This window comes from Camellia sinensis, chromosome 12 (genome assembly GCF_055761805.1).
Source record: "Camellia sinensis isolate YWXY chromosome 12, ASM5576180v1, whole genome shotgun sequence".
NCBI lineage: Eukaryota > Viridiplantae > Streptophyta > Magnoliopsida > Ericales > Theaceae > Camellia > Camellia sinensis.
This window is the reverse complement of record NC_138972.1, coordinates 100,737,682-100,809,770: the sequence shown is the minus strand read 5'-3', so window position 1 is coordinate 100,809,770 and position 72,089 is coordinate 100,737,682. Positions and strand designations below refer to the sequence as shown.

General features: G+C 41.9%; 1 protein-coding gene and 3 long non-coding RNA genes across 4 annotated transcripts in view; 3 read left to right on the top strand and 1 right to left on the bottom strand.

The window, feature by feature from the left end:
* Positions 1-39,738: 39,738 nt before the first annotated feature.
* LOC145804666 (uncharacterized) lies at positions 39,739-67,790 on the bottom strand. The gene is made up of 5 exons (XR_014346915.1): positions 67,151-67,790; positions 43,861-43,943; positions 43,695-43,754; positions 40,762-40,797; positions 39,739-40,624 (listed from the first exon to the last, which is right to left on the bottom strand). It is a non-coding gene; the product is annotated as an uncharacterized LOC145804666 (long non-coding RNA).
* On the top strand, positions 58,335-62,939 carry LOC114296901 (uncharacterized). The gene is made up of 3 exons (XR_014346914.1): positions 58,335-58,523; positions 58,627-61,634; positions 62,771-62,939. It is a non-coding gene; the product is annotated as an uncharacterized LOC114296901 (long non-coding RNA).
* LOC145804229 (uncharacterized) lies at positions 63,742-64,532 on the top strand. Its single transcript, XR_014345853.1, has 3 exons — positions 63,742-63,890; positions 63,976-64,327; positions 64,452-64,532. It is a non-coding gene; the product is annotated as an uncharacterized LOC145804229 (long non-coding RNA).
* Positions 67,791-69,651: 1,861 nt separating the features above from the next.
* Positions 69,652-72,089, top strand: part of LOC145803769 (uncharacterized) — a 12,045-nt gene continuing 9,607 nt past the window's right edge. Inside the window, exons 1-2 of the mRNA XM_082897109.1 lie at positions 69,652-71,677; positions 71,759-72,089. The exon at positions 71,759-72,089 is cut by the window's right edge and continues 497 nt beyond it. Coding sequence (XP_082753235.1) covers positions 71,198-71,677; positions 71,759-72,089 — 811 coding nt within the window. The 5' untranslated portion in view covers positions 69,652-71,197. The remainder of the gene's footprint in view (positions 71,678-71,758) is intronic.

Below are 72,089 nucleotides of genomic sequence, written 5' to 3'. Positions count from 1 at the left end.
GCAATAAACCGTCTTATGAATTGCACTTTACCCATAAAGCCTCACACCTCCTTTTCAATCCTTGGTGGTGGCATTTCTAGGATGGCCTTGATTTTAGAAGGATCAACCTCAATGGCCCTTTGTGTAGTCAAGAACTCCAGCATCTTCCTTGCTGTGAAACCAAAAGTGCATTTATGAGGGTTTAGCCTCAACCGATATTCTCTGATCCATTGGAAAATTTTCTTCAAGGCGATATAGTGGCCTTCTCTTTCCTTGGACTTGACAATCATGTCATCCACGTACACCTTAACCTCTTTGTGGATCATATCATGCAAGATCGTGGTTCCAGCCCGTTGATAAGTAGCCCCAGCATTTTTTAGACTGAACGGCATCACCCTATAGCAGTAGGTTTCCCATGGCGTGGTGAAGGCAGTTTTCTCTCTATCTTCGGGTGCCATGAAGATCTGGTTGTACCTAGAAAACCCATCCATAAAGGAGAGCAACGCATGGCCTGCGGTGAAGTCCACCAATTCATCGATGTGCAGTAGAGGAAAGTTATCTTTCGGACTGGCTTTGTTCAGATCTCTAAAATCCATACACACCCTAATTCTGCCATCTTTCTTCAGCAACGGAACAATGTTGGCCAACTAAATAGGATACTCAGATACTAGCAAGAACCTTGCATCTATCTACTTGGTGACCACTTCTTTAATCTTCAAAGCCCAATCCGGGTGTATTCTCTGAAGCTTTTGCTTGACGGGTCGGGCCTCAAGGTCAAGAGGGATCCGGTGCTGTACAATCTCAGGATCAATTCCAGGCATGTCTTCGTAGGACCACGCGAAAACATCTTTGAAATCTTTTAATAAAGCGACTAAGCGCTCGCGTTCCTCCGAAGACAACGTGGACCCGATCTAGACCAGACGCGGATCCTTCTCAATATCCACATTAATTGCAACAATTTCATCAACAAGGGGTTTTACAAACCTCTCCTCCTCTCGATCAATCAAATGTTTCAAAACCAGATGAATTCCTTCCTCATTGTTTTTATCAAAATTTTGAAAGTCATGATCAATGTAATATACAAGTGGCACAGAAAAGTACTCAGAAACAGCAGTGGTACCATTCTCATTCAAAGCTTCCGGCTTGTCCAATTCCTTGATTACAACTAATTCAAAAGAAAAGGAAAAAGACGACCTGGACAAAACACCGGCATCCGGGTTATTAACCTCAGGAATACCGAACTCCAACTCAGAAGAACTGAAATCTGATTTCGACTCCACAGACTCTATGGAATCAGATTCCGGCTCACTACCTGATTTAGAACTGCTGAACAAAAAGCCCTCCTCGAACTGCCAAACGAGGAAGGGTGCAATAGATGCATCCAGAATACCACCGGAAGGGTCCACAGCCAATTGATCTCCAATCATGGAAACAGTGAAGTCATCCCCCAAGCTCTCCAGTTTGATCTGAGGATTCGAAAGGAGACAGGCCAACGCTACTCCTATCTCAAGTTCACTGCCATTAGACTGATCCTCTATACTCTGTTCAGCCTCAGCTGGTAGGTCAGTCTGTTCCTCTACAACTTCATCCCCTTGCAGTTGTAGGTCAAAGAAAATCTCAAAGCCGAGCAAACGCCGTTTCTCAGAGTTCAACCATGGCTTAGGAAAGTCGCAAAATGGGAAATCTTTCCCCTCCCGGACAAAGCGGCCATTCCGGGTTCCTTGAATGGGTCTATGCACCAGCTCATAGTGCTTCCCGCTTTGCTTAGCTTTGGCTCTTCCTGCCATTTCCTTCCCTTTTCTCACCCAGTCCTCTTTGGTAGGCGTGCAACCTAGACCAAAGGTATGAGGGTTATATGGCACTTTAGCCAATACAGCAACGCCTTTCTGGCCGCTCCTTCCTAATCCCATTCCGGGTACATGCTGTAGCTTATTCATGAGGTAGACTGATTGAGCACTGGTGTATAACCCCTCATCAACAGCTAAGATATCTTGCACCACCCGAGCCTCAGCCAAGATAAAACCAGACAGGAAGACATCCTCATCACCGTATACAATTTCTAGTAAAGGTGTAGTGACCTTTGGTGGAGGATGTATAGAAGAATTCCCAAAAACAATGGCTACCCCATTCCCATGGGGGTACTTTAACATCTGATGCAGAATGGAAGAGATAGCTTTTACTTGGTGCAGCCACAGCCGTCCAAGGAGTAATTTAAAAGTGGCCAGAACATTCAGGATATGGAACTCAATATCCTGTTGTGCTGGGCCAACTTGCGTTCTGATCCGAACTGTCCCCATCACTTCCCGACTTGTATTGTCATAAGCCCGAATCACCTGGGCCATTGGTACAAAGTCTGCTGGCTTCAAGCCAATAGCATAGGCCGTGCGTGATGGACACACATTAATTGCAGACCTAGTATCAACCAAGGCAACCGATATCCACTTTTCTCTGCATTCAACTGAGATGTATAGCGGTTTGTTATGCTCAGAGCCCTTAAGCGGCAATTCCTTATCCATAAAGGTCAAAGTCGATGAAGTGCCTCCTGGGAAAACCAGTCCCACTAATTGCTCAGGGGTTGTGTCGATAGAGAGCTTAGCCTTATCCATTGTTGATAGGACGACTTGTCTATGTACCCGTGAAGCCATGAGCAACCCCCAGATGGATATGTCTGCTTGAATCTTCTTTAGCTGCTTCAGTACAGCTTCTTCTTCTACTTTTTTGCCTCTTTTCCAGATGCTTCTGGTTGGTCTCAGTGTAGGGGCTTGAAATACCGCCCGCTTCGAGTCATGTGACCCACTTCCTTGGAATACCAGGTATCATCTAGCAAATTTTGTCCCCAATCTTCATCAGTGTGGGCAAGATGCAAGTCATCATCTTCCCACTACATTCCTCCTGTAACCAATAAGCAACTGTCCGGTTCCATTGTAAGCACTCCCGCATCCACATCACAGTTAGTCCCCGTAGGGCCTTTGGCTTTTCTAGCCTTCTGATCATTCTCATTTCTTTCCTGTTCAAACCGCTTCAGCGTGACCTCCTGTTCTGTATCGGCTGTACTAACGCCACTCAATTTCTTAACAAAATTCCTAGAACAGGTGCTCTCCAGCAACTTTCCCTTGTCGTCGACCATTCCGGCCGTTGCAGCAGTTCCTGTTTCTAGATGTTCTTGCTTTGGTTGAGACCCCTCATCGACATCCGGTTTATCACTGAGACACCCCGTATTATTCGTTGATCTATTCATATCAAACCAGTCGATCTGTACACTCCCTAGATCTTGTTCATCAAAGAACAACAGGTTACTGATATCCTCATCGAGATCGGCTAAGTCATCCAGTCCCTAGCTTGGTCCGTTCTCCCAGACTACATTAACCTCCATTCTCGTCGTCAATTCCAGCTTTAGTTTGGCTTGATTGGTTGGCGCAATGTAGCGGCAAGGGTTGTATTCCTCTTCAGATGAGTCCATGGAGCCTTTAGGCATTGAACTGACATTTCCATTCTCCACCAAGGTTACCCCGCCTTCCTCTTCCACAGTCACCACCACAGGTTTTGGTTGGGATATGGATGCGCTCATCATGCACAAGTTTGTGCTTTCTGGGATGAACAGTGCCGACTTAGGTAGGTGGGAGGGAGTGATGTATATACTGGGGTCGTAAGGGACGGCCAGTGTTTGGATAAGATTTACTTGCTTGGGTGGTGGGGGTTGGTTATGTGGTAGGAGGGGATTTGTAGTGACGTTAGGCATTTGAAAAGGCACTATCCCTTTATTAACAATGAGATCTTGAATCTCATGACGCAATCTAAAGCATAGGTCGGTGTCATGACCATGCTATTGATGGAAGGCGCAGTATTTGGCTGAGTTGTGTGTAGGAGGGAGATGATTAGGCAATGGGCGCAGTTCTAGGTGCTTCAGATGCCATTTTTTAATCAGGACCCTCAAGGCTGCAGATAGAGACATGTAGAGTGGGGTGAAAACCCTCTGGCCTCGGGGTTGGTGCTTTGCAGGTTGTGAGGTGGTTTCGGATGTACCCAGCAAAGGGAGTGGTAGTTTTCGGTGTGGTGGTGACCATACCAACATCAGAAGACCTTGCAGCTGCATTATTACTCGTAGCCACATTGGAACTGCGTGTAAAAGCCCTCTTGGGCTGCTTTTTCTCATGGTCTATCAGACCCTGTTTCATTGCATCCTCTATTTGTACCCCTATTTCATGGAGGTCAGCAAATGTAGGCAGAGGTAAGACTATCATCTTCTGTAGCAGCGTTGGTTGCAGATTACGAACGACCATTCTGATTTGGTCCTTTTCGGCTGGCCAGATGGTCATTATGGAGGCCTTGGCCCTCCATCGAGTGACGAAATCGGAGAAGCTCTCCTTCGGCTCTTGGCAAGTTGCTTCGAGATCACGAGTTGTGACCTTGATTTGAGTGTTGTAGGAGTATTGAGCAATAAAGGCCTTAGCTATCTCTTCCCAGCTCCTCTTAACAGAATCGTCGAGTTTTGCATACCAAATGGCCATGATACCTAACAAGGTCTGGTCGAAGAGGGATAACTTTTGCAGTCTAGTTAGGCCCATCTTCTGTAGAATGTTTGAAAATAGTCGCAAGTGCACCATGGGATCACCCGAGCCATCAAAGCGATCTATATGCAGCATTTTAAACCTATCTGGCAAGGTCACCGCTGCATCGGTATAGCTGTCTTCAATATCTAGGATCGAATTTACACTCTGAGCTTGTTTAATGAGCTTTTCAAGCTTGCTCACTTTCAGCACAGTAGGTCGATCTCTGTCTAGAAGTGGTTTTAGAAATACTCTTCAGATCCTGGGAGACGCTAGTGATCCTCAGCTAGTCACCTGAAAAGACACAAACACTCCAGTCGGGGGTGTCGGAATTAGCACTCCGAAGGACAAGTCAGTTCTTGTACTCAAAATAGCTTGTCTTCTAAGTTAAGGAAAAAGTGATTCTTACATACCTTTCTAAATCTGTGGTTCTTGTATTTATACTTGCTTTTTAGGCCTCGGGGCCTGAGCCTACTTTTATCCCATTTCCTTTTTATTTATTCGGAGCTACTGATCTCTGGCTATTCGGCCTTCCTAACGTATTCGGCATCCTAGTCACGCAGTATGAGGCCGAATAATATTTGATTTCTGGGGTACGCACCTTCCGACTCTTCTATTTATTCGGCTCCCACAATTGCCCCCCAAGCCACTTTACCAACAACAGTTGGTTGGAGTGCTTGGTTCCGAATTTCGAAAAATCAGAGCCAAAATTCGGCAGTTGGCCTCATCCTCATGCGGATATCTAAGCGCACTCCTTTCGGTTGTCGTGTCGACTTCCCGCCCCCTCGTACGTGTCTATTTATTGCGATTTAAAATTTTGACATCCTTTTGAGTATGTATTTTATGACGCTCGTCGCTGGATTGCCTTTTGAATCGTCCATGCAACTCTCTTCTCTGATATCCTCTTCGTCCTTTATAAGTTCTCTTCTTCCTTGCTTTGAAGACTCTTTCTGGTTTATTCCTTCCTTGGCATATTCTTATAAACTGTAGGGTATGGCGAAACATTTATAAGACCTTCTCTCGTTAGATCGAATTGCTGGCTTTAAATGCCATTTCTCCATTCCTGAAGATGTTCGTCTGTCGTTTGTGGCAGACGGCATTCTTGATATGGAGAGGGAGGACAAAACCACGATTGTCTTTCCTCTTTTGTCAATCGCAGAGGGTGGAGTCCGTTTTCCCCTTCACCCGTTTCTTATGGCTGTGCTTCGCCATTGGGGTTTAATCCCTTCCCAATTCAATGTGAATTTCTTTAGAATTATAATGGGGGTTATAGCGCTCAACCGTCACCTTAGAATTAACCTTGGCATTCCAGCCATCCAGCATTGCTATGCCTTGGCTAAGTCTTCTGGTCAGCACGGGCGTTTCTTCCTTAGGGCCAAGGATATCGACCATCAGCTAATTACTATGCTTTCCAGTTCTGGCAAACGAGTTGATGATGTTATGGTCGTTGTCCAGGGTAACTGGAAATTTGGCGAAGGGGAGGATCACATCAACCCTATTCCTAGACGGAGAGGCAAGCCAGGTGGCCGATTGCCTTCTCATTTTTATTATTTGTTCATTTTTGTTGTAAAGCCTCTTCTTTGAAATGTTACGGCTTGGCTTGTGCAGGGAACGATTTGAAGAAAGTCCTGTCTTCAACTGACGACGCCGTTCTTTCGGATATCAAAGTCGCGCTCAAGTATTTCGGCCGTTGAAGTCTTCAGAAACTAGGGAGGGCAGCCCACGTTCTGCTTCATTACGAGCCAACATATACGACCTTCTCGGCGGCAGAAAATACCTCGGTTCCGGAGGGTGAAAATTCTCTTATCGCTCTTATTTTGTCCGACTTCAAAAACTTGAGGTAGGTTGGTTTTGAAGGGTCTGATTCGGAGCGGGATGTAACTAATGTTATCGAATCAGATTAGTACGAAACCGAGTTTGACGAGGTATTGAATTCGGCCGATCCTCCATCCACTTCGGGCCGAGGGGATCTTTCACTTGACGGCATTTTTCACGGCTTAGAGGATCTTCCCGCCGCAGGTCCCGAAGACATGGCCGGGTTAAGCCTGACAAAACTTGCTAGGAAGGCGAATGCAGAAAGGTTGGCCGTGCGGCGAAGAACGGAGGCCCTTCCGTCTGAAGTACCACCCACAACCGAATCTTAACTCTCCCTGCCTGTTAGCGAATCAGAGTCCTTGTGTATTATTGAGGTGGAGACGGCAAAAAATCGGAATGCCGAATCTACTTTGATCATGCAGGCCGGCTAAGAAGTTGAGGAAGAGGCAGAGAAACGCCCTGCTGAGTTTGAGGCCGGCTCAGAAGAACAAAGTGGCAAACGTCCTCGATTAGAGGGATCGAATGTTATCGTTCCTTTTGTCATTCAATTGATGATGAAAAACATGCCGGTTTCTTCTGATGCTTCGGTGCTTAAAGATCCAGAAGTTGCATTTAGCTTGGCTACGTCCATATCGTTGCCGTCTGACAGGGAGGCATTCCGGGTGGAACCAGATCTGAATGCGACAGCACTAGCCGCCCAATCGGCACTTTTGGTACATATTCGGACTTTGCTTCACTTAATCCAAATACTGTTGAAGTTATGGTTTTAAATTCTTATTTTGTAGACCGTCAGAAGGATAGCCGATATGGGCCGTTGCCATCGCGACGTCGTCAAACAGATTGGTCGTTTACGCAAGAAAGTTGAGGGCCAAAGAAGAAGGGCCGAGGTCGAAGCTTTGAGGGCGAACAAGGAAGCCTCAAGGGCCGAGGCTGAGGTGGAGAGGGCTCGTAGCGCGGATCAATTGAGATCAGATGCCGAGAATGAGGCAGACGCGAGCGAAAATGCGCTCAAATTGGCCCAAAAGGCGGTCTCCAAACTGGAGGCTGAGTTGGCTGAAATGAAGGCGGCGAAGGAAACAGCTGACTCGGAGGCTTCCAAAGTATTCGAGGCCGGGAAAAATGCTGGACTCGCCGAGTATTTGGACCAAGTCCCCAAGTTTGAAAATCTGGGATTCAAACATGGCTGGCACAAAGCCCTTGCTGCTGCTAAAGTTTCATTGATTATGCCAATACCATATGAGCAAGTGGATGTTGAGCCATTGGAGTCTGATTTCGATGACTGATCTGGGCGACCAACATAGTTTTTAGGATGTCGAATGTATTTTTACAGTTTTTAATTTGGTATTTTTCATGTGTTGCTACAGTCATTGTTTTTTGCTAGGCATTTTCATGTGGGTTTGTAGCTTTTTGTTTAGTAATTTACGTATATAAAATTTCATGAGTTGTGCTCAACTTGCTAAGGAAAATGTTGTTGATGAATGATATTGCTTTCGATTATGGTTAGATCGGCTGCTTAGCTTAGGTATTTGGCTGACCAGATTAGTAAATCTGCCCTTGCCTTAGCCAGGGCGCGAGCTTGCGAAGCCGAATGGGCCTAACTCGTGGGTTGGCTGAGGCACAGATTGATCGGCGCTTGCGCCTGAAAACATGGCCGACCAGATTAGTAAATCTGCCCTTGCTTTAGCCAGGGCGCGAGCTTGGGAAGCCGAATGGGCCTAACTCGTGGGCCGGCTGAGGCACAGATTAATCGGCGCTTGCGCTTGAAAACATGACGGACCAAATAAGTAAATCTGCCTTTGCCTTAGCCAGGGCGCGAGCTTGGGAAGCCGAATGGGCCTAACTCGTGGGCTGGCTGAGGCATAGATTGATCGGCGCTTGCGCTTGAAAACATGGCCGACCAGATTAGTAAATCTGCCCTTGCCTTAGCCAGGGCGCGAGTTTGGGAAGCCGAATCTTAGGAAGCTGAATGGGCCTAACTCATGGGCTGGCTGAGGCACAGATTGATCGGCGCTTGCGCTTGAAAACATGGCCGACCAGATTAGTGAATCTGCCCTTACCTTAGCCAGGGAGCGAGCTTGGGAAGCCGAATAGGCCTAACTCGTGGGCCGGCTAAGACACAGATTGATCGGCGTTTGCGCTTGAAAACATGGCGGACCAGATTAGTAAATCTGCCCTTGCCTTAGCCAGGGCACGAGCTTGGGAAGTCGAATGGGCCTAACTCGTGGGCTGGCTGAGGCACAGATTGATCGGCGCTTGCGCTTGAAAACATGGCCGACCAGATTAGTAAATCTACCCTTGCCTTAGCCAGGGCGTGAGCTTGGGAAGCCGAATGGGCCTAACTCATGGGCTGGCTGAGGCACAGATTAATCGGCTCTTGCGCTTGAAAACATGTCGGACCAGATTAGTAAATCTGCCCTTGCCTTAGCCAGGGGCTTAACTCGTGGGCTGGACAATTGTCATCCGTCTTTTGACGTTTGGGATTACTGACGTTGCCTCGGGAGAGCTGCATACATTGAAGGATAAATTGGGCGGGTGCACGCCAGAGTCCCTACTTATTTCCATTCAGGCAACTTGGGAGGGACGAAAATTGGTTGAATTACACGCTGCAATGAGTCTCAGTAGCGAGCCTATGTGTACGGGAAGAAGGACGTCCAACGATCGGGAAACACAGCAGCCCCGTAGTCGTCGAAGCAGAACGCCCTAAAAAGGACAGGCAACAACGGGGAAATTCTCCGCGCCTACGACCGAGAATCAAGCCCGATACGACGCCACGACCGTTAAGTTGTGCGGTTTTTCTGAGGAATAGACTAATGACGGAGGCAGATTCTATCATTAAAGACCCAGGTGTGGCAGTCAAGTTCGCTCGACAGATCTTCCGGCCGTAAGTCCAACAATCGATGGTCGAACGTCAAGATTTTGAAGTATTTTGAGACGGCATACATGGGGCCGTGAAAGGACTATATACTGTTTACGAAGTCGGCATGCGTCTGCGGGAAGCGCGACGTGAGAGTGAGAAAAAGGACGAAAGGAATCGCAGTCTGTAGATTCGCGCGAAAAAGGCTGAGGTGAGCTTCGGGAGCTGAAGAATGTTCAAACGAGCGCGTCGGTGGCGGCCGGTCAATCTAAATTGGTCGTTGAGGAGAGAATGACCCAACGAACCTCGGGTTATGAAAAGGGGTTTCAGGACGGCCTGAAGGTCGGGATAGAGAACATCAAATGAGACCTTGTCGAGGATGTCTGCCGATGTGAAAATCGTGGATTCAAGCACAGCTGGATCAAGGCCCTTCAAACCGAGAAAGCTCTCGAAGCCGTGGGCATTGATTCAACTTCGCCCCTGTATCATCGTCACTACTTACCCTATTCCCATTTCGAAATTGAGAAGAGCGACGATAAGGGTGCCGAATAAATAGACTTTGGAACGCGAGAACAGACTTCGCGCCGAACAAATAGAATTTCTTTTATTTTCAATGTTCGTATTTGGTCTTGAAATGTTATGTGCTTAATTAAACGTATTATTTCAACTTACTGGCAAGTTTTGTGTTGCATGGTGCAAATGTTTAAACATGCATTGACCGGCTCGAATTAAGAACAATTCTCAGTGAATATTGATTCGGCCAGTGAAGTGGTCCGAATGAATCCCTCACAAAGGCTCCGAATTCAGAGTCCTAATCGGCCCTAAGATGTCATTCGCCGAAAGGGAGGCTGAATCCGGAGACTTTAATTTGGCCAATCGTGATATCCATGAAGGGCGCTCTAAATCCGGAGTCTTAATCGGCCCTAAGGTGTCATGCACCAAAAGGGGGCATCGAATCCGAAGACTTTAATTTGGCCAATCGTGATATCTACGAAGGGCGCTCCGAATCCGGAGACTTAATCGGCCCTAAGGTGTCATGCACCAAAAGGGGCTCCAAATCTGGAGACTTTATTTTGGCCAATCGTGATATCGACGAAGGGCGCTCCGAATCCGGAGACTTAATCGGCCCTAAGGTGTCATGCACCAAAAGGGGGCTTCGAATCTGGAGACTTTATTTTGGCCAATCGTGATATCCATGAAGGGCGCTTCGAATCCGGAGTCTTAATCGGCCCTAAGGTGTCATGCACCAAAAGGGGGCTCCGAATCCGGAGACTTTATTTTGGCCAATCGTGATATCCATGAAGGGCGCTCCGAATCCGTAGACTTAATCAGCCCTTAGGTGTCATGCACCAAAAGGGGGCTCCGAATCTGGAGACTTTATTTTGGCCAATCGTGATATCGACGAAGGGCGCTCCGAATCCGGAGACTTAATCGGCCCTAAGGTGTCATGCACCAAAAGGGGCTCCGAATCCGGAGACTTTAATTTGGCCAATCATGATGTCCACGAGGGGCACTCCGAATTCGGAGTCTTAATCGGCCCTAAGGTGTCATGCACCAAAAGGGGGCTCCGAATCCGGAGACTTAATCGGCCCTAAGGTGTCATGCACCAAAAGGGGTCTCGAATCCGGAGACTTTATTTTGGCCTTAGAAGGTGTAGACATCCCATTTTTGACCGTCCTCAAGACTCGGATGTCACCGCTTGGAACACTCGGTGATTATCCATGTTTGTGTTCGTTTGGAGTTCCCGGAGGTCTCGGCTACGCGCCTTGCCTCAGGATCTCCGAACTCGACCGTTTAATGTCTGATTTTGCACCAAACACTTGCATTTTGCCTTGGAAGGGCAGGGAATGCCTTGTGAGGCATCCCTATACACCACCGGCAGTGGCTAGAGGCCACCGGCTGGTTTTTGCTGCCACCGACAATGTATGTTGCCGGTCAGCACTATTTAGTGCCGGTCGGCACTGTGCATCTTCTTTTGCAGATATTTTAAGACAGCTGTCTTGTTTTTTGCTCCCCTCCATACACGTGTATGGAGGGATCTCCCTCTTATGAAGCTTGTCTTGTAAGCTTTACAAGACAAGAAGTTCTATAAAGAGAGGGGCTCTCTCTTGTTGCAAAGGTTGGAGACTTTAGACATTTTAGAGACAAAAAACACAGAGAGAAGCTCTGGTTTTTAGGGTTAGGATCCATACATATCCTATCTCTCTTTTTCTCTCTTTGTGTTCTAGGTGTTTTGTGTCTTACTATTGCACACAAACACCTAGTGTTTCACCTTTTTTTGGTTCTTGAGGTTCTAAGGGGCTGATTTTGGTGTTTTGGTGTTGGATTGAAGCCAAGGAAGGCCATTGGAGCATCATTGTTGAAGAGGTCTTCAAGGGTAAGAATCTCACCCCTTTATTCCCCATTTTTGCACCTTATTTCTACCTATCTTAAAATCATTTTTGAGCTTAGTGTATAACATAAAAAGTTCTATTTTTTAGCCCTCTTGATTGTTTATTAAGAGTGTTTTGTGGTTTGAGGGTGTTTGGCCCCTCTTAGGCCTTGAAAGGACCCATTTTGAGCCATTTTGAGCAAGTTTCGAGACTTTGGTGTTTGGGCCTCTTCACCACTGAAATCTTGAGGGATTTCAGTGGTGGAGATGGTGCCTTGAAGTCTCCAAAAGGGGAGGGCCACCCCCTCCCTTTGTTGTCCTTGAAAAGGACCATTTTTTGGCCTCTTGAGGGAGCACTTAGCTAAGCTTCATGTTGACCATGCCTTGGCTGTTTTTTGTGCTTAATATGTCATATTATACCTCTGATTTTTGTTGGTTTTGGTACACCATACATGCTTAGCATACCTACCATGTAATGCCATGTTATTGCCTCAATGTGCCTTAGGTTGTTAGCCCTTGTTGGAGCATGTTTTAGGCTGTCTTGTGAGGATTTTGTGCATATTTTGCCATGTTCTAGGTCTGTCCTAGGTTGTTTGGGCTGGATTTGGCATGCTTAGTATAGCCCCTTTGCATTCCGGCTTGTTGGCCTTAAGCGTATGAATGTATAGCATGACATGTTTGCATTGATTTGGTGATTTGGAATCATCCACCATGTCATTTCAGTCCCATTTGCAAGCCTATATGTTTACCTTGGACGCATCTTTAATGCTTTGGACGCTTGTGCAGTATGCTCCATGTTTTGGCCATTGCATATGCTTTTGATTTTGAGCCACTTAGATGCCATCTAGGGGGTCCCCTTTGCATGGTCTAGGTCTGCCTTGAACCTATTCTAAGCCCCCTTAGCCTTGTGAGGCTTGGTTGGCTTGGTCATGGTTCAAGCCCCTTTGACTTGCTTCAAGAACTTGGACCATTTGCATGCTAATGTTTAGCCTATCTTGTTGCTTGGTTTGACACCATCTTAACATGATTTTCAATGCTTACTTTACATGCTAATTGTCCATGATTACCTTCTTTCAAATGTGTTTGAGAGTTGCCCCATTTGTGCTTAAGTGTTGGCTCTCAATTATGTGCATGTGTGTATGTATTTCGTCCCTCATATTATAGCACTTTGGCCCTTGTTTTAGGCCTAATTAGAGCTACCTAAATCATGTATAAGTCCATCTTTTCATCGGTTTCTATTGCCACATGTATGCTTGTATGCTTGCACAAGTGCCTTGCCATGCCATGTTGCATCCTTAGCTCGCATGCTTAGGTCACCTTGCATCTTGCATGCATGCCTTGTTCCTTGACTTGGTGATAGGAATTGGGCCTTGATTTGTGTGTTTGGTTTGCATTTCATTTGACATGAAAGTTGCACACTTGACTCCTTGGGCCATCATGCATGGAAATGCGTGATTGGTGGTCCGGGAATCGAGACACATGCCCTTTTGAGTCATTACCATGATAAGGGACATGATTGGTGCATATATGCCTTGAATTGTGCTGCCATGCTTTGCCTTGCCCTCTGTTGCTGTCAATTGCAGATTTTGCAGGAACACTCTGCCGACCGGCAATTTCTAGTGCCGACCGGCAATCCTTTCTCTGCCGATAGCTTCACCAATGGCCGGTGGCCACATTTCACTGCCGGTGGCAATCCCATTGAGCCGGTGGTGTTCCCCAATGTCCAAGGAAGAAGTCCTGAGGTTTTGGCAGCCTCCAGAGGAGTAAAGGAAGGAAAACAGAGGCAGCCTATGCATGGCGATACATTTCCAAGCAAGACCGAGCATGCATTGCATCGAGCTTTTCCCCCGGGGCGGTTTATCTGTTTTCCTAGCTTAATTAGTTTATTAATTAATTAGGCAATTTGTAATATTTAATTAGCTTGCGTAGTTAATTAATTTGTATTATTTATTTGGTCCCTCTGAGTGAGGGCAAATTTGTAATAAGTGTGGGTGAGTGTGTGAATGTCTTCCAACCCCCACTTCTTCCTTCCCTTTTATTTACCTGCTTATGATGGTAGATTAGGGCATGTTTAAATTAGCATACCTTATGCTATGCATGCGTGCATTCATTCATTTGTCTTGCATGCACCGGGCTCGGTACATCATGCTAACTACATTTGTACTTCAATTCTAAATTGAATACGTGCATCAATTGATCGCATTTCACATGCCATGTTTAGGTTAGCCGAGCCTATTCTAGCAACATTTTGTATGCGATGCATTAGGCACTTAACATGGACTTGGATGATGCATGTTTGCTAATGAGTTCTTTGTTTTGGCACGGAGTACTATGTAAGTATTTTAATGCTTTAGCATATCGCATGCGTGTGAATGCTACCATGACAGTATGTTTACCATGTGGCTAGATGCTTATGTGATAAACTGTTTGATTGCCTGTGGGTGAAGGTTGGATTGCTTGAGTTGGAATAACTCGTTGAAATCCGTGTTTTAGCCTACTTGCGAGTAGCAAATTCGAAAACATTTTTTTCCAAGATAAACGGATATGCAATGCTTATTTCCAAATTAGGCAATCTAGTCTATACTTGTTTGTTGTGCGCATAACATAGTAATTCTAGGCTAATAAATGGAATAAGAACACATAACGTTTTCAAAAACGGATATCACGCTTAGTAGAGGCCGGTCTTAGGATCGGGCGAGAGGGGGTGCTCATAGCTGACCTTCCCCAATCGTACCCTAGCTCCCGAGCCGAGACAACTCCGGTGATGACGGACATGTGGCCTTCGGCACCGAGTTAGGGTTTCCTAAATTTCCCCATTAAAAAATATTTAGGTGGCGACTCTGTATCTGGCAAAGCAGTCCATGTTTGGCACTTCTTTTCAAAAATCTGTTTCTCAAAACGATTTGCCGGATTTGGACTCTTTGGTTCAAGATTAAGAACCGTGACAACAAATCGAGTCCGAACTGTAGCGAGGCTCCCCACGCGGGCGCGTCTACGGTTTCTGGCGACTCTGCTGGGGATTTTAGAGAGCTTGACTCGAACTCGTGATATCCCATTTTGACTTCATTTATGTGTTTCTTTGCATTGCATGTGCATTGGTGCGCCTAGGAACACAGTGTTTGCCATCTGCCATTCTTGAACGGTTTGTCGGAGGCTTGCCTTGTCAAGGCATGACCATAAGGCTGACCGGTTATGGGCTCTGACAGTATGGGAACACAAACCCCGGTTTTACCGGGGCACCCTTCTTGACCATTCGACCTAGTGCATATTCGGATCCATAGTGACCATTCCAAGTTAGGACAGGCTGCTTACCCGATTATAGGTTGTTTGAAACTGCTGCGTGCATAGTGGAACCCTAGCTCCTGACAAAATAGGACAGGGAAACCCTACCCCAACATAGGGGTGTTTTGGCTCTCTTTACCTGCTATGTGCTTTTAGAGTGTTGCTCTACAGGAAAGTATATATCAGTTTGCAAGTTTGAGTATTAGATCTGAGGATACCAATATCAGTGTCAGTTATGAGAATCAGTTATCTGTGGGTATCAGGGTTCAGTTTTCGGGAACAGTGATTTCTGGGAACAGTGATCAGCAGTAGAGTACAGTTGTTCAGCTACACCCGTGTTTGATTTGTTTGGGCTGAAATGCTGTTTGTTTCTCCTTTCAAGGTTCAGAGTGTCCAAGAGCCGGTACAGAATAGCCAGTGTCCCCCTTGCCGCGGCAAGGCTTATGATGACGCAGAATTCAGAAGAGATCGTAGTTATGACAACAGCATTAGAGCAGGGGATCACCCTGCAAGGTGAGGCCAGCATTGATGTGTCACATCCACCTAGGTCGCCTGTTGTGCACCCGGGTTGGGCTCCCCAGTTATATCAGGCTCGCGAGCCTACTACATTCGAACTGATGGGGATGATAGGTGATCTCCAGAGGTCTGTGGCGGATCTCGCCTACGGAATGTCAGTTTCACCCTCAGCCGCACCATATGCCAGGAGTTTTGTACCCCAGGGGCCCCCGCTGTTGTGGCGAATTATGATCGAACTTAGCCAACCGGAGATGGCCTCCAGCTATGGTAATGACATATCAACATCAACTCAAACCCCCGATCAGGCTGAGGCCAGAGGAAAAGACAAAATGAAGGCAGATGTCGATCCTATTGAACAACTGCTGTGGGCAGTCGAGGCTTTGAAAGCCGGGGGGATGAACAAGCAACAGATATCCGCAGTTGTGGCAAAAACTGTGGAGGATGCTTTCCCCACTCCACCTGAGTGTAGTTTAAGCCAGTCAGAAAATCGGGATAGGCCCCGTCATGCCAAGACAGTTCCTCCTATTCCCACCCCTGCACCCGGGAAAGATCAGAAAGCTAAGGTGGAGCCTGCCAACCCTTTCGCCTGTGCAGCTAGTAAGAGCGCTCAGACTCCAAAATACCTGCCCCAGGGGCGCAGGACCTTTCATGCTCTCTACATGCCTTTGTCTAAGACACTTCAGATCCTTGCCGAGAGAGGGCACCTTAAACCCTTGGAGCCTCGGCCTCTCCCGAAGAATCTCCCCGCTACGCATGATGCTGCTCAGTATTGCGCGTACCACCAACAGACGGGCCATGCGACCGACAATTGCTTCCGCCTCCGTCATGAGGTCCAAGATTTGATTGATAATGAGGTTATCCTCCCGCCCACCGCAGCCAAGTCCGTTACCACCCAGTTATTGGATTTTGAGGACACAGATACTGCAAGTATATAATCAGACGATGAACCACCTGCGGGTGGCATCTGGATGTATTTTGAATGTGGCGTCTGGCACGCATTTTTGAGTGGCTGTTAACGCTAGCTTTGTAAACCCTGGCTTGGGTATTGAGTCAGTCTTTTTTGTTTTGAGTCTGTCTCTTTGTCTTGAGTCAGTCTTTTTGCTTAAGGGTATGTCTTGTTATAGCGAGTCAGTCCCCTTTGTATAGAATACCAGGTGATTCCGGGGTTGTTGCCTCGAACACCGTTTTGTCTTGTAATTACTTGTTTTTGTTTTTGAGTCTGTTTCTGTCGAGGGGCCAGTTATACCCACAAATCTGAATGAAACAGCTGTTGCTATCTCACTTTCATGCTTGCTTTCAGCATAAGTGCCAGAGAATTTGATTGGGCTGACAGTACATCTCGCCTGCTCTCCTGCGCGCCAAACTCATTGCATTAACCTAAGTTTTTCAAAAAAAACCCTTTTGAACACTGCGGTGATGAAAACGAAGAGGAAGGAATTCCTCGGGTTTTGCAAAATTTTGGATCATTTTGAGAGAAAGAGAGGCGTGCTAAGCCCTTAATGAGTGAAATCATGCTTGTCGGCGTGAGTACTGAGAAAGACCCTGGCTTGATCCAGATTGGTTCCACATTATCTTCGGCGCGAGCGATTTGTCGCTTTCTTAAAAACTTTCAAAAACAAATGTTTTACGCGGCCCTGTGAAGACCTGTGTGGAATCGCTCTTGAGATTGCGCAGCCTAGGATCGCTTTCAGCCTCAAGATTCAACACCGTTCGTTTTCGAACCTTGAACCCGTTCAGAAAGTTCAACGGTTAAACGTCATGCAAGGTCTGTGTGGCCGGATCAGAAGCAGCCCTCGAGCAGGAGGCATCAAAGCCGAATCAAAACGAGTAGATCTCACCAGAAAGAGCTCGCGGAGCAACCATGACGGAGTCTCCTACAAATCAGTGCAACAGCCGTTCTCCTAGACACAGAGAAACTTCAATTTCAAAAAAAAAATCCATTTGGCATGGACTTGTTACACTTTTACCCTTTGAGAGGCTCGCTGGGCCGAAAACCCGGAAGGGCGACCCAGGCAAAAGTTAGAGCAAGAGAAAAATACAAAAAGAAAGCAAAAAAAAACAAAAAAGAAAAGAAAAGAAAAGAAAAATGCGGAAAAGAAAAGAAAAAGAAAAGAACAAAAGAAAATAAATAAAAAGAAGCTCGCAAGGTCGAAAACCCACATCGGGCACCTTGCCAAAAGTCAGAGCCTGAAAAAGTGAAGGTTAAAATACTCGAGTGTACCTTAACCGGAACTATGTAAGGCTTGATTCCCATGTTTGGGATACGTAGGCAACTTCATCATGAAGTCCAGCCCCCAACGCTTTCATAGCGTCTCAGTCCATGCAATGGCTTCGATTTCATCCCAAAGTCTAGTCGCCAACGCTTCCAAGGCGACTGTGTCCATATATTTGTTGTGATCGTCTTCGTCATCTCTATGTCCGAGAGTTCGACCACCGTCAATAAAGACTGTTTGCGGACTGCTGCGGCATCATCCAAACAAGGGGCAACTTTCCGTTGCCACGAGCCATCGTGAGCCGCCATTCAAACCAGGGGCAACTTTCCGTTGCTATCCACCCCATTCAAACCAGGGGCAATTTTCCATTGCCTCCGATCCGAGGTTGCGCATCTCAAAGAGTAAGTTCCATGCCCGTTGAGCATTGACTGTTTGAAAAATAGTTTTTGAAAATTTTTACTGAGGTTGACTATTTTCTCGAAAACTATTTCACTTTCCAAAACTGGACCATTGTCTTGGACCCAAAAAGGAAAATTTTCAGTGCTTACAGCCTGACTTGCACGGTTTTCAAATCAAAAATCGAACAAGTATGTTAATCCGACTCTCATTTTGATCAAAACTGTTTTAGTAGAAAGCAAAAACGAAAAGAATGGTTAAAATGATGAACTAGGGGCACAGCTGAGTCAGGCGTTCTGTCTTTCCCCCGTCATCGACGTACTTGCCAGAAGAGCACTCTACCAGCCAGAAGAAATAGCCGTGAGCTAACGGTGTTGAGCATGAACCCACACCTTTCTATTTATCCATCAATCACCCTGGGGAGGGACGAAAAATAAGAGAATAAAGAATAGAGAGGTGTAAGTTGAGAGAAAAGTGAGGAAAAAGGGTTTTGAGAGAAAAACCGAGCTTGAGGGTCGAGTGGTGTGAGAATCACAAATCAGAGAGGGTGGGAAACAATATCCAGAGAAACTGGCTCCTCGTGATCCGAGGTCCCCCATCTTCGCTAACACGTCTGTATGTCGTGTCTTTTGTTTTGTTTATCTCAACCTTTGTTTTAAGTCTTTCCCGAGCATGTCTCGTTGTGTTTAGGTTGTGTACCTTTTTGTTCAAGTCCTCCCCGCTGTGTTCAGTTGTAGGCTCGATACCCCGGTTTGAAAAACCCTCATTTAATTTCAGAATTGTTTATACCCAGAATGCGGTGCCATTCTCTATATTTGAGCGTGTTTCAACTCCAACCGGTTCCATCTTTGAGCTCCGTCTTGTCAGATTGTGCCGTTCACTCAAGTTTGTTGTGTGCGGGATGAACCGAATGCTGTGCTATGGGCTGTATGCAGATTAATCCCCGGCAGAGTAAGGGCTGTGTGTCCAGAATCAGGCAGTGGGCTGCTTGGGTTATTTTGTTGTTGGATGTTTAGTTATCTGATTATTACAGTGCAAGTGTTCAATTTTCAGACAACCAATCCATTTCATTTACATTGAGGTGTAACATGATGGAATGTGATGCAATACATGAGATATGTAAATGTAACACTTTTTAAGCAAAAATTTTGTTCATTTCATAATCTCTTTCAAAGTATAAAGTTTTGAGGAAAACAAAATCTGCCTGCGGTAGTACAAAGTATCCTGACTATCAAAAAGGAAAAGTACAAGAAAGAAGAAAAACAACAAAAACCAATGTCAAGCGACTCCAGGGGCCATCAGTCGGTCCTGGTCCTCTTCCTAGACGAAGGTCCAGGAGCATCATCAGCATCGTCGTCAGAGCCCGAGCTAGAACCGCCTCTGGTCTCCTCCCCCGATGACTCGGACTCCGCCTCTACCTCCGCCTCTGACTCCTCGTCATCATCATCATCCGGGACTGGAGCTCGCGAGCTACTCTCGACATGAGTGCGCCCCGCTGTGGAGAGGGGGAATACTCGGCCCTCCTCATCTCTCCCTCGAGCAGGGACGGAAGGTCCAGCTGGAGCACCTCCTGCCATAGAAATCTGGAAAGGAGGCTGAAAAGGTACACAAAAGGGAAATGCATCAGTATACTGTGGACAGTTTAACAGTGCAGAATGCAGTGTATGAGTACAGTGTGTGTATGCCGTGGGCAGTTTAACAGTGCAGAATGCAGTGTATGAGTACAGTGTATGAATGTCGTGAGCAGTTTACCAGCGCAGGGTACAGTGCAGAATGCGATGTATGCAGTGTATCAGACGCTGTGAGATCAGTATATCAGGTGTTGTGCCGTGCATCAGATTATGTGAAGCAGTGTATGAATGGTTTGAGGCCAGTGTCAGAAGAACATACCGGAATGTTGTAGAGGGTCAGGAGGTCAAAAGTCCGCTGAAGCATCCCCATCATGGAGGCATTCATCTCCAATAACTGTTGGGTGTACGCAGAAGAAGCCTGCAAAAATATCAGATGCATCAATATTCTGTGGAATATCAAATAAACTAAAATGAAATGACTGTACAAAAATGCAGTAATACATACCGGAGGCAAGTCGGGGACACCGACGAACTCGTGATCAGCTGGCGGAGGGGCGAAGGGGATCTGATAGGTTGCCCCACCCTGCCCCCGAAAAGTCAGTACAGCAGGCAGGGCGGGCCAGCGAGCCCCCCGTCCTCCCTGGGTTCCGCCTCTGCCACGGACTCAGGCCCTCCTCGAAGCTCCCGCTGCTGCCCCAGCCGCTGGCGCCACGGGCCTGGCTCCCTCCGCTCGACGGCCCCCGCTCAGAGGTCGCATCAGGTACGTCTGCACGTACTCCCGGTAGTCGCCGATGCCTCTGAAGCGGGCCTTCTCCCAGCCAATAGTGAAATCGTCCATCTTCTCGGTCGTGAGCCCCTCGGTCTCCCTCATATCCGCAAGAGGGTGAACCGGGACTATCTGCTCAGGTAACCCTAGGGTCTGGCGTAGGAAACGCTCCCCCAGGTACCAAGCCCGACAGACTGGGCCCTCCAGCAAGATCCGGAAATGTGAGGTCTCATCCGTACCGGCAAACTGGTCCCGCGTCGCCGCCGGCAACGGAGCCCACGGCTGCCAAGTGATCTAAAAATGACATACAGTGTGTTATTTACTGTTTTTGAAATATACAGTGGAAAGGCGAAGCTTAAATAAACTGCAAGTAAAACATACCTCGGCGGGGGTAATGGTGTCGAAATATCGGCGGAAGAAGCCGAATGTCTCTCGTGGTCGCCGGGTGCATCTCCCGTCAAAGCGGCGTGAAAAGGGGACGACCAGAGGAGTCTCTGTGACTGGTACGGGAGCGAGCCTAGGAAAGTAGGCGTAAACCCACAACTGCAAGGTAAATACCAGTGCATTTATCAGATAAAGCAGAATACAGAATAAAGCAGAAATGGCAGAGCCGTGTGTTGTGCAGTGTATTGTGTATGTGTGTGCCGTGTGTACAGTATACAATCAGTGTAAAGCAGAATGTATGTGTGTACCGTGTGTACAGTATACAGCAAGTATAAAGCAGACTATAGTGTGTACAGTGTACAGAGTACAGAAAAGATAGAAAAGCAGAAATGAAAAGCGGAGAAGAAATGTACCTCCCAAGCCCGCCAATAGCCTCCGAGCAACTGGCTGCTGCCGCGGGAAGCTGAGCTCATGTATCCATAGAGGGTGGCCAGAGCGGCGCCACCCCAGTCGTAGTGCAAAATGTCCCGGACGTCCACCAGTGCACTGAGAAGGCAGAGAGGCACGGTGTTCGCCCGGTCGGCGAAGATGGTCATCCCGAATAAGAACATGAGGAAGTCACGGGCGTACCTCTCCTCGGCCTCCGGGGTCATCGGAGCTGCATCAACGAGAGTAGGCTGGACCCTAAACTGTACCTCGAACTAGGAGTACCACACAAAACCTGGGTGAATGAGAGGTGGGGCCTCCCCCAACAGATGGACCTGAGCGGCGGTCCACTCGTCCATATCAATATCAAAGGGGATCGGATCACCCCCTACCCCGATGCCTGTGAGCATTGAGAAATCATAAGGGGTCATCATCATGTCCCCTGCTATGGAGAAGTGAAATGAATCGGTGGTGTCCCACCACCTCTCCGCCAAAGCGGAAAGTAGAGGTCTGCAAGTAGTGAGTCGCGAGAGCCCTCGGCAGAAGGCGCCGAAGCCCGCCCGGTCCACTATGCGACGGACCGCGTCAGGGAGCTCGTTGTACCACTCCCGAGCGCCAGTGTTCCCATACCTGCGGATGGTATGGGAATCCTCCTGTAAACAGAAAATAACAATTGCAAGACAACATTCAAAATGAAGTTCTAAGAAGTATACAAGTATAGCATGCGTGCAAGTTTGACAGATTTGAACAAATACCGGGTGCCGGTGTGCTTACAGTGAACTACAACGTGTGATGAGTCAGCGTGCTTGGGTAGTTCAGAACAGATATAGCATGAGTGCAAGTTTGACAGATTCAAGCAAATGCTGGGTACCAGTATGTATACAGTGTGCGCCGTGTGTTTGAGTGATTCAGGGCCAGTGCAGTGTGTGTGCATGTGTCAGTTTCAAGCAGATATCAGTTGTGTGTATGTTTACAGTCAACTACGGTATACGGCGTATCAGCTAAAGCAGTTAAAGAGCATAAATAAGCTACGACAGTTTTTGTGCCCTACATTGCAGAAAGTAAAGTAGAGGAAAGAGAGTTACCTCGGAAACGCCGAAGGACAAGTGGGAGGTAGGCTCGCGCAGCAATAGCTCGGATGGCACGTGCCTCTCGAAGCTCTGAAACTGGCGGAGTCTGTCGGGGGGCAGAACATGGATCGCCGGCCGGTAGGTCGCCGGGTCGAATGGGCGCTCGCTCAAAGGTAGAAGCTCGACCCCAGGATCCATCTCGTGATCCGGGGGAGTCCCGCCGCGTGGAATGTCGTCCGCCATGTCAGGAATGGTGAGAAAATAGCCGGAGGAAGGAAACTGGGCTAGAATACGAAGAGTCAACCGAAAGGTCAACTCCCGAGAAGGTCGAAAATGGCCGGGAAGGCCGGAATGTGAAAAGGCATGGAAATCAAGAGGAAAGCGAGGGGAACAAACCCCAAAAAGGTGGGAACGCCAAACGAGGCACCGAAACAAAGTTTTGTTCGGTTGAAAATGTCCGAAACGCGAAGAAAATCGCGAATCCAACGACAAAACGGGTGTAGAACACGAAGACACGGGCGAAAAAGGAGGGAAAAATGCTCTAGAGAGAGAAAGTGAGAGTTTTCGGTGGAAGAGAAAGTGAGCAAATAGGGTTTGAAACCCTATTTTAAAACACCCAAGGTGAAATGTCGAATCTGCCCCGACTCAGCAACTTTTTGCCGGTCGGCAATGTTTTGTTCCGGCCGGCAATATTTTGTGCCGATGGAGTTATTTTACAGTCGGTGGACAGCCGGTGGCCTCCCCTCTCGGCCGGTGGTGTTCTCACAACCTTTTTCAGGCCATGTGAGAAATTTTTGGTCTTCATAGCTCAAGAAAGTGCAAGAAAGTGCATCTCCGACGCTCAACCGGCCTCCGTTTTGACTTCGGACCGCGTCTACCGTGCGTAGCACTCCAACTCATGCAATGTTGTATCCTTTGGTATCCTGTTTGCCTTAGTCAAGATCCAAAAGTTACCCCGTGTGTGTTGCACATGTTCCTCGCACTATCTCGGTGCATTACATTGCGCTATTACGCGCCTCACAGTTGCATTGTTATGCACATACTACATGCGTTGTAACACGCACCCCTTGCATTGTCATACACATCTCTCATGCATTGTCATTGCATTTTTATTACAAGCATTGTCACGCATTTCAAATACATACGTCGCCTCGCGCATCGTTCGCGTTGTCGTGCATTCCCTTCCCTTGCATTGTCATGCATTTCGAAACACGTGCGTTGTTACGCATTTTAGTCTATTCGCATTCGGTGTGGCATGCGTGTCACACTTAGCATCATTCTACATTCTGTGTGGCATGCGTGTCACACTTCACATCGTTTTACATTCCGTGTGGCATGCATGTCACACTTAGCATCGTTTTACATTCCGTGTGGCACACGTGTCGCACTGGGCATCATTTTGCATTGTATGAGGCATGCATGTCTCATTTGCCTCATTTGCATCGGCATGCGTGCCTCATTTGCATTGGCCTGTGTGCCTCGTTTGCATTGTCTTACATTCCTTGCGACTTGCATTGTCTCGCATCCACTTTGCATGTTATGCATGTTAATTACATTGCATGCGTAGACCGCATGTTTGTAATCACTTTCTTTACCTGCGTAGACCGCATGTTTGTAATCAATTTTATTACTTGCGTAGACCGCATGTTAATTTCTTTACCTGCGTAGACCGCATGTTTGTAATCAATTTTGTTACTTGCGTAGACCGCATGTTAATTACATTACCTACGTAGACCGCATGTTTGTAATCAATTTCACTACTTGTGTAGACCGCATGTATTGCTTGCGTAGACCGCATTATTGTTCAATTTCATTACTTGCGTGGACCGCATATTTTGTTTGCGTAGACCGCATAATTGTTCAAATTCATTACTTGCGTAGACCGCATGTTTTATTTGCGTAGACCGCATGTTTGTTCAAATTCATTACCTGCATAGACCGCATGTATTGCTTGCGTGGACCGCATGTTTTGTTTGCGTAGACCGCATCATTGTTCAATTTCACTACTTGCGTAGACCGCATGTATTGCTTGCGTAGACCGCATAATTGTTCAATTTCATTACCTGCGTAGACCGCATGTTTGTAATCACTTTCTTTACCTGCGTAGACCGCATGTTTGTAATCAATTTTATTACTTGCGTAGACCGCATGTTAATTACATTACCTGCATAGACCGCATGTTTGTAATCACTTTCTTTACCTGCGTAGACTGCATGTTTGTAATCACTTTCTTTACTTGCGTAGACCGCATGCTTGTAATCAATTTTATTACTTGCGTAGACCGCATGTTAATTACATTACCTGCGTAGACCGCATGTTTGTAATCAATTTTATTACTTGCGTAGACCGCATGTTAATTACATTACCTGCGTAGACCGCATGTTCGTAATCATTTTCTTTACTTGCGTAGACCGCATGTTAATTACATTACCTGCGTAGACCGCATGTTTGTAATCAATTTCATTACTTGCGTAGATCGCATTATTGTTCAATTACATTTACCTACGTGGACCGCATGATTTGTTTGCGTAGACCGCATTATTGTTCAATTTCATTACCTGCGTAGACCGCATGTATTGCTTGCGTGGACCGCATGTTTTGTTTGCGTAGACCGCATCATTGTTCAATTTCATTACTTGCGTAGACCACATGATTTGCTTGCGTAGACCGCATTATTGTTCAATTTCATTACCTGCGTAGACCGCATGTATTGCTTGCGTGGACCGCATGTTTTGTTAGCGTAGACCGCATCATTGTTCAATTTCACTACTTGCGTAGACCGCATGTTTTGTTTGCGTAGACCGCATTATTGTTCAATTTCATTACTTGCATGGACCGCATGTTTTGCTTGCGTAGACCGCATAATTGTTCAAATTCATTACTTGCGTAGACCGCATGTTTTATTTGCGTAGACCGCATTATTGTTCAATTTCATTACCTGCGTAAACCGCATGTATTGCTTGCGTGGACCGCATGTTTTGTTTGCGTAGACCGCATCATTGTTCAATTTCACTACTTGCGTAGACCGCATGTATTGCTTGCGTAGACCGCATTATTGTTCAATTTCATTACTTGCGTGGACCGCATGTTTTGTTTGCGTAGACCGCATAATTGTTCAAATTCATTACTTGCATAGACCGCATGTTTTATTTGCGTAGACCGCATGTTTGTTCAAATTCATTACTTGCGTAGACCGCATGTTTTGTTTGCGTAGACCGCATTATTGTTCAATTTCATTACTTGCGTAGACCGCATGTTTTGTTTGCGTAGACCGCATTATTGTTCAATTCCATTACTTGCGTAGACCGCATGTTTTGTTTGCGTAGACCGCATCATTGTTCAATTTCATTACCTGCGTAGACCCCATGTTTTGTTTGCGTAGACCGCATCATTGTTCAATTTCATTACTTGCGTAGACCGCATTATTGTTCAATTACATTTACTTGCGTAGACCGCATGTTTTGCTTGCGTAGACCGTATAATTGTTCAATTTCATTACCTGCGTAGACCGCATGTATTGCTTGCGTAGACCGCATGTATTGCTTGCGTAGACCGCATAATTGTTCGGAATTTCATTACCTGCGTAGACCGCATGTTTTGATTGTGTAGCCGCATATTTGTTAATATCATTACCTGCGTAGACCGCATGTTTTGATTGCGTAGACCGCATATTTGTTAATTTCATTACCCCTGCGTAGACCGCATGCTTATGACCAATTTTGTTGCCTGCGTAGACCGCATGCCCCACTTACATATCTGTATTTTCACGGCATTGTTATACTTCCCACTTGCTTTGGGCCGTCACGCATTTCGAGTACACTACTATGCATGTTGTTAACAATATTTTACCTGTTAAGTTTGTTTTCTTTGCAGACACGATATTGTATGTACGGTTCATTTGAGGCTGGTGCAACCAGACGAGCCGCACAGGTATTGTATCCTCCGAATGAGACGTATTGAGAATTACATAATTCTCTTACATCCTTTCTACATTGTAGTGTAGTTTGGTGTATGCTAGCTTAAAACTGTCGCATGTATGCTTCATTACAGCTTTCTTTGCATGATCATAAGTTATGCTCGGCTTCGTGCATTGTCTTGCATTTTGCCCCTGCCTTCGGGCGCATATCTTATTTGTCTTGCATGTTTGTCTGAGTCTTCGGCCTTGTCAAAAATGGGTCGTCTCTGGGCTTTGACATTCACTCCCGTCATTGTTATGACTTTCGAGTTCTGTCAAAGAGGGGCAACTGTAGACACCCCATTTTTGACCGTCCTTAAGACTCGGACGTCACCGCTTGGAACACTCGGTGATTATCCATGTTTGTGTTCGTTTGGAGTTCTCGGAGGTCTCGGCTACGCGCCTTGCCTCAGGATCTCCGAACTCGACCGTTTAATGTCTGGTTTTGCACCAAACACTTGCATTTTGCCTTAGAAGGGCAGGGAATGCCTTGTGAGGCATCCCCATACACCACCGGCAGTGGCTAGAGGCCACCGGCTGGTTTTTGCTGCCACCGGCAATGTATATTGCCGGCCGGCACTATTTGTTGCCGGTCAGCACTATTTAGTGCCGGTCGGCACTCTTTTTTGCCAAAATGGCATCTTTGGCCGGCCGACTACTGTGCATCTGCTTTTGCAGATATTTTAAGACAGTTGTCTTGCTTTTTGCTCCCCTCCATACACGTGTATGGAGGGATCTCCCTCTTATGAAGCTTGTCTTGTAAGCTTTACAAGACAAGAAGTTCTATAAAGAGAGGGGCTCTCTCTTGTTGCAAAGGTTGGAGACTTTAGACATTTTAGAGACAAAAAACACAGAGAGAAGCTCTGGTTTTTAGGGTTAGGATCCATACATATCCTATCTCTCTTTTTCTCTCTTTGTGTTCTAGGTGTTTTGTGTTTTACTATTGCACACAAACACCTAGTGTTTCACCTTTTTTTGGCTCTTGAGGTTCTAAGGGGCTGATTTTGGTGTTTTGGTGTTGGATTGAAGCCAAGGAAGGCCATTGGAGCATCATTGTTGAAGAGGTCTTCAAGGGTAAGAATCTCACCCCTTTATTCCCCATTTTTGCACCTTATTTCTACCTATCTTAAAATCATTTTTGAGCTTAGTGTATAACATAAAAAGTTCTATTTTTTAGCCCTCTTGATTGTTTATTAAGAGTGTTTTGTGGTTTGAGGGTGTTTGGCCCCTCTTAGGCCTTGAAAGGACCCATTTTGAGCCATTTTGAGCAAGTTTCGAGACTTTGGTGTTTGGGCCTCTTCACCACTGAAATCTTGAGGGATTTCAGTGGTGGAGATGGTGCCTTGAAGTCTCCAAAAGGGGAGGGCCACCCCCTCCCTTTGTTGTCCTTGAAAAGGACCATTTTTTGGCCTCTTGAGGGAGCACTTAGCTAAGCTTCATGTTGACCATGCCTTGGCTGTTTTTTGTGCTTAATATGTCATATTATACCTCTGATTTTTGTTGGTTTTGGTACACCATACATGCTTAGCATACCTACCATGTAATGCCATGTTATTGCCTCAATGTGCCTTAGGTTGTTAGCCCTTGTTGGAGCATGTTTTAGGCTTAGTCTTGTGAAGATTTTGTGCATATTTTTCCATGTTCTAGGTCTGTCCTAGGTTGTTTGGGCCGGATTTGGCATGCTTAGTATAGCCCCTTTGCATTCCGGCTTGTTGGCCTTAAGCGTATGAATGTATAGCATGACATGTTTGCATTGATTTGGTGATTTGGAATCATCCACCATGTCATTTCAATCCCATTTGCATACCTATATGTTTACCTTGGACGCATCTTTAATGCTTTGGACGCTTGTGCAGTATGCTCCATGTTTTGGCCATTGCATATGCTTTTGATTTTGAGCCACTTAGATGCCATCTAGGGGGTCCCCTTTGCATGGTCTAGGTCTGCCTTGAACCTATTCTAAGCCCCCTTAGCCTTGTGAGGCTTGGTTGGCTTGGTCATGGTTCAAGCCCCTTTGACTTGCTTCAAGAACTTGGACCATTTGCATGCTAATGTTTAGCCTATCTTGTTGCTTGGTTTGACACCATCTTAACATGATTTTCAATGCTTACTTTGCATGCTAATTGTCCATGATTACCTTCTTTCAAATGTGTTTGAGAGTTGCCCTATTTGTGCTTAAGTGTTGGCTCTCAATTATGTGCATGTGTGTATGTATTTGGTCCCTCATATTATAGCACTTTGGCCCTTGTTTTAGGCCTAATTAGAGCTGCCTAAATCATGTATAAGTCCATCTTTTCATCGGTTTCTATTGCCACATGTATGCTTGTATGCTTGCACAAGTGCCTTGCCATGCCATGTTGCATCCTTAGCTCGCATGCTTAGGTCACCTTGCATCTTGCATGCATGCCTTGTTCCTTGACTTGGTGATAGGAATTGGGCCTTGATTTGTGTGTTTGGTTTGCATTTCATTTGACATAAAAGTTGCACACTTGACTCCTTGGGCCATCATGCATGGAAATGCGTGATTGGTGGTCCGGGAATCGAGACACATGCCCTTTTGAGTCATTACCATGATAAGGGACATGATTGGTGCATATATGCCTTGAATTGTGCTGCCATGCTTTGCCTTGCCCTCTGTTGCTGTCAATTGCAGATTCTGCAGGAACACTCTGCCGACCGGCAATTTCTAGTGCCGACCGGCAATCCTTTCTCTGCCGATAGCTTCACCAATGGCCGGTGGCCACATTTCATTGCCGGTGGCAATCCCATTTAGCCGGTGGTGTTCCCCAATGTCCAAGGAAGAAGTCCTAAGGTTTTGACAGCCTCCAGAGGAGTAAAGGAAGGAAAACAGAGGCAGCCTATGCATGGCGATACATTTCCAAGCAAGACCGAGCATGCATTGCATCGAGCTTTTCCCCCGGGGCGGTTTATCTGTTTTCCTAGCTTAATTAGTTTATTAATTAATTAGGCAATTTGTAATATTTAATTAGCTTGCGTAGTTAATTAATTTGTATTATTTATTTGGTCCCTCTGAGTGAGGGCAAATTTGTAATAAGTGTGGGTGAGTGTGTGAATGTCTTCCAACCCCCACTTCTTCCTTCCCTTTTATTTACCTGCTTATGATGGTAGATTAGGGCATGTTTAAATTAGCATACCTTATGCTATGCATGCGTGCATTCATTCATTTGTCCTGCATGCACCGGGCTCGGTACATCATGCTAACTACATTTGTACTTCAATTCCAAATTGAATACGTGCATCAATTGATCGCATTTCACATGCCATGTTTAGGTTAGCCGAGCCTATTCTAGCAACATTTTGTATGCGATGCATTAGGCACTTAACATGGACTTGGATGATGCATGTTTGCTAACGAGTTCTTTGTTTTGGCACGGAATACTATGTAAGTATTTTAATGCTTTAGCATATCGCATGCGTGTGAATGCTACCATGACAGTATGTTTACCATGTGGCTAGATGCTTATGTGATAAACTGTTTGATTGCCTGTGGGTGAAGGTTGGATTGCTTGAGTTGGAATAACTTGTTGAAATCCGTGTTTTAGCCTACTTGCGAGTAGCAAATTCCAAAACATTTTTTTCCAAGATAAACGGATATGCAATGCTTATTTCCAAATTAGGCAATCTAGTCTATACTTGTTTGCTGTGCGCATAACATAGTAATTCTAGACTAATAAATGGAATAAGAACACATAACGTTTTCAAAAACGGATATCACGCTTAGTAGAGGCCGGTCTTCGGACCGGGCGAGAGGGGGTGCTCATAGCTGACCTTCCCCAATCGTACCCTAGCTCCCGAGCCGAGACAACTCCGGTGATGACGGACATGTGGCCTTCGGCACCGAGTCAGGGTTTCCTAAATTTCTCCATTAAAAAATATTTAGGTGGCGACTCTATATCTGGCAAAGCAGTCCATGTTTGGCACTTCTTTTCAAAAATCTGTTTCTGAAAACGATTTGCCGGATTTGGACTCTTTGGTTCAAGATTAAGAACTGTGACAACAAATCGAGTCCGAACTGTAGCGAGGCCCCCCACGCGGGCGCGTCTACAGAAGGCTTAATCGGCCCTTGAAGGCTTGGGAGCGAGCTTGAGAAAATGAGAAGCTTTGTATTGCAACGGTGGAATATGTACAAGAATCAAGCCCACAAGTTGGGTCAATGATAGAATTTACATAAATGTGTTGAATTCCAAGGTCATGGCAGGCTTCTTCCTGACATGTCTGAGAGCCTGTATGCCCCTGTTCCTGCGATGGATTCTATCTGATAGGGGCCGTCCTAGTTTGGACCCAATTTTCCATTGGCCGGTCTCTGGTCGGTTGGAAGTACCTTCTTTAGGACCAACTCTCCTAGCGTGTATCGGCGCAACTGAACTCGTTGATTATACGACTTGGCGAGCTGCTGCTGATACCGTGCCATGGATGCCAGGGCGCGGTCTCTTCGTTCTTCGATTAGAATCAGATCCAGGGCAAGCATCATGTCGTTTCAGCCCGTATCAAAAACTTGTGATTTCAAAGTTGGGAGGCCGATTTCCAGGGGTAAGATTGCCTGGGTTCCAAAGCATAGAGCAAACGGCGTTTCTCTAGTGGATCTCCTTGGCATACTACGATGAGCCCACAATACACTCGGCAATTCTTCGACCCATTTGCCTTTAGCTTTTTCCAGCCTCTTTTTGATGCTGTCCAAGACGGATTTGGTAGAGGCTTCGGCTTGACCATTGCTTTGGGGTTAGGCCGGTGTAGAGAAGTAAGGCCGAATGCCATATTTGCTGCATAACTCTCTGTGGGAGTCGAATAATGGCAAAATCAGAAGGTGCGTACCTTAGAAGACTGATATTAATCGGCTGTATCCTACAAGAATGGGAAGCCGAATATAATACATGTGCCGAATAAGTGTAGATCCTTAGAGCCGAATAAGAGAAAGGACAATGATTAAAAAGTAGGCCCTGGCCCCGAGGATCAAAAGGAACATGTATAAATACAGGAACAATGGATTGAGAAAGGTATGTAAGAATCACTTCACTTAACTTAGTAAACAAGCTATCCTGAGTGTCTGAACTGACTTGTCCGTGGGAGTGCTAATTCCGGCACCCCTGACTGGAGTGTTTGTATCTTTTTAGGTGACTAGCTGAGGATCACTAGCGTCTCTCAGGATCTGAAGAGTATTTCCAAACCACTTCTCCACAATTGGTGCCGTCTGTGGGAATACTCAAATACATCCATGGCAGGCATGACTGAAGATCCTCCGATAGCCACTGACGAGACCGCACAGGGAGATGACCTCACTCCAGCAAATATGCTCAGAAAGGAAACCATCACTGCAAGACGCGCCTTGAACTTCGACTCACCAACGACTTCAGCGCAAGAGACAATGCAAGCGATCATGGAACAAGCAAAGCAGTAACCATTTAAAGCTATTGTCCTTCTAATGGGCAAGCTTTACTGCTTTTAAATTTTTTTTTTTCTTTTGTTTGTTTTAGTTATAAAACTTATAATAAAAAAAAAAAAAAAAAAAACTTTCTTGGATCAAAATGATAGAATCAAATTTTTTGGTTACGTGATTTTGTAATTTCATTTTATGATGTGAGATTGTTGGTTCAAATTCAATAGAGATTGACAAACTTTGTGGTATCTCATTTCTTTAATAACAACTATGCTCTACTGCTAAATATTGTGTGATAAATAAAAGAAAAATTGAAGTCAAAATCAAAATTAATTTTGGAATGGCAATAAAAACAATTGTCAAAATAAATTGACATTTTGACCCTTTTTTTTTGGTCACACATTATATATACTATATGAAAATTCGATAGAACCGAAACAACCACTTAAGACTAATTAAAAATTTAGTTTTTGGTCTGTTTTGATTTTAAATTTTTTTATACCAGTATAAAACAAACCAACTAAAATATTTTATTTAAATATTAGTATCTTTTAATTCATTGAATATTACATGATAAGTGAGCAATAATATATGTTTTTTTTTAAAAAAAAAAGTTAGAGGGACTTAAGTATGAGTCTTAATAGGTGAATTTATTATCTAATAGATCCTATGATAATTAATGATGTTTTTCATCAAACACTATTAAAAAATGTTAGTAATTGTTAATTTTTAGCGATAGTTTGAAAATTTTGTTATAAAAAATGTCACTAATTATAAGTTTTAGCAACAGTTTAAAAAAATCGTCACAAAAAAGTCACTAATTTTCAATTTTAGTGATAGTTTGAAAAATTTGTCATAGAAATACATCACTAATTGTAAGTTTTAACAACAATTTGTAAAATCATGACAAAAAGTCACTAACTGTCAATTTTTAGCAATATATGTAAAATATTGTCACAAAAAATTATTTTTAGCGAAAATTTTACTTGAACTTATTTTCAATAGGACTTGAAGTGAATTAAATTCAACTATTAGAACCTATTAGTAGTTTACTCCAAAAGCTTAAGGATGAAGGTATTTATAAAATTATACTCCTTAGCTTATACCGAACTGAACCACTTACATCCCTAGATATACTTTAATAGGAATCAGTTGTTAGTTAAGGAATGTGATAACATAAAGAGTGAATTACACTGATAGTCCTTATATTTTGAGATTCATATCACTTTGGTCCTTAACTTTTCAATTGTGATATATTTGATCATAAATTTTGAATCTTGTTCTAAATAAAGATAATTGATGATATCATTGCTTACTTTAAAGGGCAAAATCGTCAGTTTGATAAAATATAAACTAATTTGACAAAAATAAATGTCAAAAAAAATATTTTTAAATTTTTAAAAATTATTTCTACCCACCAAAGATAAAATTATGTAAAATTGATAAATCTTTTAAATATTTATTTATTTTACTAAATTAATTTTTATTATGTGTTGAGATGATGATCATGTAATGAGTGATTGTTTGGATTTTAATGTATAATTGATATATTTAATATATGAAATGTTGTTAGTTTTGAATTTTTTGATTTCATGGATTAGTATAATAATGATATCAAAATTGTAGACATATTTGACTTTTGAAAAAATAAAAACTAATCTAATGAAAATAAAAACAACCACCCATTACATAATCATCATCCAAACACATAATAATAATTAATTTGATAAAAAAAAAAATAAATGTCTAAAAGATTTATCAATTTTACATAATTTTATCTTTAGGAGGTAGAAATAATTTTTTTAAATTTAAAAATATTTTTTGACATTTATTTTTGTCAAATTAGTTTATATTTTATCAAATTGACGATTTTGCACTCAAAATTAAGTAATGATATCTTCAATTTTTGTTATTTGGAACAAATTCAAAATTCAGGGTCAAATGTGTCACAATTGAAAAGTCAGTGACTAAAATAACACAAGTCCCAAATTATGGGGACCGTTAATGTAATTCACCCTAACATAAATAATATCAAACTCCACTTAATATGATTTACAATCTTACATTACAAAATGATACTACTTGATTATATCATTTTGAAGAAAGTAATTTTTGTAAATCAAGTATATGTCCTATTTAGGACTCTGCACAATATTGCTAAAACCATACCGAATCGCACTGAATCGCACTGAGTTGCGCATTTTTTCAACTCTGACAGGCGATTTGGGCAGGTGGGAGTTTCAAGAGTGACAGGTCGGCGCGAATGGCAGTTTGAAAATGCCAACCCGCCTAATAAACCGACCTAACCCTATTAACTAAAATAAGCAAGAGAAAAATGAAATAAAAAATACTAATAGCATAATCCATGCTTGCCCCTAAGGTGGACCAGTGACTTTGCAACCCTTACAACAAAACGCAACATTATGGTGCCGTTTAGGAGCACAGCAAATCGCAGGTACCCCTCTTCCATAGGGATTTGATGTCTTAAATGCAGTTTTTTAAGTTTCAAAACCAAATAGCTCCTCGTTTTGCGTACACTTCCTTTTTATATCAATTTATTGTCTTTTTTGCTAGTGAAAAAAAGAAATTAAGATAATATTCATAAAATAGTCAAGATTATTTTATTACTCATATAAATCATGCACTTCAAATCATAACATGCAAGCATATCACAAGATGACATACTATGAAACGTAGACACAGACATGAATACGGACACGGGACACTAGACACAGATACGACATCACACGGATACATCAACGTGGAGAATTTTAAAAAAGACAAACTATAGCAAAAACATAATTGTAACACGTCTCTCATCCTTTTAAACCATCTACTAACACATTTACATATCTTTGTCATTTACTTTTATATGAAAGGTCTGTAGGATCTATTCTTAAGAACTATATATTTTTTAAGGGTATAAGATAATTATGTCAAGTGCTCAACTTTGAAACTACGACGTCAACAAATTTCTAAAACTTGTTGATCTAATGTTTTATATTTTAGAGATAAACATGGCCAAGAAATGATGGACACGTCACAAAACGAAAGTCAAAATCGTGTCCAAAATTCAGATTTTTATGTTTAATTATGGCCATGAAAATATATATATATATATATATTGAGCGTGTGTTCCAAAGTGTCGGAACAACATTTATGTCTGACACGGACACGTCACCTTCCCAAAAGCGTTTGTGATTCTTAGCCATAGAATCCAAAAATCAGCAAAGACTGCAAGACGAGATAAAACGAATGCACATCACACTCCCAAAATAGTACAGTGTACCAACATCCCAAATCCCAATCATCTTACATATCGACTGTACTTTATATAGAAGGTGCACAACAGATGCTACCTACAAAAATATAATGCAGCATACAATTGCAAAAATAAATAAATAAGTAAATTTGCACAAACCTACTACATTTAGCTAAGAACATAGCAAATACTGTCAAAAGTTTTTCCTAAGAAATTCAAACATAAGCCAAGAACAAATTTAATGATATAAAAAGGACCCTCCATTGCGATGAATTGATTCATACGTTAATCGGTAAGATAAGAGACAAATCAATACAAACTACTTTCATCCCCATGCTACGCACATGCAAATGCAGCAAATGCAGTTATATATAGAGTTTGCAAAAAATAGATCATTTAAAATTAAAGTGTGCTGAAGTTGACCTTAAACGGAGTTGGCAAAGAATGACAATGAATTAATAAAATATAGCTTTCTCTAAATCAAACAGACAACTTTTAGATCGTTTAATTGGATAGGATTCAAAACATAATCTTCTAGCACTTTCAATGGCACCCAAAAACAAATTTTTACAGTCATTGGGATATCTTTAATAGAAATATACACGCTAGAACCAACAAACAAAAACCAAATGCACACATAGCCCATCAGTAGCATCAGCTAATAATAAGAACAGATAAACCCACTTTGAGCCGGATACTGCCAATTCCTCTTTAGAAAGAGTATACAAAACATGCACAAGGACTGAGTATAGCCTACACATACAACAGGTTTGGGTAAAAATATATTGTTATCAGATATAGAAAAGGGGGAAATGATCACACAATGTTATTTTTTTATTGATAAGTAATCATACAATGGTATTCATTTAACTACCACATCGCTGTAGACGTCCCCGAACGCCTCGGGAGGACGAGTCCCGTTCTGTTCGTTATTAGGCTCACTATAGTTCGGACTCTCAAATTGTCACGGTTCTTAATCTGAACCAAAGAGTCCAAATCCGGCAAATCGTCTTGGAAAATAGATTTTTAGAAAAGAATTGCCAAACATGGACTGCTTTGCCAGATACAGAGTCGCCACCTAAATATTTTATTTTGGGGGAATTTAGGAAACCCTGACTCGGTGCCAAAGGCCACGTGTCCGTCATCACCAAAGTTGCCTCGGCTCGGGAACTTGGGTACGATTGGGGAAGGTCAGCTATGAGCACCCCCTTTCGCCCGATCAAAGATCGGCCTCTACTAACCGTGATATCTTGTTTTGAAAGCATTATGTGTTCTTATTCTGGTTATTAGCCTAGAATTACTATGTTATGCGCACAGCAAACAAGTATAGACTAAATCGCCTAAATTGGAACAAAACATTGCATGTTTGTTTTGAAAATGGTTTGCTACTCGCAAGTAGGCTAAAATGCAGGTTTTGCCACCCTCAAGTGGGCTTTAGAAAAGATGGTTTTGCCACTATCTAGTGGGCTTAAAACTCATAGTTTTAATGCATTATTCCAATTTAGGTAATTCAACCTCCACCCACAGGCATTCAAGCAGTTATATCACATAAGCAAGTAGCCTCATGGTAAGCATGCTGTCATGGCAACACTCACACGCATGTAAGGGTGCTAAAGCATAGAACTTATAGAGTACTCCAAGCCAAAACAGAAACTAGTTAGTAATCACATGTATGATCCTAGTTCATGTTAAAAATGGCTAGTGCAACACATGCAAAGATGCAATCTAGACAGGCTCGGCTATTCTAAGATGGCATATGATGATGATACAACTAACACGTATTCAACTTGGAATTGAAGTACAATGCAAATAGTATGATGCGCCGAGCCCGATACATGCAAGACAAATGTATGGATGCACGCATGCATTGCATAAGGTATGCTAAATTAAATATGCCCTAATACTAACCATCGAAAGCAAGTAAGTAAAAGGGAGAAAGAAGTGGGAATTGGAAGACATGCATACACGCACCCACACTTATTAGAAATTCGCCCTCGCTTGGAGGGACCAAAAGAATAATACAATTAATTAACTACGAGCTAACTAATTATTACAGTCCGTTAACTAGTTAAGCAAATTAACTAATCTAGGAAAACAGTAAACAGCCTTGGGAAGAGGGCCCCATGCAATGTATGCGTGGTTCCGCTCGGAAAGTCACAGCCATGCACAAGTTGCCTCCACGTTGACTGTTATCCTCCTCTGAAGACTGCACAAGTCCCAGGGTTGCTTCTCTGAATGCTTCGGAACATCACCGGCTAAGGGGATTTGCCACCGGCCATGGAGAATGACCACCGGCCTCTAATTGAGATATCGGCCACGGATGGATGGCCGGTCGGCATTGCATATGGCCGGTCGGCCAAATCTTCCTGCAGAATCTGTTTTGACAGCAGCAGAGGGCAAAACATGGCATGGCAATGCATTTCAAGCAATGTTTGCACCAACCACACTCCTTATCATGTTTATGGCTCAAAGGAGCATGGTACTTGATTCTCGGACCACCAATCTTGCATTTCAATGCGTGATGGCCCAAAGAACCAAAGTGTGCAATTTCAAAGTGGAATGAAATGCACATAAACAAACAATGAACTCAACCTCTATCATACTCAATTCAAGAGGCAAAGTATGTATGCCAATGTAATGTAACCTAGGCATGTGAGCTAAGTGTGCAACATGATCATGCAAACAACAAAACCATGTGCAATGGGCCATGAACTAAACAAGTAAGCATGCAAGGCATATAACATCAATGTTAATGACACACATGCAACAGCATGAAAGGCATAACACATGTAAATATGCAAAGCAACTCAACACAAGAAGCATGCCAAATGCAATGGCACTTAAACATACAACATGTTAATAGACTAAGTACCTAAACATACAAACATGTATAGCATGCAACAACATGCCAAAGGGATGGTCTTAAACTAATTTGGATAGCTCTCTATTAGGTCCAAAACAGTGGCCACAATGATGCAAGTGAGGCAACAAAATACATGGAATGCATGCACAATGCATTAACCAAGCTTAAGGCACAAATATGCAACTCTACCAAAGCATGGCAAGGAGGAAATATGGCATACAATGGTGCATGTTCCAGATCTGAAATGGCATACCAAATGACTCCAAAATGACCCCAAAACATGAAAACACTACCATTTAAGCATGCAAGAAGCTTCAAAACTCAAAGCTAGGCATGGGCATTGCACTACAAGCATGCATAACAAGTGTTATTCGACCATGAGGCATGAAAAAAAGTGCTAAGGCAGTCCAAAACATGCATGAAATCAGTTCAAGGCATGGCCAAAAAGTGCTAACATGAAGGGCCAAAATAACATGCAACATAGGCTAGTAAACACGGTTTACACTACATGTATATGAAGCACAAGAGAGGTCATCAAACCAGCCAAAAACAGTAACATGGTATGTCAAATAAGCCCAAAAACCCATGGAAACAAGGTCCACACATGCTAGAATGGGGTGTTCCTTTGAAAGGCCAACAAGAGGGTTACTCTACACATGCAATAAGGACATTCAACAAGACCAAACCAACTCTAGAAATGGCTTATGGGGGTCCTAAAACCCACTGAAAAATGCTTGAAACAAGGCTTGGAAGCATGCAAATAGGAGCCCCTTTGGAAGGCCAAAAAGGGCAACAAACAAGGCAACAAGGGAGAGGGTCACTGCTCTCCTTCTTAGGACCTCAAACCACCATCCTCACCACTGAAATCCCTCAAGATTTCAGTGGTGAGGAGGCCCAAACAAGGTGGTCTCGGAGCTCACCAAAATCACACAAAAATGGGGCCAAACAAGGCCTAAGAGGGGGTAAACGACCCCAAACACAAAAGTGGTCTTAAACAAACTTCAAAAGGAGCTCAAAATAAGACTTTTTTCAGTTTATGACAAATCCCAAAACAGCTTTCAAGATAGGCTAAAAGTGTGCAAAACGGGGAATAAAGAGGGGTAAGAAGTTACCTTTGAAGACCAGCAAGAACCAGCAGCCTTTAGGTCTCAACAACCAGTCCCTTGGCCTCTGAAAATGATCTCCAAGAACCTCCAAGTGATGATGGAAGTGTGTGGCTATGAAGTGGTGTGCAATTGGCCAAGAACAAGACCCTTTTGGACCCTCTAACCCACCCAAATGTAGAGAGAGAGGGAGATATATAGAGAGAGTGATATATATATCATATATATCTGATTTTTCTAACCCCCTAAAGGGGAGGAGAGGCTCTCTTTTTATAGAGAAACCAAGGGGGCAAAGCTTCTCTTAGAAGCTTTGACCAAAAAGCCAAGCTTCTCTTAGAAGCTTGGAGCAAAAGGGCCAAGCTTCTAGGAGAAGCTAGGCAAAAGGGTCAAGAGGTTCAAGCTTCTTGGAGAACCTAAAAGAAGGATCAAGCTTCTTAGAGAAGCTAAAAAAGGGTCAAGCTTCTTGGAGAAGCTAAAAAGGGGCAAAAGGTTCAAGCTTCTTGGAGAAGATAAAACCAAGAGTTTAAAAGGTTCAAGCTTCCTCAAGAAGCTAAAACCAAGGGTTCAAAAGGTTCAAACCCCCTTAAGAAAAGGTCTCGGCCAGAAAAAGTGGCCGATTGACCAAAAACAGTGGCCGGCCGACCAAACACAATGCCGACCGACCATCAACAGTGCCGACCGGCCATCACCAATGGCCGCTGGCAAGGAAACAAGGCCGGTGGCCTCAAGCCATGGCCGGTGAGGTGTGGGGATGGCCTACAAGCTACTTCCCACCCTCAGAAGCAAAACCACAAGTGTTTGATGCAAAACCAAACACAAAACAAACAAGTTGAGAGGTCTTGAGGTAAGGCGCATAGCCGAGACCTCTGAGAACTCAAGACGAACACAAACAAGGGTAATCATCGAGTGTTCAAACGATGACGTCCAAGTCTTAAGGACGGTCAAAAATGGGGTGTCTACAATCGCATTTGGGCCGAGGAAGAAAAATCATAATATAGAAGGAAACAGTGTTGGTTTCAAAAGCAGCATATGCAGAATTCAGACAACAATGGACATACGCCGATGCAAGAAGCACTACCCAATCCCCCCATCTACTGTGCAACCAGGAAATAAAACATAAATGGGAGGATAAAAGTCAAATAAAAAAATAGACAGACGACACAAATAAAAAAAACAGAAGGTTGTACCGCGGACATTTTGAGCTCGGCTAAGGAGAATAGCCCACCCTTGAAAGAACGAACAAAATCATAGAGCTCAGAATTTTCTAAATTAATAACTCCTCAAACTTGACACACATCTAATCCTCTACAAACAAAGTATCAAGAACATGGTGACCTCTTGCGCACCTCAACTCCAAAGTTAGCTGCATTTTACAATCTTCTTGGTTTTACAAGAGCAAAATTGAACATAATGATTCTCCTCTTTAAAAGAAATGTAAACCATAACAAATGAGATACAATTTTGGAAACACATCAAGGCACAGCAACGAAAGAGTTAATATGCCAACAAGATCAGACTGGACTAGCAGCCCAACTGATTGGACAGAAAATCTGTTTGCCATTATCATCAGTTGCAGTGCCTTTGGTATGCCAACAAGATCAGACCCAAATAGCACCCTAACTCACAAGGTTGGAACACCAAACATTTGAGAAAAGTAATTTGATCATTTTGATGTAAATTTTAATACAGATTGTTTAATAAAAGTAAAGGAAACTGATGTTAAAGGAAAGACGTAGACAATCATACAGACTTTCATAACACCAAAATTGATTTCAAGCTCATACCTTCAAAGGCACATACTTTTGCATTTCACCCAATGCAAGGCTTCTATCACGCGGGCTGCTAACAATATCCAACTACAACCATAAGAATCACAAATTAGCATAGCACGATGAGGAATTCATCATTGATAAATGAATTAGTAGAACAATTAGAGTGCTCTATCTAGAAAAAGTGCACAGTTTTAGTCCATAAGTTGAAACAAAAACATTACCTTGGCCTTGGAAAGATCAAAATCCCAAAGAAAAACCTATATTGAAAAGTAAGCGCGCAAAATCAGAGTTCACAAAAAGAAAATAAAGAACAAAGGAAAATAACCAAAAAAAAGAAAAGAAAAAAGAAACCCACATCAAATAATTATTTGAACAAATGACAAAGACAAGGTTTGAAGTGAGAAGCTAGTTAGAGGAATAAAAAAAAAAGGCACCACAACTAGCAAAGACAAGCGATTTGGAAAGGCATTATTTGCAAAAATGAGCCAGAAGACAACAGTAGTGATTATCCAGAAAAAGGTTTGTATGGACTCCGAAAGATGAAACATCTTTTAATTTGCAGAACAACAGACAAATAAGAAAACAAATAAGGGAGCCAAAAGGGTTATCTAACTCACGCTCACCCCATTTATATTTCAAGTAGCTGAGTGCAATCAATTATGGGAAGAACGTATTGAAAATTAACAATTAAAGCAACCAGCGAGAAAGAAATGGTGGGCATTGGGCTGTGATAGCACAAATTGAGTCACCCAAATGGGCAGTTCATTTTTCCTAAATTAGAATACAAGCCTTGAATTAGATAAAATGGGTAGAGTTGCAGGCTTGGCCAGAATTGGGAGTGCTAGCTGGTGTCCAAGTTTTTGATGTCATTGAGGCTTTATAACTCTTTGACTATTTCTCGTCATCAAAGAGGCAGCAGTGAGAATATTGGGAGCAGGTGGATGTACAGGGGTAAATAGGTGCACCTCAATTGCTGCTCAGCAGACAGATGTTATAGAATATATGGATTGATAGATATGTGGGTTAGATTCCTTAGAGTGCCACTCCACTTGTACTGTGTTTCAGGCTTTGGAGATGCATGTGGTGGCTTTGTCAAAATGGATGAACATGACAAAAAGCTGGCAATAGGTTTTCCAGTGATGAGCAAGAAGCTCAAAGGTCGCCAAAGCCAAGGATGATGAATGAAGGTTTATGACATATGGGAACTGCACAGAGACTGAGTGTGTGGGAGGTAATGAATCCCTTATAGGATAGTAGCACAATTGTTTAACAGATGGAGATTTTTTCAAAATGTAAGTGTAGAAGCAAAGGGGTATGTGGATAAAGAAGGCTTGACCATGTGACAAGGATCTAAATGTACCATTTTTACTATTGGTATGGTACACACCGATACCGTTGAATTTTAGTATACTGTTTCAAATTTATAATCATAAACAAAATATTAAAATTTAATTCAAAAGTATATATTATAACAAAAAAAATTATTTTTTTTTTAAAAAAAAGAAGCGAACTTGACCGGTAATCAAATTCTCCTATAACAAAGAAAATAATAATAGTAATAACAACAACAATAATAAGTGATGGAAAGTGTTTGCTTTTCAGAGTGTCAAGAAACCTTTCCCAGGCATTTTATTCTTCTTTTTTCTTGCTTTGTTGCTTGCTTTAAATTCTTTGCAAAGTAGAATAATGCAGTTGTCATTTCGAAAATCATGTCATCACTTCAGGAACCGAGAGTTGTACACATTCTATTCTCCTTCCCTCCCTCTCTTCCAAATGCAGCATACAACTCCCTGTTGTACTGCGCTCTCCAAGTGTGCTTGTTCCCCCCCTTTTTCCTTACCAAATAAGAATCCCTCCCCCTTCTCTCTCTCTCTCTCTCTCTCTCTCTCTCTCTCTCTCTGCATGCAGGTGTGCGCTCGCGGGGCACTAGATACTTCTCTTCGATCTTCTAATTTCAGTATATCAGACAATAACAGAAACAGAAGCCGGAATAGCCGGAAAATGAAAAAACTACAAAATAGACAGAAACAGTCCAGTATTTTGAGTGAAAGAAAAAATGGATGTGTGTACCATTTTTGTGCCGGAGGGGAACACCCCGGGGTGTATTGCCTAATATGATACAAATTATTAACATTGGTCCGAACCAGGTTTGAATGGTATGTAAGTGAGGCCATGAAATGTGTCATCGGAAGGAAAAGGAGAAGAAATAACTAGGTGGAGGACAAAGGAAAAGGAGCATCTCTAGGCTCAGAAAGATGAGGGAGCCAAAGAAGCTGGATAGTAAAGTGAATTCCAACAAAGGAATGTACAGTTTATAGGCTCTAACTTTCATGTATGGCTTTCCTCCTTTATTGCATCCTCTTGCTAATAAAAGTTTATTTACCAAACCAAAAAAATTAATGAAATGTGAAAATAGGTATATAACATCACTTGACATATTTGGAATCCACCTCCATGCAATTTAGATAAAATAATCAATTTGAGAACCACATAACTCCTTAATACTCAAAAGAGACCAAATTTCACAGCTTGACAAACCAAAAAACAAACCATTCATTTAAGCAGCTACGCGAATCCACTGACTATAGCTCATTGTGTAAAATCATATTCGCGGTTAAATCAACATACAATCATTCAAAATTTTGACAATACAAACAACACCTTGATTGAAAAACTCAATTCATGTGGTCTAAAAAAGAAGGGGAAAAAAAAGACAAAAAAGGCAGCTAAAAAAGATTGATGTTAATCTATCAACCCCTATGATAATCCACATGGTTAACTAATGAATAATGGTGATTCATCCATTTCCTAATCACACAATTCATTTTACAAATATTCACCACATAACTTATGCTGCTAACACTAGATTTATAGAATTACTCCAATGCAAGGTGACACCAGATTCTTAAACTATCAATATGGTTAGGTACATCCAAACAATCATTTAAAAATTTCAATTTCAAATAGATGATATGAACAATTTATGCAACAAAAAAATTAGGGAAGACAGCACTAAGAGGCCCATCCAAAATTGTTATCCATCTTGCTTTAAATACAGAACCAAGTAGCGGATAACTTGGGAAAAATCAACCAACACAACTCAAATACACTTCCAAAAACAAAACCAGAAGATGGAATATTACCACAAAATTACCTTGAGGTCATCGTATTGGTACCCATAATCTTTAAATAAAGATAAGTATCTCCGATATCGCTGCATACATGCAATTATCCATGCAAGAAACACATGGAATAGTAAGTATTAAGGTTAAAACTCATTGCTAGACAAAAGGAAATAATTGTTAACTGCAGCATCTCACCAACATCATGTTCCCTTAGGATAGAAAATGCTTTTTTACATCCATCCCTCTTCAGTAAAGGCTTTTAGAGGACCATCACCAGACTGCATATCAGGGAAGGAGTTGAATCATCAATTCCTCAAAAGAAAATAGGTAAAAAAAAATAGAGGAAAAAAAGTTTTCAAGTCAGGTGCTGTTTAAAAAACCTAAAAACTGAAGATTGAAAATTAAGTATTAAGAACTGAATTCTTAATTTTTAAGCTAACAAACATGTTTGATAAAAATTAAAATAAGTTATATGTATAAGATCAAATTTGAAATTTATTATTTTCAACTTGTATGTTTTAATTTTTATATTGTGATGATGGTGGTAGTGGTGGGTTGTAATGGTCATAGCAATGGCGGTGGCGGTGGCGGTGGCGGCAGCAGGGATAGTGGCAGTGACTGTATCAATCCTGGTTTCAATCTTTCTTTTATGTTTTGCCACTTCGACTGGGCCGGTCGGGGGTCGAGGGGGCAGCACCCCTTCACGGGGGTCGAGGGGGCAACACCCCTTGGCGGGTCCAAGGGCAGCGCCTTGGCAGGGGTCGAGCTGAGAATGTTTGGTTCCTGCACTTTGACCTATGTCTGCAAAAATACTGGGAGAGCGTATTTCACGCTCGAGCGTAGGGTTTCACACTCGAGCGGGAGTCTGTGTCCTACGCTCGAGCGGGGATTTCCACGCTCGAGCGGACCGTGCTTTATTAGGTCACAAATGTTGTTTTTCAAATCACTTTTTGCAATCCTCTCTATCTCTCTCTAAAACTCAGAATATCCAGATCTAGAGCCTCTCTCTCTCTCTAAAACCATCCTCTTCCTTTGATTTCTTCAAATCCATTGGGATTTTGGCCAAAGTTCCTTCGCCAAAGTTGTGTAATTTCTCGAGGGCTTTGTTGTGTGCGGTAGAGATCAAGTTTCATCATCGTTGATTTTGGGGTTTCAACTCTTTTCTTCTTCTACACTTGAGGTAGGGATTTTCTACACTCTAGTATGGTTTTTAGCTTAGTTATTTGCTATTGTGTATAGATGATGAGATTTAGTTGTGGTTTAGACAAATCTAAGATTTTGGTGTAAAATGAAAAGAGGGGTCTTCGACGTGTATGAGATAAATGATGTTTGGGATTGAATATAAACTCTTGGTGTACCAAAATAGTTGATTTTGGGTATTTGGGTTACTATTGGTAAAAGGGGGATTTTTGCCCTAATTTGATAAAATGATTATTTTGTATAAATGATTGGAATTAACATTGAATATGTTAAATTGAATGATTATTGATATAAATGGTGATATTGGATATGTATTATCTCACCTATGGAAGTTTTGAAATAAACTATTAAATCCGAGATTGAATATTTGTTTAGAGATAAATGTATTGGGCTATCAGTGGAGGATAGCTATGATTGTTGTAGAAATTGCATGAAGATTAGGCGATTTAATGCTAAACAAATGTTGGTTGTCGTTGCATATGACTATGTTTATAAAATGACATATTTGAGAAAACATACATGGGTGCCGATTCTCGCGGACGAAATATCCGTAAAATGGCATATTTGAGAAAACATACATGGGTGCTGATTCCCGCGGATAAAATATCTGTAAAATGGCATATTTGAGAAAACATACATGGATGCCGATTCCCGCGAACGAAATATCCGTAAAATGGCAAATTTGAAGTGTTTATTTGTGTTTTGCATAATTGGAAGCCACTGAGTTGTAGTCTCATTTGGTTGTTGAAAGATGATAAATTTAACTCATGAATTGAGTAGTGTATATGAACTAGAAATGAATAGATGGAATATGGAATAAGATTGGCCTCGGTGGCATACGGATATATAGGTCTTGTGGATGCTTCCATATCGGTATTGTTTATGTACGTGGTATTTATACCTTTGCTAAACTTCATAAATTGTGTTAGATTATCTCTACTAGGCTGTTAGCTCACCCTATACGAGAATATCATTTTTAGGTGCAAGTGAGATGTTACCTCCAAGGCAATAGCATGGATGGACTCTCGAGAAGCAAGAGTTTCCTAGTTATGCTTTATGTGTGCATGTGTGTTATTTTTAAAGCCAAGGGCTTAAGATGTAGTGAGTGAGACTCAATTTGTGTAACCAACCAATGTCTTGGAAAGATGAAAGCCTATATGGCATTTAATTGCTTGTTAAATAGTGAACTCTGATATATGAAAGTATGTTGTTTCTCATATTTATTCCGCATATGAGTTATCTTTATTGCAATATTTTGGGGGCGTTACAGTGGCAGTGGCATGGTAGTGGTGGTGGTAGCAGTAGCAATGGTAATAGTAGTAAATGATGGTGACGCTTATGGCAACAATAACAATGGTGATGAAGGTAGTGGTAGTGATAGTGGTCGCGATGGCAGTGGCAGTGGCAGTGGCAGTGGCAGTGGCAGTTGTATTGGTGGCGATGGCAGTGGTAGTGATGGCATTGGCATGGTGGTTGTCACGCCCTCAAAAATAAACCCATTAAATATATATATAATATCAACATGCAATGTTAAAAAGGAAACAATTCATTATAACATTCATCAGAGTCTTACTAAATAAAAGCATTACATGTAACATCAAATTAAATGCCCTATAAGCTTACATCTTTCCAAGCCAACACTTGGACACAAAAGTATGAGTTCTAACTCAAATACAAATAAAGCCCTAGTCTAGAGTGTTTACATGTACTAACAAATAAAAACAAATAACTGAAAATAGTCTTCAAAATCCAAGTCCTTCCAAGCTAAGTCCTTGGAGGTAGCTTATCACCTGAACCTGAAAATGATGTTCCCTTATAGGGTGAGCCACAGCCCAGTAGAAATATACTAAACCAAATATAAGCATTGAATAAAGCAATAGCATTCAATAGATGGTTAACCAAGATAATCAATTACATCATTATACAGTCTCATGACACTAATGTCTAAGACACGTTTTACTTTCCAACATTATCACTATGGCTCAGAACCTGGCCAAACTTACAACAGTGAACTATATATATCATATTCACATTCTTCCAATGTCAACAAACAAATGAGACTGAGGCTCAAATCAAAACACTTCATACTTCCCGTTTGATACACATTTTAGTGATGTATCAATAAAACACTTCAATATAAATAAGCACACATAAAAGTGATGCTAATGGAGTCCATCCCCTATCTCCTCCCAAACAAAATCCGGTTTAGAGGTCCATCCCCTATCTTCCCCTAAACCGTGGAGTACATCCCCTATCTCCTCCCACACAAAACAATGTATGTAAACACATAACATATACGACACACAATCAATACACATAATGTCTGTATTAATTCAACAGTCAAAATCGATGACTTAATCAATGATTAGTTTCAGTTATCCCTAATCCACATGCAGTGTCTACAACAATCACGACTATCCTCCACCGATAGCCCAAAACAGTTATTTCTAGACTTGGAAATAAATATATCAACAATTCAATAGGCGAGTGATTTAAATTATCCAACTACACCATTTAAACAATGAATTCCTCAATTTCATGAATTTAACCAAATTCCCCAATTCCCTTAAATTAATTAAGCAAATTAATTAATTAATACAACTAGGGTTTTTCCCAAAATTATCAAGGTAACCCCAACATATCAATATACCAAAACTTAGAACAAAACTTATAAAATGGAGTAGGAAATCCCTACCTCGAAGAAGATAACCCGAATGGAGAAGACGGAGATGATGACCCAAAAACCCAAGTGCTCCAAAACTACAAACTCTCAGATTAAAACGAAGCTCTCGACTCACTCTATCTTTTTAATAAAGCAACTAGGGTACAAACACCCTAAAAGGTGATGAAACCTAAGAGAGAAGGTGAGTAGAGGGAGAGAGAACTCGGAACTAGGGTTTTAGGATCAAAAGAATGTGAAAAAACGTTTTAAAAACCGCTGCTGCGTATATAAACCCGACAGGTTCGCTCGAGCAAACACTTGGTCGCTCGAGCTACCAGACACACGAAAACCTCGCTCGAGCGAAGAAAAGCTCGCTCGAGCCAAGAATGCAATGCTTCAGGTCTGCAACCCAGGAGCACGCTCGAGCGAAAGAATGCTCGCTCGAGCGAGGAACTCGAAAAACATACACCTCGCTCGCTCGAGCGAAGAAAATCTCGCTCGAGCGAATAAGCACTGCCCTCAGGTCTAAACTAGATGCAATCGCTCGCTCGAGCGAAGCAAAGCTGGATCGAGCCAGAAGACACAAAAAAAAACCCTGGCTCGAGCGGCCAAACCCTGGCTCGAGCGACCAACCCAAGAACTGGACAGCAGCACTTGGTTTACGAACCCAACCAACCTGAAACAAACCTGCCCAACACATCCTATAACTCCAAATGAGAAAATAAAGGACGACATCAACAATTATACAATGATAGAATAAACGGAACCTAAGTCCGGATACAATAATCAAATGGGAAAAGACCGGGGTCGCTATAACCTCCCCCCCTGAAAAGAATTTCGTCCCCGAAATTAAGCATAAGTTTTTGAAAACAAGTTCAATAATATGACAATTCAATAGCAAACAACTTGACCCAATACTGGTCATTTCATCTCTTATCAAGAAGCATCTCATAATGTGTATATAAAACACATATATTACAATCCGCATCAGTATTATGCATTTTTTTTTAACAATTCTCCATATCATATTCAATTTCATGACAGAACTCTAATTCAACAATTTATTCACCATATTCAAGTTACGAAACGTCCATTATGAGGCAAGTTCCAAAATATTTCCATTAACCAAACATTCTCAATGTTTTCCAACTTAAGACATATATAAAGCTCTTAAGTTCAACCATATTACAAAATCTAAATACAAGATTACAACTCGATAAACATGTCCGGGTATTTTTCGCGGACTTCCAATTCACGTTCCCAAGTGGCTTCCTCCACTCCGTGATGCTTCCACAGAACTTTCACCAAAGGGATGGTTTTGCCTCTCAAAACTTGGTCCCGCCTATCTAAGACTCGAACCGGTCTCTCCTCATATGAGACATCCTCGTCAACCACTAAATCGGTCCAATCCAACACATGTGATGGATCCGGCTCATACTTCCGAAGCATACTCACATGAAACACATCATGTACTCCGGACAACTGCGGTGGTAAAGCTAAACGATATGCAGTCTCGCCAATCCTCTCAAGGATCTCAAAAGGACCTATCAATCGAGGGGACAACTTCCCGCTCTTCCCAAACCTCATCAATCCCCGTCTAGGTGTTATCTTCAGAAAGACATGATCACCCATGTCAAACACCAAAGGTCTCCTCCTACGGTCGGCATAAGATTTCTGACTCTGTGCTGTAACAAGCCTCTTACGGATAAGCTCAACTTTCTTCGTCGTTTCCCTGACCAACTCCGGACCCAACAGAGGTGCATCACCCACCTCGGCCCAACAAACAGGAGATCTACATGGTCGGCCATACAAGGCCTCCAATGGTGCCATACCGATACTAGACTGGAAACTGTTGTTGTAGGCAAACTCCACCAACGGCAAGTGCCTCTCCCACGACCCACTAAAGTCTAGAACACAACCCCGAAGCATATCCTCAAGGATCTGAATAGTGCGCTCGGACTGCCCGTCAATCTGAGGATGATAAGCCGTGCTAAAGGTCAACTTAGTGCCTAAGGCACTCTGCAAACTCTGCCACAACCTGGCAGTAAAACGAGGATCTCTATCTGAGACGATCGTCACTGGGACCCCGTGCAACCTTACTATATCCCGAATATACAAGTCGGCAAGATGGCCTACCGAATCTCTCACGTGCATAGGAATGAAGTGCGCCGACTTAGTCAACCGGTCTACAACCACCCAAATAGCATCACTACCTCGCTGAGTCCTCAGAAGACCTACAACGAAGTCCATAGTGACATGCTCCCACTTCCACTCGGCAATAGGCAAGGGTTGTAACAAACCCGCTGGCCTCTGATGCTCGGCCTTCACTTGCTGACAAGTAAGGCACTTAGACATGAAAGCTGCCACATCTCTCTTCATACCCCGCCACCAGAACTGGCGACCCAAATCTCGATACATCTTAGTGCCTCCCGGATGCACCGCAAGGCGTGAATGATGAAACTCTCAGAGTACCTCCTCTCGGCAAGACTCTGGCACAAACAGACGGTCTCGGTATCTCACACTCAAGTCGGAATACACCGTTAAACCCTTCTCAACCTTCCCATCGGAAATCTTCTCACGGAGAGATTCTACCTCAAGGTCACCTCTCTGAGCCTCTAACACTCGAGTCACAAGTGTAGGCTGTGCAACAACAGAAAACAAGGCCGCAGCCTCAACGGATTCGCCCAGAAGTAAATCAAACTCCCCAAGTGCACCCAACATCTCCCATTCTCGCATGGCTATACTAGCTATGTCACCAACAGGTTTCCTGCTAAGGGCATTGGCCACCACATTGGCCTTTCCCGGATGATAATGTAACTCAAAGTCATAATCCTCAATGAATTCCATCCACCTTCTCTACCTCAAGTTCAAGTCTTTCTGTGTAAACAAATATTTCAGACTCTTATGATCCGAGAATACCTCAAATCTCTCACCATAAAGATAATGCCTCCAAATCTTCAAGGCAAATATCACAGCTGCTAACTCTAGATCATGCGTAGGGTAATTCTGCTCGTGAGTTTTCAACTGACGTGAGCCATAGGCAATCACTTTCCCCTCCTGCATCAACACACAACCCAGACCCTCTCGTAAGGCGTCACAATAGACTGCATAACCCAACCCTCTCTCTGGAATAATCAAGACTGGAGCGGTGGTCAGTCTAACTTTCAACTCCTGGAACGACTTTTCACAAGTCTCACTCCATACAAATTTGACTCATTTCCGAGTCAATCTAGTCAAAGGCGAAGCTAATCTGGAGAAATCTTTCACAAACCAACGATAATACCCAGCTAACCCCAGAAAACTGCGGATCTCAAACACACTCTTAGGCTGTGCCCAATCTTGCACTGCCTCAGTCTTGGATGTATCAACAGACACTCCTTCACCAGAAACTACATGGCCTAAAAACTTGACCTCTTCTAGCCAGAACTCACACTTCCCAAACTTAGCATAAAGCTTATGGGCTCTAAGTAACTCAAGCACCACTCTCAAGTGTTCCTTGTGCTTCTCCTCAGAAGGTGAATAGATAAGGATGTCGTCCACGAAGACGACTACAAAACGATCTAAAAATTCCCGGAATATCCGGTTCATCAAATCCATAAAAACTGCCGGTGCATTGGTGAGCCCAAATGGCATCACCAAAAACTCATAATGGCCATACCGCGTACGGAATGCCGTCTTCGGAATATCCTCCTCCCTGACTCTTAACTGATGATAACCCGATCTCAAGTCTATCTTCGAGAAACAACGGGAACCCTTCAACTGATCGAACAGATCATCTACGAGGCATAGGGTACTTATTCTTAACCGTAGCTCGATTCAATTTCCTGTAATCTATACAAAGTCTCAAAGCACCACCTTTCTTTTTAACAAAGAGGGCCGGTGCTCCCCACGGCGAAACACTAGGACGTATATAACCCTTGTCTAGTAACTCCTGGAGCTGAATCTTCAACTCAACTAACTCTGCTGGGACAAAACGATAAGGTGCCATAGAAATCGGCGCCGTGCCGGGCACTAGGTCAATAGAGAACTCAATCTCCCGATGTGGTGGCAAACCAATAAGATCCTCGGGAAAGACGTCCGAGTACTCACAAACCACCCGTGGCAACACAATCTGGGTCTCATCACACTCACTACTTAAAAAGCTAGCAAGTAGACCACTAAGCTCACTCTGCCCTTGCGAATCATACCCCGGTGGCAAAACACTACCAACCCGGTCCCCCAGAAAATGAAAACACTCCCCGCTCACGGTACAACATGTGACCCTCTGGCGGTAGCAATCAATAACTGCCCGGTATGACGATAACCAGTCCATACCCAAAATAACATCGAAGCCCTTCATGGGCATAACTACAAAAGGAAACGGAAGTCTATGATAGTCAACCTCTATATCACAACCCCTAACACCTTGCTTCAAAATCAATTCACCCCCAAGAGGTGACACTACACAAATAGGAGATGCTAATTGAGCTAACTCCAACTCCAAAACAGATGCAAATGCAGCAGACACAAAGGAATGAGATGCACCCGTATCAATCAAAACACTAGCAACCGAGTTACAAAACAAGAAGGTACCTCTCACAACTGATGGTGCCGGCACAAGATCCTGCGCGGTAACAGCGTACACGTGCCCAGACGACCTCTGATCAACCTGCTCACCCCTAGGAGCATAAGATTGCTGCACCGACTGGGACAATGAAGCCCCCTGATTGGCCCTCGAGGCCTGACCCGACTGAGCTGCCTGCTGACCCTGAATCTGTCTCATACCAGATGCACCAGGTGTGCCACCCAACTGCGGACAATACCTCTTCATATGCCCTGGCTGACCACACTGATAACACGAGAGTGGCTGGCCTCTACCCTGACTCTGGCTCTGAGATCGAGCCGAAGATGGTGCTACTCTCTGCACTCCTCCCCTCTGAGGACAAACTGGAGACTTGTGGCCCAGCTGACCACACTTGAAACAGGTAATGTCTCCCTGACTGCCTTTCCCCGAACTAGCACTTGGCACAGGAAAAGTCGATCTAGAAAAGCTACCCTGAGACTGCTGAGGATTAAAACCCTTCTGTCTCCTACCATCACTCTGACCATCCTGACTCCTCTTGGAGCCCTTCTGTCCTTCCTCCTCCTCCTGCATCATGATTTCCATGTGGGCCACAGTATCAACCATACGCCGATAATCCCGAATCATAGTTCCCCCAACTCTCAGCTTGAGGCCACGCCTCAGCTTCTTCTCAAACTCGATACAACGGCGTTCCTCAGACGCCACCAACTCAGGTGCAAACCTGGACAAGCTAGTAAATGCAGCCTCAAACTCGGCCACTGAAGAACTCGACTGCTTAAGCTGGCAAAACTAGTCTCTCAGCTTCTCCCTAACTGCTGGAGATAAGAACCTCTCCTGGAAAGCATTCACAAAAGCCTCCCATGTACCTCCTATACGACCCTTAGTGAACTTCCACCACTGACCCGCATCCCCCTTCAGCTGGAAAGATGCCAAGGTCACTTTCAACCCCTCGTCTTCGATGCCAAGCATCTCAAACGTCTTCGTTGTCTGTTCGAGCCATTCATCTGCTCTAAGCGGCTCTTTAGGATCACCCACAAATTCATCTGGATTAGACCGGAAGAACTCCCTCTTCAGAAAGGAAGGTCCTGCACCCGCAACAACAACCCGAGCTTGATTCTCAACTCTGAGAATGCCTACTGACTCCCTGAATGCCCCTGCTATCTCTCGGGCTAGAACGCCCATAGCCTGCTGGCCTACTGGCTCGGCCACATTGTCCTGGCCAATTCCCTCCTGAACTGCCGGAATCTCCTCTGGCACAGGCACCTCCTGCCTACCCGGCCTACCATGCCTACCGCGTCCTCGTCCTCGTCCTGACATCCTAATAAAGGAAACAAAGACGTTAGCACATTAATAAATGTGCCGAAGCTAAACACTCGCGTCCTAATGCATTGGACAACAATAATTCATTCCACGTAAGCACATAATCACATAAGCACCTACGAATTTCATTCCTGGATGATGATAGTCCCTAAGCGTTACTATAGTTCCGGTTGGAAGCAGCATTGATCAAGTGCCTTTCCAACAAGACTACTAGAAACTCAAGGGTCCAATCAACATCCTAGGAACTACATTCCATACCCACATAATCACATAAACATGTTATCACATAAGCATATAACATTACACTAAGTCTCTATCAAACGAGACAAACCCATTGTGATACTAATCACTTCCCACGTACCCAAAGTATTCAAACCCGGTACGCTCTGATACCAAGTTGTCACGCCCTCAAAAATAAACCCATTAAATATATATAATATCAACATGCAATGTTAAAAAGGAAACAATTCATTATAACATTCATCAGAGTCTTACTAAATAAAAGCATTACATGTAACATCAAATTAAATGCCCTACAGGCTTACATCTTTCCAAGCCAACACTTGGACACAAAAGTATGAGTTCTAACTCAAATACAAATAAAGTCCTAGTCTAGAGTGTTTACATGTACTAACAAATAAAAACAAATAACTGAAAATAGTCTTCGAAATCCAAGTCCTTCCAAGCTAAGTCCTTGGAGGTAGCTTATCACCTGAACCTGAAAATGATGTTCCCTTATAGGGTGAGCCACAGCCCAGTAGAAATATACTAAACCAAATATAAGCATTGAATAAAGCAATAGCATTCAATAGATGGTTAACCAAGATAATCAATTACATCATTATACAGTCTCATGACACTAATGTCTAAGACACGTTTTACTTTCCAACATTATCACTATGGCTCAGAACCTGGCCAAACTTACAACAGTGAACTATATATATATCATATTCACATTCTTCCAATGTCAACAAACAAATGAGACTCAGGCTCAAATCAAAACACTTCATACTTCCCGTTTGATACACATTTTAGTGCTGTATCAATAAAACACTTCAATATAAATAAGCACACATAAAAGTGATGCTAATGGAGTCCATCCCCTATCTCCTCCCAAACAAAATCCGGTTTAGAGGTCCATCCCCTATCTTCCCCTAAACCGTGGAGTACATCCCCTATCTCCTCCCACACAAAACAATGTATGTAAACGCATAACATATACGACACACAATCAATACACATAATGTCTGTATTAATTCAACAGTCAAAATCGATGACTTAATCAATGATTAGTTTCAGTTATCCCTAATCCACATGCAGTGTCTACAACAATCACGACTATCCTCCACCGATAGCCCAAAACAGTTATTTCTAGACTTGGAAATAAATATATCAACAATTCAATAGGTGAGTGATTTAAATTATCCAACTACACCATTTAAACAATGAATTCCTCAATTTCATGAATTTAACCAAATTCCCCAATTCCCTTAAATTAATTAAGCAAATTAATTAATTAATACAACTAGGGTTTTTCCCAAAATTATCAAGGTAACCCCAACATATCAATATACCAAAACTTAGAACAAAACTTATAAAATGGAGTAGGAAATCCCTACCTCGAAGAAGATAACCCGAATGGAGAAGACGGAGATGATGACCCAAAAACCCAAGTGCTCCAAAACTACAAACTCTCAGATTAAAACGAAGCTCTCGACTCACTCTATCTTTTTAATAAAGCAACTAGGGTACAAACACCCTAAAAGGTGATGAAACCTAAGAGAGAAGGTGAGTAGAGGGAGAGAGAACTCGGAACTAGGGTTTTAGGATCAAAAGAATGTGAAAAAACGTTTTAAAAACCGCTGCTGCGTATATAAACCCGACAGGCTCGCTCGAGCGAACACTTGGCCGCTCGAGCTACCAGACACACGAAAACCTCGCTCGAGCGAAGAAAAGCTCGCTCGAGCCAAGAATGCAATGCTTCAGGTCTGCAACCCAGGAGCACGCTCGAGCGAAAGAATGCTCGCTCGAGCGAGGAACTCGAAAAACATACACCTCGCTCGCTCGAGCGAAGAAAATCTCGCTCGAGCGAATAAGCACTACCCTCAGGTCTAAACTAGACGCAATCGCTCGCTCGAGCGAAGCAAAGCTGGATCAAGCCAGAAGACACAAAAAAAAACTCTGGCTCGAGCGGCCAAACCCTGGCTCGAGCGACCAACCCAAGAACTGGACAGCAGCACTTGGTTTACGAACCCAACCAACCTGAAACAAACCTGCCCAACACATCCTATAACTCCAAATGAGAAAATAAAGGACGACAACAATAATTATACAATGACAGAATAAACGGAACCTAAGTCCGGATACAATAATCAAATGGGAAAAGACCGGGGTCGCTATAGTGGTGGTGGTGGTAGTGTTGGTAGTGGTAGTGGTAGTGGTAGTGGTGGTGGCATGGTAATGGTACAACAGCGGCAGTAGCCGTAACGATGGTGGTGGTTGTGGTGGTAGTAGTGAGTTTATAATAGTGTATATCGATACTTATATTTAGTATTTATAAACTTAATTAGAATTAAGTAAGTTTGATATGACTTAAAATTTTCAAAACTTTTAACCTACATTTTAAGAGGCACATAAATTTTTGAGTGATATCAATTGTGGTTATCAAACGGGCATAATTATTAAGTGTTGAATCAAGTTATCACTTAATTTTTGGAATCAATAAAACTAAATTGAGTATTGAGCTGTTTAAGCACTAAACTGGAATTGCAATTTTTGTAAAAAGTAATAAAATATGTAGATACAAAAAATTTAAATATATCAACTAAATTAATAAAAAAGAGTGTTGCTATTAGCAACCTATGAATTATTTTGGACCCCCCATTTTTTAGTTTTTTTTATTACAATAATAACCTCAAATGAAATTATTAAAAAGGACATCATCAAAAAATTTGGGACACCTCATCTCATAATTTAGGCCACACACCCACTACATCATGAGTTAGAATTTATGAGACCACTCACCTCCATCACCACCCATCCATCTTTCCCAAATCCCACAACCAAAACCAACTCATCATCAAAACCTTGAAAACCCTTTGGCGTAAATATTCCGGCAGTAACAGTGGTAACCATTTGATTGCCTACACTTCTCCGGCAATAACAATGAGTGGAAGTTTTTTCGACAACCACAACTCCTGAGACGAGAAGAGTACAACAATAAAAACTCAAAAGAGATACATAACTTTGATGGTGTTCTTAGCTCAGAGAAATTGGCCTTGTAAGGGTAAGTTTCTTGAAAAAAATGGCAAAAATAAAAAAAATTGTTCGTCATGTTTTCGGGACTGAACTCCCACCCAAACATATGACCAAAATTTGGGAACACAAGTCCGAACATTATTTATTTGTTTAGGAACAGGTAACCAAACATTTCTTATTTGTTTCAGAACAGATAATCGAAGCAGCAGCAGAAGCAGGCAAACAAAGGAGATCGGACCACCCTTAGGTGGTCGACCGATGGGTCGTGAAATCCTACCCAGTTTTGCTGACACAATGACGCCATGGATGAATGACAGAAAACCAACCAGAGAAGCATGAAAGTGGGTTGTGTCGTGTGTGTGAAAAGAGATAATAGAAAAAAAAAATCAAACAGATTGACAAACCTTACAATGAAGCATAGAAAAATTCTTAATCACCACAAAATTTTTCCACTAATTTTGGGAGGTTCCACCGTCGTGGGTTTTGTTAGGGTTTTGGAAGAGAGGCTTTTTAGGGTGTGAGGGCATGCGTTCTACTGGGTGGAATATTTTTACACGGATAATTTTGATATCATTTGGGGCGAGAAAAGAAATTTTAAGAGTTTTAGAATTTATAAGTAAGGGTCCAAGAAATGGGGGGGACCTAAAATAATTGATAGGGAGCTAATAGCAACACTGATAAAAAAAACATAAAACCAACTTGTATTTAAAGATTAGTTTTCAGTGACTAGTCTCACTAACATAAGATTCAGAGGGTTTTTTATTATTATTTTAAAGCAGATTTTCGGCTTTAAGGTGGTAACCCGTTGTGTGCTATGAAATGCACTTGATTGCCCAACCACTGAATATATCAATAAATAAGCACTTCATATATCTCAAATCTTGATAACAAAAGCATTCCATATGTATGAACCTCAAAATGTGGTTGGTTTGAAGAATAGAGTGTTGCACATTTTTTTTTGATCTTACGTTCATTATATATTCTTTTGAAATCATCCTGCAAGAAGAACCAAAACAAAAATAAGGGCAATAAAATTCTCCCTATTGGTGAAACATCCCAAAAAGTGTTTACGTAAATGGAAAGAACCCAACTCCCACACATAATAGTCTTGCTACATGTAAGAATCAAAATTTGCAAAATAGATTTACTACACTACAGGAAAAAAGGGTTACGGTGGCGTTTTTTTAATGACGTTTTTTTGAACGTCACTGTTATTAACATTTAACGGCGTTTTTATAAACGCCGCATATTCTTTTAATCAAAACGGCGCCGTTTTATAATAGGAGGCGTTGAAAAACGCCTCCGAATGCGGTGTACCACACGCTCCTTCTCAATCCTTATTTTGTATATGGCCCTCTCTCAACCCATACGCATACATCATTTTATCTGAGCCCCCTCTCTCTCTCTCTCAACCCTCTCTAAGCTCCATCGAAGCAATTTCGAAGCTCCAACGAAGCTCTAGATCGAACCGATTTCGAAGCTCCGTTGAAGATTCAGTGATTTCCAGCGAAGATTCAGATATTCGAAGCTCCATCGAAGCAATTTCGAAGCTCCATCGAAGCTCCAGATCCAACCGATTTCGAAGCTCCGTTGAAGATTCAGTGATTTCCAGCGAAGATTCAAATATTCGAAGCTCCATCAAAGCAATTTCGAAGCTCCATCGAAGCTCCAGATCCAACCGATTTCGAAGCTCCGTTGAAGATTCAGTGATTTCCAGCGAAGATTCAAATATTCGAACCTCCATCGAAGCAATTTCGAAGCTCCATCGAAGCTCCAGATCGAACCGATTTCGAAGCTCCATCGAAGCTTACAGAGCGAGACCACTTCATCATTCTTGGCTGTGATGGCCTGTGGGGGGTATATCATCTGTCCACTATCTCTTTTGCCTTCATTTTAAAACTATTTTGTCAACACACTTTCCGAGTTCTATTATAAAGTTGATGTTGTTAACAACTGTCAGGTTTTTGGACCAAGTGATGCTATTCAATTCGTTCACAAGCTGCTTAAGGTCAGAATGCATCTTTAACTTCCCAACTTTTGCCCGTTTCATTAGGATTGATGTGGAGTTTATTCTTTTAATTGTAGTTGAATATGTATATTCTCTTCCTGGTTACATAACAGTGAATTTGTCCATTCTCCTCCTAATTGCATTTAAGTGAATATGCACATACGTGTTGCCCCAACGGTATTCTAGAATAAGGGCCCTGGATGACTAAATTTTTTTTTATGCTTAGAATATCACTCTCCTTTTTTTTGTTAGTTAAAATTCAATGTAAATCAAATGGACTGATTCAATTACCAACCTGTTTATTATCTGAGTAGTACACTTGTTTCCTTTCATTCTGACCAAATGCTTTAATACCGTGAGTGATATCAGGCCCTGTTTGTTGCAGCTTCTTTGTGCTGAAAACTGATAATCAGAAAGTAGAAGTTAAAAGTATCCCTCCCACATACTTCTGAATAATCATATTTTTTTCATCTTGTTGAAGCTATGTTTGTGTCGTATGCACAAACTTTATCAAAACACTCTAAACAAAGTAACCTGCAGTGTTTGTTACAGGCTCCCAAATGGACTCGGGATACATATATATTATATTGCTCTGTAGGATTCTTAGACACCATTTAATGGCCAGGACATTTGACTTTCTGTCATGTCCTATAATTTATTGGCCTACTCATTAATCAAGGTGTTTCACATCCCCAAATTTCTTTTCACTTCCTATATTTCAATGTGATTTTATCATGGAAACTATCTTGATGATGCTATATTTGGTTACAGTATCCTGTGTATTTTGCTTTTGACGATGACGATATCAATGTTGTGTTAGCTGATGTCAAGAAGAATGATGTTACTGGTCAGCCTGCTACTGCAACCACTGGAGGGTTAGTTGATTATAGTCAGCATGTTTTGAGTCATGTAAAACTAAGATCTTCTAGATGTTTAACCTCAGAGCACTTTATGATTATTTTGATTCCCCAAATTTGGTTCTCTTGTGTCATATGTTACATAATCTCAGACAGATATTTAGTGTTTTCACTAGTAATGGCTGTAATGAAACAAATAACTGAGGAATTGGCTTTGTTCCATTAATAGTGGGGGCAACCAAAACCTTTATGGTGAGAGTATATCATTTTCCTGACATGATGTTCCATTTAAAGCAGGGGCAACACCTACTTTTATTGTAAGAGTGATTCATTTAGTAACCTAAAAGATGAGGCAAAGGGGATGGTAGCCTAGTTTCTCAATTTTGACATTCCAGAGAGAAAGAAAATGGCTTCTTTTATGCTCTCTACAGTTTCAATCTACTGGTTGGTTAAGATTCTTCAGGTCCTTATGCCTTTAGTATGATCAAGATGAAACTCCTAAAAGTAAAGGGCCATATTCTTGGCAAAATCTATTCTTTCGGGGGAGACTCTTGTTTTGTCTATCTAATCTTTTGATTACAATTTCCTCCCATACATAGCACGCAAGTTGAATATCACATATATCAGAAGATGTTCAATACATACAAGCTACATTATTGGTAAAAACACACTCTATCTGATCGCAACTTATACATGGGATGATCATCATGTGCAATTGCCTTGATATTTGGTGAAATATAACTCTCTAGAAGTAAATTCTAAAATTGGTAGCCTGATTGTTTAAACTTTTTTCTATCACAGTTTCTACTGTAGAAACATATTCCTGCATGAAGAGCTTTAAATAGCAGCTGTTTTACTAACACACTCAGCTATGTTATGCCTATCTTATTATTATTTGTATTGCAGCTGCTGCCGTGGCCCACCACTGTCGTTATTCGTGTTTAAAATGCTTCAATCCATATTATATTTGTATGACTAGTTTTACTATTACTCCATTTTAATGCAGGTGAGTCTTTTTAACCGTTGCCATCATTGTTGTCATTTGTTTTACTGATATTATTGTGTAACTCTTGGGTTTTTTGTTATCAGTAATGCTCTTACTATAACTTCTACTACTTGGCAAATATGATCAGTGATTCACTAATTAATGTTGTGTTTCACACCAATCACAGTTTTTAAAGATTGTCTAGGTATAGTAATTTTCAACTTTTTATATGAAAAGAATTAAAAGATTAACAACCTAATTATTGTTTCCAAAATAATTTATGTTTACAAAATCGGATTATCAAAGCACTATTTTGGATTTTTAGTTGTCCTTTATCGGTTTTATACCCTTGTTGACTTCAAATTTTAAAGTAAGGTTTGCCCATGAATGTAATGCTTGTTCCACCCGAAGGAGCTGCTGTTTAACTATCAACAGCCACCTCTGCCAGTGCCTCCGGCTGGCTAGTCAATGCAACATTTTTATCCTCCCAGCCCACGCTTCCACCTGAAGGAACTGCTGTTTAAGTTTAACTATCAACCCCGTCTCTGTTCTATTAACTCATGGTATTTGTGTAGTAAAGTTTATTTATAACTTTTTGCATCATCATTAACAATTGGATTATCTTTATCATCATTATTTGTTCAACATGCCTTAAGAGATTAGAATTTGACTATGTTGACAATGCTATTGCCATGTGAAATTCTTTGTAAAGTACTAAATACAAAAACAGCTTGTAAGGCGTGGAAATGCTGTTAAGAAAATGAATTTGGGAAGCTTTAGAACAGCAAAGTTATATTAAACTTATCCACTTATATTTTTTTCAGGCTGTTCAACGGATATTTCATGTTAGGGAGTACAATGGGAGTATTTCATTTGTGCCCGCTCCCGGCTTTGAAGCTCATGGAGAGCCAAGTGAACAGAAAGGTGAATTCATGGGCAAAGACATCTGCAATCCAAGCCATGATGAGTCTAGTAAGATTCAGAAGTGTGGCTACCAAGGTCCCCGTGATGACTCAGAGAACTTAAATTGGAGGAAGATTAATGGTCCATTTGTATCAGTCTGGCTCCATAACGTACCATGGGGTGCTGAAAACACCAAGGCAGCACCTGATGCCAAGGTTTTTTTTTTTTTTCTTCTTCCTTTCTATTTTTTGTTGTTTTCGGTGTCTTCCTCTCTGTTGCTTTTCTTACTTTTTCAACCACCAATATTCAGTATATGATTTTCATGCTGATCATCAGAAATTATAGTTGAAATGACCTGTGTTTATCTTTCTCTTTCTTTCTTTTAAAACAGGTCTTACCTGTGGTTTGAGATAAGTTGCTAATACCTTAGAAGTTGCAGCAGAAGTAGGTTCTAGGCTGTAAAATGCTGGAGCTGTCTGTTTACTATGAAATCTCTGGGAATACATATATATATATATATATATCTATGATGTATGTTATCATTGTTCTAGCACATCATAAGTATGCATTTGGAACAAATTAACTGTGTATTCATCCAACAAAATAAAGAATAATATAGTGATGTAGCGTATTCCAAATAGTGCGGAAATTTATGTGCTATTATTTGAGAAAATATACATTTGCCAAATACGCACTTAGAAATTATTCTATTGGTCATTGGAAGCCATTCTTCCATCAAGTTACTTCCTTGCTCACGGTTGCTGGTATTATTATTGCATGTTTGACATTTGGCACTAGTAGAATTCATTTTTTCGTGAGGTTAATTGGCATCCATGCTCAAACTTGATGATTTTAATATCATTTGGACTTAGGGCTGGCTTGGATCTGTAGTTTTCTTTCATCTCGGACTACATTCTTCAGTGTAGTATTTGTAACAATTTTTGGCTGGAAAAATTGGGGAAAAAAAGATTGGTTGATTTGTGGTGAAACTGGCAATGAAACAAAATGTTACGATGTTTGCTTACCTTAACTCGATTGAGTTTGAGATTTGCAGAGTAAGAAGTTTGGCTACTGTTGGTGCATTTTAAGATCATCAAACCTCTTTAATTAAGTCCCTCTTGAAGCCAAATGTATTGTGTGCACAATTATTGATCCTCGTGTTCAATGAGCTGCCTTAACTAGGACTTCATGTTCTTGCATCTGGATCTGAAAATGCTTACTCTTTATATGCCTTTGGCAGCCTCTTCTCTGCCATGAGTACTGAGGCCTAAGATTTCTATTAAACATTTCAAGATTTTCTTATTTGTGGGCATATTTGACTTCTGTATTCTTTTTGCTGGTTGATGTGCAGTTCTCAGATGGATATTTGGACTTGATTATCATTAGGAGTTGCCCAAAGTGTGCGTTGCTATCGTTGATGACTGAACTCAATAATGGAAATCATGTCAAATCACCACATGTCTTGTACCTAAAGGTGAGTTCATGGTATTAGTAATTGCCAATTTAGCCTGGTTGCTGTAAATATTATTTCCTTCATGTACCGTTAAATTTAATTTTTGAAAGAGTTCTCCAAGATCTTTTAACTTGTGGAGGGGGAATTGTCCTATAATCCTCTGCTATTGTTTCACTCATGTTTCTCTTCTTTTTGTGTTGTATGTATACATATGCTTATGTGAATGTAATTTTAGTTTTCCAATTCTCTACAGGCTGGTAAATATGTGTGGTTAACTTATGAAGTAGTTATATGAAATAGTATTGAAGGTTGGAGCTTCCATCCGTAGTTGTGGTATCAAGCAAGTAAGTTTATACACAGTGGGGCCTCTTCTGATAAACTATACAAAACAACTTCTGAACTTGCTGGGAAGGGATTTGCATATGATGGAGAAAAAAGTTTATACACAGTGGGGCCTCTTCCGCAAAACAACTTCGAGTTCACAGTGGTGCTTGAGGAGTCATTTGCAAAACGGTATGTCATTTATTTGTATTATTAAATTTTTTCTTCTTTCTTATATTTTGTTTGTAGATTAGAATGTGTTGTTCAAAATTCCAATACTTATGTTGCATTCTTCCTTATCTGGTTGTGGTAGTGGGAGTCCTCATGGTGGGAGCCTTAGTGAGTCTGGTAAAAGGTCAAAGCGTTCCTTTCAGTCAAAACTTTCAAGGTAGAACTCAGTTATGCTGCAAAAATGCCCCTGAAGTCCATTTCTCTTGTACTCCAAGGATCTGAGCCTGAAAATATTCAAGACACATTGAGAGTGCTTGACATTATATTGGGGCAGCAAGCAGCTAACAGGTATTTTTAGAACTCAGTCAGGGGTTGCACTTTAGCTGTTAGTTGCTCATTGTCAATGCTGCTTACAATTCTTTGTATAGATATATCTACAACTATGATCTTAACACCTGGACCTGTGATTGATTTTCTGCTAGCCAACCAGAATGCATGGGACCCTCGTAATATTGACTGGGCAAAGGTAGTAAAATGTTAACTGCGTCTTATTTTTCATTTGTGTTTGGTTATGTTCTGTGTATTGAAATTGTAATTTTTTGAATGGGCAGGCTAAGAGAATGCTAAAAAATATGAGGGTTAAGACAAGGCACAGAAACTTGGAATTTAAGATCACAGGCTTGAGTGAAAAGCCTTGCAATCAGCAATTGTAGGTGCTTGTAAACTGTAAGGAACTCCTCCTATTGATATATTCCAGTTGAGCACTTCTGATGTTTTATTGTGTCTCCTAGTTTTCCTTTGAAAGTGAATAATGGTGATGGTGGACATGATGGAGGGCAGACTCTGGAGATTACTGTGTATGAGTATTTCACCAAGCACCGTAACATTGAACTTACTAATTCAGAGTACATGCCATGCATTGATGTTGGAAAACCAGAACGGCCTAACTATCTTCCGCTGGAGGTACGCAAAATTTGATAGTGTTTGAGCCATGTCTCCTCCCCACCTGTTTCTGGTTTACCTTCTCCCAGCACCCTTCTATGCTTCTGCAAAATATTCTGATGTTGTTTCCTTCCCTGCATTCCAGCTTTGTACCCTTGTCTCTCTTCAACGCTACACGAAGGCATTATCTTCAATGCAGAGAGCACCTTTAGTTGAAAAGTCGAGGTAAAAACCTAAATTCTCTTTGCCATCTCAATGTATATGTTCTTAGTTTTAATGTTGGAACCTTCATGCTCAATTAATTTGGCAGGCTGTGAGAAACTATCATTATGATGATGACCCTCTTCTTGTTGCTTTGCGGCATTTCAATAGAGAGACAGCTTACTCAAGTTGATGGTCGTGTCCTTGAGGCCCCTAGGGTAAATTTTGAACTGCTGTTGAAGGATGTTATTGTGCAACTTCACTTTCAAATACAATTGACTACCACTGTCTTTTAAATTTATTGACCCCCCACCCCCAAACAATATAAAAAAGGAGAAAAAAAAAAGGATGCTTAAACCTCTCAACTCCTCAGGACCAAACACTGGAATAGAAGGGCATCCAATTTTGGTGACTCCTTAATGTAATTCAAACGATTTGTGTGAATGTTTTTTTTTTTTTTTTTTTTTGCACAATAAATGTGGACTATCATTTGATAAGATTTTACTATGTGAACGGGAGTTATTATTTCATGTTAGTGTTATTTTTGAGTTTTATTATAGGTTTTTTTTGGTTCAATGACCTAAAATTAGCACAATTAAAAAAAGAAAAAAAAGGGGGCTATCACGGCGTTTCTAAAAATGTCATTAAATAGCATCAGAGATACGACGGCGTTTTAAAAACGTCACTAAATAGCATGGTGACGTCATGTTACCGTTAGCAGAACTTTTAGCGGCATTTTTAGAAAACGCCGCCTATTGTCATATAGCGACGTTTATAAAGCGCGACAGAGTTATAGCGACGGCCGCATCTTCGGCGTTTGGTGTTAAACGTCACAAAAAGATTTAACGGCGTTTTTAGGACCTTTTGCGGCGTTTTTTAAACGCCTCTAAAACCTGAATTTCCAGCAGTGCTAGAACATTTTTGTTTGATAATGTTGTTGATTTCTTGTTTCCTGTTTACAAAAAACAGAAAATAAGTTTTATAAACAAACTTTGAAAAAGAAAAAATAAACGAGTTTGATAAGTTGCGGTGACCCATTGTTGAGGGTGGACGTAAACTTGTTTGGTGTACAAAAAAGTTTTGAAAACAAAAAAAACAAGTTTGGTAAGTTGCAGTGACCTGTAATTGAGGGTAAACGGATGTTGTGGCCCACGGTAGGGGTTGTAAAGGGATGGGGTTGGAGTTGGTGGTCGAATTATTGCTGGAGGTCACGATGTGGCCAAGGGTCACAGGAGGTGACCATCTGATAGCCAAAAGGTGGCCAGAGCTTACAGATGGCCGCCAACGATGGGTGGTGGCAATAGTGAATGGTAACTGGAGGGGGTGAGAGAGGGAGAGTGAAATTTTGTTTTAAAACAAGTGAACACTCATTTTTTTTTCCCCAAAATTTTAAAATTAATTCCATTTTTTTAAATCAAAAATAAAACCAAACAAGTTTTCATTTTCATTTTAAAAAAAAAAAAAACAGTAACCATACAAAACAAGACCTTACATTTTTGCTGAATTCCACCCCAAGAAAATAATTTCAAATTTAATCAAGTCCACACGTCATAAAAATCAAGCACTAGTAATAAGCATAATAAACATAGTAATTACTAGTGCACCATGCAAATGTTAACTTGATGTGCCCAAAATTGAATAGTGTGCATGTCACTAGTTTGCCCAACTTACATACATAATACATTAAGAGAATAATTTTGTCTTGCCTCATAGTCCAAGATGATAAGTTTTTCAAATGTTCCTGACTACCAAAAGCAATATATACTCAAAACTCAGTAAGGGCAGCTTCACCCAACAGCCAATCTGCCATTAGCGCTTCTGGTGGCACAGGTTCAAATAACAGAAACAACCTTTTGGGTGCCACATACCCAATATCCTAGAAATCAACTCCCAAAACCCATCAACATCTCTCATAATCAGAACTTGCAAAAAAACACTTGCCTAATATATTCAGAGCTGATTTTGAGCAAACCAGAAAATTATTCACAAAGGCTACAAAAACTTGATTGGCATAATATGTAATCCTGACAGCTGCGTAATTCTATGTGCACAAAACACACAAAATCTTAGCAAACAGCATTTGTACTGTTCGGATATAAACTTCCGAACAAAAAAAAATTGTTCAATCATACATTCCGTTCAATAATTTATATCCAAACAGCCGTCTTTTGTATGGAAGTTTATGTCCCAACATTTGACTACTGTTCAAAAGTTTATAACCTAATGGCATAAGCAGTGTGTATTGCGATTTTCTTCGGTGTGTGAATAGAATTTCCCCGTGACCAAGCCACTCTTCACCCAGTATATCGAAACAAAATTGGATGCCATAAACACTCAATTCATTTTGATTCAGTACCCAATCAAAAATTCCACGCTAACTCAAAACTCTTATCTGTCCTTTACGGAGAGGCTCAATAATCATTCTAGTATCTTTGTCAAGCAAATGATGAAACACTATTGAGTCCATCAAAAATTGTTAAAACCAAAAATAAAGGATTTAGAGCATTTGCAACAATCATTGAATATAATGCACACATATTGCACAAATAAATAAACTGCTAACAAGAAGGCAAAGAAAATTGATTGCGAAAAAAACAATAACCACAAAAAGTAAAGGTGTATCTGCAAGAAAACAGAATTTACCACACCAAAAATGCTCAAGACAAACTTTGCAAAAGTTCCAAACATACTGTCCCAAACAGTATTGTGTAACTTTGCCAACGTATCCCAAGGAAAAAAGAGCATCCCTTTCAAAGTCAATGCTACAACGGCCTCTACAATCTTCTCTACTTCTCCGCGGCATTTTTGGTTTCCAATTGCCACAGACCATAAACCAATTTGCAAGTGCTAAAATAATGTTCTTTGAAAAATTAGGGATTGGAGAGAAAATACACAACAAAGAAACCGCATGAAATAAACGCATGGAGTAAAATCAATCCATATTTTATAATTTGGTTTGGATAACAATTCCTTTCAACTATGCTTCTAATTTAAAATAAATAAAATAAAAATAAAAAAATTGAACTCCGCCAATAAAATCCAAAAGCCATTTATATCCTTTGGATGTCAATCGAGCTAACAACAGCACTCCACTATCTCATCGTATATACAATCACCCACAAGGAATCCAAAACATAAAGGTTTGCACTACAACTGCTACTTGAGCATTAGTGCACAATTTGGTAACTTGTGGAAAACCTCTCTCTCTCTCTCTCTCTCTCATTCACTTATTGGAACTCTAACTCTCTTTTTATTTGACCAGATGAGAAGACTTTCATTTATTAAAAAGTTAATGGCCTTTACTATTTTTATAGTTGATGTAAGTAACCAGTTTTTTTTAAAAATTTGTACATTGGATGTGTGCTTTAAAGTTTCAATGCTATTACTCATATTAAGATTTTTTCTCTACGTTGTATTTTTTCTTAGAATGCTTGAATTTATTAATTAATTTTGTTTTTATGCCTAAAATGATTTTTATTTGCTATTATTATTTTTTTTTATAAAACAAATTTATTTAAAACTCATCATATATTTTTAAAAATATATATTAAAAAATGTATCCCGGTACCGGTATCCAACTTTTTATCCGTGTCCCCACACCCTAAAATCATAAAAAATGGAGAAGAATCCGACTCTTAGACACATCCGTGTCCAACATTTCTACTGAGTCCGTCTAGCATTGGTCACCACTACCATTACCATTAGTTGGCTTTACTTCTATAAAACAAATAAGCATCCAAATAATGTTGGCTTTACTTCTATAAAGACAACAAAAAAGCTATGGTGAATCTGCAAATCAAATAATATGGCATAGAATCTTCTGGTGAATTCATTCGACTCCATAGTGATTAAATATTACACTCTCCTTCAAATCACATATTACTATCAAACATTTTAATAAGTGCAAAAAACTTTTTAATGAGCTTTTAGTCACAAATGGAGGAACACTGCTACAAAATTGCAAAGAAAAAAGCTGTAATCCTAATAATACTACCAAAATAATCATAATCCATCATAGAATGCAAAGCAAATAACAAAATCTATCAGCAATAAATGGCTAGACAACAAGACATAGAACATTATTTACCTAGTAAGATAAATGTGTTGTACAGTGTATCAAAAGCACATGTAGATTTGGATGTGGTTGGTTGGGGTCTGTGTGTACATAATTACAGAGGATGTATTCATTCAAATTTTAGTCAACCAAATCTTCTACACACATACATAGTGTGTGGGTAAAAATCTGACCACACTGCCCGTTTAGTGATCAGCAGCTAAGCACCGGCAGAATAGATGGCTCCAGCAACCTGTAACAGAAAAGAAAAGCTCCGGCGGTGGTTCTTCCACCCGGGGGCACTCCGACGATCAAGTCAGTATATCTCTCAAAGATAATCAAGTACTAAATTGAATACTCAAAGTATAAATTGCATACCTTAGACCCACGGGGGTGCCTCTCTTTTATAATATACTCAATCCAAGTCCAACTAGAAGTACGACTTCTATGAACTCCAATCTTAGTGCTTACTCTGGACTCTTTAAGAGATAGAGATAAACTCCCTAAGAGCTTTTATCCTTATCTTAACTAAGTCCCCTCTTTGCCTTAGGACTCTTGTCCCTTATCTTTGGACTCCGACATCTTCGGAGATGACCTCGGCTTCTCCGGGATTACCTCGGCTTCTCCGAGATTACCTCGGCTTAACTACCAGGGCACGTGGCACCTCGGCTGACACGTCGGCGTCACCATGCCACGTGTTGGTATTCAAAAAATATGTCCCCACAACTGCCCCCTAGGTTCTATTACCTCGGCATTCTGAGGTGATGGAACCTATTCCGAATTTTTTTTTTTTTTTTTTTTTTTTTTTTTTTTTTTTTACTTCCTTTCTGAATAATGGCTCAAGAAGACTGCTTTGCCAAGATTATCTCTTTTCAGCCGACGTGTTCTCCTCGGAGAACGTGGCTTCGGTCGTACTCCCCTATGCACATGAGCTGTCATTTATGTCTAACTGTTCCTTCCACGTGTTTCGTCTTTATTGGAGCGTGTTAGTGACGCGCCTGGAAGCTGTCTGTTCGTTTCGTCTGCGCCGTCTGACGCGTGCGTTACCCTAGGCGCAATAATTGCCCTATTTTTGCCGCTGTTTCAAATTTTTGACAAAACTTCTTTTGCCTCTATCTTTTCTTCACTTTTTCTTTTCATCTTCTTTACTCTTTCTCTTCCGAAAGCTCGTTCTTCCTCTTCAAATCTGCCATTGCTTCAATTTCTTCTCTGGAACTGTTCTTAGTCCCGTATTTCTTGCAAAGCCTTTTTTGCTGTCGCAACTGGTTTCTGGATTCAACGAGTATTGCCTTGGCTTCACTTCTCCTGGTAAGACCCCTTCCTTTAATTTCTTTTATTTTCTTTATGCGCTATTGTCAGTCTGTTGCCATTGCTGATCTTACTCGAGGTCTGGGATCTATTTGTACCTTGAATTTTGTGGCTATATTTTGAACCTCTATGCTTTTCCATCATTCTTTTCGCCGCTGTTCTTGATTTTTTCCTGTACCTCTATTGTTTCTGAAAATTATACCTCTGTTCTTGAATCTGAAACCTCGTTTTTGTTTTCTCTTTTTTGTATCTGCCCCAGATCTGTGCCCTCGATCTTTATCTTAATAGTTCGTAGATTTGGGATTTGTCTGTAGAACCCTTAATCTTTAGGGAAACCTGAAAAACGCCCGTCTTCTGAAACATATTCCTCTTAATTTAGGTCGACACAATGGGTATGTGGAGGCACAGGGTAAATACCCCAACAAGTCTTGAATACTTTAGGCAAGAATTCTCTATCCCAGCCGACGTTCATCTTAAGCTGGCTGGAGATAATGACACTATCGTGCCTACAGACCATACAATGCCTTTTCCAGTAGTTGCTTTTATCGAATGTGGACTTCGGCTTCCACTCGATCCCCTTTTTCGTCAAGTTCTCTATTTCTATAAGCTAAACCCCATGCAACTTACTATCAATTCCTATAGGATAATTAATGGTATTATAGCCTTAGCTAGGCAAGAAAACCTCAGAATCACCCTCGCCGACCTTCAATATTGTTATACCATGTGCCCTCTTGATCTGAAGGATAGGGGTTTTGTATATTACCTTAAGCCGAGATCCACTCAGTACAAGATTATAGCCGACCTTCCAGACTCCAACAAGGGGGCTGGAGATGACTATCTTATTGCCTCTGGAAATTGGGAATTTGGCCCAGATGAAGATGTCCACCTTTACCCTCTTCCTCGAACACTTACAGAGGGCAAGAGTAAGAGCCCTGAGTCAATACTTAGTTGTTTTCATTCAACACTTAAATACTTTTGTTGTTTCTGACGTCTGATTCTTTGCAGATCTTCATCAACCACCGAAAAATTTTCGTCAATCCTTCTTCCCAGGACCAGATCTGAGAACACTTCTTGGTCTTCCAATCCTTAAACGAAAAGCCCCAGTATTATTAAACTTTGTCCCCACACACAAATCCATTTTACCCGACGTCCCTCGAAAAAGGAAGAAGAGTCTCTCTCCACCAACAGCCACAACCTTAACTGCTTCTACATCTCGGACAGATCAAGAGTCCACATCTGACCCAGCCGATCTTCCATCAACTTCGGCTCCCTTCTTAATACCAATTCCTGAACGTAAACGCCGACGAAGGCTAGTAAAGACTGCCGAGATGGTTCGTCCGAGGCCTGTCGTCCAAGACCTTCTCGCCGATATTCCAACTGATGCCGAAGCCGCGCCGGCGCAATCAACGCTCCCTCCCAAACAAAAGAGAGTAAAAAAGGCTCAGCCTAAGGCCAAGGCTACAGACGCCGAGGCTGAGGATGCTCTGCCGATTTTGAAGCTAGCTGAAAGCAAAAAATCAACCTCTACTTCAACCAAAAGGTCTGCTGAGGGCCAACCCTCAGGATCTACACAAACAAAGAGGCCAAGGTCATCGTCTGCGACGACCTCGGCTTCAAAGAAGCCCGACGTCCCATGGGCCCCTGATCTTTCTCTGGAGGACAGGCCTATCATGGCTAGTGAAAGTGCTGATGATATCAACGTTGCTGTCGCCCTTAGCACCGCTCTTCTTCTACCGAATGACTTGGAGCGAAATGCCAAGTTCAGTGAGTATGAAAATTACGCTCTGATGCTCCAACACTCTGCTCAAGTAAGTATTTCTATTTGTATTTATGTTTCTTCCTTCTTTTTCTTTCTGAGAAAATTTTCTGATACTTCTGTTTGCATTCAGGCTATCCAACATGCCCACTCATTTTCAATGCAATCCTTTGAGAATCGTCAAAGATTGGTTGATATGAAGAGGGAAGCGACCTCAATGAAGAGAGAATTAAGGGCTCTTGAAGTAAAAATGAAGAAACTAGAGGATCAAGCCGAGGCTGCGACGAAGAACCAAACCTTAGCTCTTGAGAAGGCCGAAGCTGCTGAGGCCGTTAAAAAAGTAGCTGAAGCCGAGAAAAGGGAGGCCGAGGCTCAGAAGGTCCAAGCGCAAAAAGAACTTCAACAAGCTCTGGCCACCAAGGAGGCCGAAGTCAAGGAGGCCGATGAAAAGGCCTATGCTCAAG